At 35.9% G+C, this 51,612-nt stretch overlaps 2 protein-coding genes across 2 annotated transcripts; one reads left to right on the plus strand and one right to left on the minus strand.

Moving 5' to 3' along the window:
- The first annotated feature begins 1,073 nt into the window (after positions 1-1,073).
- On the plus strand, positions 1,074-35,704 carry LOC138323347 (SWI/SNF-related matrix-associated actin-dependent regulator of chromatin subfamily A containing DEAD/H box 1 homolog). Its single transcript, XM_069267926.1, has 22 exons — positions 1,074-1,181; positions 2,676-2,992; positions 3,742-3,937; positions 4,725-4,909; positions 5,230-5,459; positions 6,132-6,234; positions 7,560-7,630; positions 9,923-10,066; positions 11,539-11,759; positions 12,134-12,224; positions 13,944-14,043; positions 18,363-18,501; positions 19,176-19,311; positions 20,541-20,678; positions 21,045-21,143; positions 21,388-21,639; positions 22,490-22,591; positions 25,659-25,754; positions 27,452-27,570; positions 30,239-30,421; positions 32,226-32,332; positions 32,591-35,704. The coding sequence occupies exons 2-22, from the start codon at positions 2,686-2,688 to the stop codon at positions 32,659-32,661; spliced, it is 3,090 nt and encodes a 1,029-aa protein (XP_069124027.1). The 5' UTR covers positions 1,074-1,181; positions 2,676-2,685; the 3' UTR covers positions 32,662-35,704.
- Positions 35,705-35,892: 188 nt separating this feature from the next.
- LOC138310241 (sulfotransferase 4A1-like) lies at positions 35,893-43,929 on the minus strand. Its single transcript, XM_069251366.1, has 5 exons — positions 43,660-43,929; positions 40,319-40,630; positions 39,070-39,167; positions 37,761-37,947; positions 35,893-36,298 (listed from the first exon to the last, which is right to left on the minus strand). Exons 1-5 carry the CDS (start codon positions 43,892-43,894, stop codon positions 36,183-36,185), a joined length of 948 nt encoding a protein of 315 aa, XP_069107467.1. The 5' UTR covers positions 43,895-43,929; the 3' UTR covers positions 35,893-36,182.
- Positions 43,930-51,612: the final 7,683 nt, after the last annotated feature.

A 51,612-nucleotide genomic window follows, 5' to 3' on the forward strand; every position in this document is an offset into this window, starting at 1 on the left:
TCTTGGGAGAGTTTGACATAAGACCATTGGCGATTTTTCCACCATTCTCTACTATTAATATTAATATTTTCGTTTAACCTATTGCAAAGTTTATTAAAATAACTACATTTCGATTTTCGAATGGCAGTAACATACATATTTCTTAAACTTCATCATTTGGCCCAGTCGCCTGCATTTCCAGATTGTTTAGCCTTGCGATGAAAATGATTTCTCGTGCGTATCAGTTTTCTTATATTGTTAGAGTTAGCCATGCAGGAGGAATGGTGACAGTTTTGAAAGGTATACACTTTTTGGCTGTACTGGGAATAATTTCTGTTAGTTGTACTTTTGTCTATATCGTTATCATCTAAAACAGTGTCCCAGTTGACTGCAAGATAGTCATCGTAATGACCGTGATTATAGAGCCAAATGTTACGTTTGAAGCATCTTTGGGAAGGTTTAGATATATTTGTACTACCATAAATGGGACAATGATATCTCAAAGGTTGACGAAGAAAGCTCTCACCGACATGACAGATGTTAATTAATGACGGATCACTGGTGCAAATTAATCAAGGAGAGAGGAAGAAGTTTCAGTAAAAAAGGTAGGACCGGATATATACTTGTCAGGTTGTAAGTAGTTAATATGTTTTTTTTATGGTGTAAATTACTAATGAGTGATTATATTTGACCAAGAGGTTTTGTGAGAATCGTACGCCGATTCACAAAGTTTGCAAACAAAATTTGTTTCATACCCAAATGAAGTTAAAAAATAGTAACATCAATACTTAAATAAAATTGAGATAGGAGCTGACGTAACAGTCATATCGGAGAGAGAATACCAGAAAATGTACCATATTAAACCAGAAACATATATGATAGACTTACAGTATGCCTACTGTCTATGAACGTTATGTGTCTAGTGAAACTGTCAAAGCCCACGAAAAATTTACATGGACTGGGAAATTAAAATTTATTTGTTTTCAAATTTCTTTGTGAAACGGGATCTACTTTTCTTCATTAGCAGTAATATGCACCATATTATTGTAGCTCTAAAGACGACACCATACTGTAGGCATTGGCCGTCAAAAAGTTTTCAGGAATGAGACAAGGGAAATAACTCTTGTTTGAAGTGGTACTCTTTAGCGTTGGAGACCATAAACGTATCATCAGCTGCGGCACGTTTGGAAGTGCAGTGTCAGGTATAAATAAGATGATTGTTTACATGTAACACATGTAGTAATACACAGAAAATGCATTTTGTATCGTTAGGAATGAACCATGATTTTCATTTTAGATGTAAAGTCAATTCATCGTAGTGGCAATGACAATTGTTGTAAATAATAATTACCGATCGAGGAGAAAGGAATTTGATGTTTCTTACCCGCCATTTTTGATATGACAGTCCCTAATATTTGGAATATTTATTTTCTTTGATTTAAAAGTATATATTCACTTAGAGTCAATAAATTAACCAAATGTCGCCTTTGACAAATCACTGATTTTTTGTAACCTTCCTAAATCTGTACGATGATATAATAATGAACGTTACTCAGAATCCATCACTGCACCAGGTCCGTTAGCACCGCTAAATATGGCTATAAAAAAAGCTAGATTTGACCAGTGATTTTTCAGGGTATTTTGGGGAAAATGTTTTTGGTAAAAATTGGGAATTTTTCATCGCAAAGAGCAGTTTTGGGGGAAAAAGTTACACATCAATGAACATGGTATTATAGGTGATTAAATATTGTAAAACAGTAAACTATGTCAATTTATCAAAAGGTGACGACCATAACAACAGTTTCAGAGTAGTTTGTTTCTAGATTAAACGAGAGGAGAGATTTCAAGGATTTATTTGGTTTTCAGCAATTTGATTAGGTAATTTTTCATTGTAATTAGGAAAAAATAATGTGGTTTGGCTTGGGAATGGGGTAGTTTGTTACTGACACCAGTTATATAAGGAGAAAAATCACTGTTGACTGACAACACATCCTAGTGGAAAAATGTAAACAAAAGTGGTCACAAAATCAGCGTACACATCGAAAATTGAATGACGAATCTTGAGAATCGGCAAAGCGAAATATTTTTGTCATCCAAGATAATTTGAGGTGATTTTTTAAAAATCCATCGATGCATTTTAGCCCGCCATTTGTCCGTGGTCCGTCTGTTAACAATTCTTTTTACCGCTATTTCTTAGAAAGCATTGAAGGGATCTTTCTCAAATTGTATGAGCAGGTTTCCCTAGGTCCCTAGTTTTGCATATTGCATTTTGGGACAAATCGGTGAACAAGATGGCAGACAGGCCGCCATCTTGGATTTGATAATTGAAGTTTGTTACGCTATTTCTCAGAAAGCACTGAAGGGATCTCTCTCAAATTTCATATGTAGTAATATGTAACCGGTAGTAAAAGTTTGAAAGCAGAGAAAAGATCCTCTTTCCATTGTCAGACGTAGATCATTAATTCTTTGGTGGGCGCCAAGATCCCCCTGGGATCTCTTGTTTATTGTATTTCTTAAATTTATCATAATTATTGATATTAAAATATATTTCTTAAAAAAGTAATGTACTCATTAATGAAAGTCTTATTTTACTAATTAGACACTAAAGAGTAGAACATGATAACCACACTAATGATTAGTTACGCTAATTATAAATGATCAGTCTGTAAAGTGCATACATATATTTTCTTTTTAAGCATTGCAGTCATGAGTAAAAGTGGCCTAAATTCCCTTCTGAGCTATAGGTTTGTTAAAAAACCCAAACCAAAACTTCAGCATGAAATTTCCACAAGCAGTGAGGAAAGTGATGAGACAAGTCAGCTATGTAATCGGAGCCAAACCACTTCTATTCCCAACGGCCAGTCAGAACATGTCAAGGGAGAGAATCATTCAACAGATACAGAAAATTTGGATGACACCGAGGTATACTGGGATGAAGCAGATGACACAGATACTATTATATCTGTGTCCGTTATTGATAGCCGAATAGACGACTCATCAACAGGCAAATCTGGTAAATTCATTTGCAGATCATAAAACAGTTAAATTATAGATCAATTTGCTGTTAAGATAATGATAGTTTGTTCAAACATTTGGATAGGCAATAGCATTTGTTATAGTGAATGGTCAGTGTGTCCGTAAATTGGTTACAAAATATATTTTCATTAGGATAATTGATGTAAATTTTGGAATATTTGTATCCAAGAAGTTAAAGGAACAACTATAAAATAGTTAGTTACTGTCTTACTTTTGCAAGCTAAAGCCTACACATGTGAAATCTATTATCCAAGTTATAAAGAAAATTTGTAATTTAATTCAAGACATAGCACTAGTTTCCAAATACAAATCTGCTAATGAATGTAAAATTAAGTGAAAAAATATATTAAATGTATGTATCTCTAGTCAGTTTGGGATCATATATTTGAGCTAAAAAGGGCACATCCCCTAACAAGGGATCCTTTGTCTTTTTAGGCTACCTGCTCATGAGATGAAGTCTCAAGAGACATATTCCTATCGCCTTTTTTCTGGCGTCATCTTTTGTTCTTCCGTGAATAATTTGACATTTTTGACTTCATCTCCAAAACCATTGAACCAAATTCATTGAAATTTTTCAGAAACCTTCTATAATCAAAGAACAATAAAAATTGTGAAATACATATCCCTTGAATTTTGGAGGAATAATGGCTTATGCTGTCCTGTAGTAATGCTAAAATTTTATGGTGGAAATGATGTTTCCATAAAGAGTATTTCAATTTGTTTCAGAAGTCACCACTGTGCCAGAGACCCCTGCCTCGCCTTTGTCCCCGCAAAGTTCCCCAGAATCGCCCTTGTTTAGAAAAAAGGCGAAAAATGTCCGGAGTCGTGTACTCGAGGATGAGACATCTGAGGCCAGTGCATCTTCACCATGGATGTCGAAAGAAAATGGAAAACATACAAATGGATGTGTGCCTAAGTCGAAGTGAGAAGATTTCATCAGATCTGCACTGATCCATCCATTCAGCTTCAATGACACAGTTTGGATTAATAGGATCCTTTGTTTATCTTTAATTAAAAAATTATCTATCAAATGAGAAAGAACAAACAGGTAGAATTACAATATGAAGTGTACTTCAATGTTTAAACCAAGTTAAAAAGAAGAAATCATTTAAAAAAAAAACAACAACTTATTGCTTGTGCAAACTTGGCAGTGTATACATGGATAGTATATATGATAAACATGGACCTTCAGATTTAAGTATTGGACTCTCATTTTGAATAATGCACTTGAAGTTTGTCAGATTCTTAAAATCAAATCTGGTCCTAGTTTCACAACCATTTATTAATAATTCGCCTTCATTTAAAGATGCTCCCCCACTGACAAATGGTATTTTACTTCAGTTACAAAAGTTACTTACTTTACACCATTACCACCATTGAAAAGTCTGAGCTTCTAATTTTACCTCAAGATTAAAATATTAAAAATTAATTAATTGCGTCTCGAAAAAATTCCACTGCATTATATCCTATAAGGAATAAAGTACTGATTGTGCATGCAACAATAGCAAACAAATTATTTTATATTATTTTTTTGTGTCAGTTAAGAAAAAATATTTTAAAAATTCTCTGATGCCTTTCCTATGGTGAAATTTAAGTCAAGGAGACTGGACCCTGGTTAATAAAACTCTGATTAGACTAATATGGTGAAAATTGTACACCTTGTCAATTTAAGGATATTCTGGTACACTGTAAAATTTGTGTACTTTTAGGAGCCGGGTGTTGCCAGACTTCTCTGATGAAGATTCTGAAGATGAAGATTTGTCTACAGTCGACAAAAAGAATTTGGAGAACCTAATTGAGGTCTTTCCCAGCCTGTCTCGCCATGTTATACATCAAGCTTTCCTAGAGGCAGACAAGATTTATGAGTTAGCTGTGGAAAAGCTTCTTGAGAAAGGTATATTGTTGATTGGAATTAAATACACGGCAAAGTCGCAGTAATTTTCAGCTCACCTGGCTTTAATACATGTAATAACGGAATAGTTTCGTCGAAATCCAGTAGAATAAGCTTTGTTATTAAATAACAACGTTTATTGACATGTGTGAAAACATAATTAAAATCTATTAGAATAAGCTTTGTTATTAAATAACAACGTTTATTGACATGTGTGAAGACTTAATTGTGTAAAAACATATTCTGACATGAGAAAATTGCTAACAGCTAACTTAAAGGTCATTCACTCTTTTGGGATTATTTGCTTAAAATCATCATTACAGGGAAGGACAATACAAAGAAGAAAAAGCGTGTGGTTCGACTAGCCAGTAGTGACTCTGAGGACTCCCAGGAACCTCCAGCAAAGCGAGCATGTCCAGTAATATCCAGTGACCAGGAAGATAGTGAGGCTACCATCATCCAGTCTCAGAGTCAAGATGGAGTCATTGGCTACACAACGCAAGAGGAGAGAATCAAATTTTTATCCGAATCATTCCCAGCAAGGTCACGAAGGGTAAGTGGTCAAACATAACATGGCTTTGGTCAAATTTAAGTAGTAGAAGTATAACTATAAATTCAAGTACTGAATATAAAGGTTTCCCATTCTGCACAGGTATGCATATTGCATTTAGAAACTGATCTGGAAAGAAGATGCTTGACAGGCAGACATCTTTAATTTTGATGTGTTTTGATAGATTGCACTGAAGAGGTCTTGTATGGTCTGCTTGGTCCTTAGTTCTGCATATCTATTTTTAAACAAATCCAAAAATAACTTGGCTGACAGCGGCCATATTGAATTTGACAAAGTGTATTGCTGCTATGCAGACTTTTATGTGATGTTTTCCCTTTGTATATTCAAAATTTTTAAAGAAAAATGGAAACGATGGGAGAAGCAGGGAAAGACTCTTCTTTTCATTGGCCAACAGATCTATATTGGAGGGCAAAATCCCTCTGGAATCTGTACAAACATACGACACATTGAAGGAAAGTGTGTATAACATTATCCACAAAGCTGAAGTAGAAATAATCCTTTAACAATTGGATTTTGTCTTGCCTTTGACAATAGTCAAAGAAGATGAGACTTAGGTGTTTCTTTTCTACTGGTGGTGGTGGCAGCAGCCGCAACATTTGCATTTAGTCCACTGTTGATAAAGTTAATTACATGAGATCTGTTGTTATGTTTCAGTCTATATACAGAGCCCTAGAAACCAAAAATTGGTTAGTTGATGAAGCTGCTGAAATGTTGAGTCTGAAGAAAAAAGAAAATGGTTTAGATGGCAATGCATTAGGTATGTATTTGCTTTGATATTCTTATTATTTTGGTTCTTTTAGAAAATTGTAATCTCAGGTTGAGTTAGAAAACATTCACTTTCATTAACATTAATATTCAGTTATCAGTAAACAGTGTCCTCTGTAATGTATTATTGTCTATCAGTAAACAATGACGTGTGTAATGTATTATTGTCTATCAGTAAACAATGACGTGTGTAATGTATTATTGTCTATCAGTAAACAATGACGTGTGTAATGTATTATTGTCTATCAGTAAACAATGACCTGTGTAATGTATTATTGTCTATCAGTAAACAATGTCCTGTGTAATGTATATTGTCTATCAGTAAACAATGTCCTGTGTAATGTATTATTGTCATCAGTAAACAATGTCCCGTGTGTAATTGGTGTAGTAAATCCTGTGTGTATTATGTAAACAATGTCCTGTGTAATGTATTATTGTCTATCAGTAAACAATGACGTGTGTAATGTATTATTGTCTATCAGTAAACAATGTCCTGTGTAATGTATTATTGTCATTCAGTAAACAATGTCCTGTGTAATGTATTATTGTCATTCAGTAAACAATGTCCTGTGTAAGGTGTTATTGTGTATTAGTAAACAAATGTTCTGTATAAGGTGTTATTGTTTATTAGTAAACAATGTTCTGTATAAGGTGTTATTGTTTATTAGTAAACAATGACGTGTGTAATGTATTATTGTCTATCAGTAAACAATGTCCTGTGTAATGTATTATTGTCTATCAGTAAACAATGTCCTGTGTAATGTTTTATTGTCTATCAGTAAACAATGTCCTGTGTAATGTATTGTTTGTCTATCAGTAAACAATGTCCGTGTGTAATGTATTATTGTCTATCAGTGTTATTGTCTATTAGTAAACAATGTCCTGTGTAATGTATTATTGTCTATCAGTAAACAATGTCCTGTGTAATGTATTATTGTCTATCAGTAAACAATGTCCTGTGTAATGTATTATTGTCTATCAGTAAACAATGTCCTGTGTAATGTATTATTGTCTATCAGTAAACAATGTCCTGTGTAATGTATTATTGTCTATCAGTAAACAATGTCCTGTGTAATGTATTATTGTCATTCAGTAAACAATGTCCCGTGTAAGGTGTAATTGTGTATTAGTAAACAATGTTCTGTATAAGGTGTTATTGTTTATTAGTAAACAATGTTCTGTGTAATGTATTATTGTCATTCAGTAAACAATGTCCTGTGTAATGTATTATTGTCTATCAGTAAACAATGTCCTGTATAATGTATTGGTGTTATTGTTATTGTTTATTAGTAAACAATGTTCTTTGTAAAATTTCAGATGTATCTGATGATGATGATGAGGACTTTAACAGTGGTGATGAGGCTGAGGAAAGTGACGACAGTCTAGATGTGAGTTTCTACCACAATATATTGTGTTATTCCTCTGGATTAACAGTTATTCTGTATAACTTTTTAAGATGACAAATGGTATTTTTTCACTATCCAAAAAAATCAGGCGATTTAATTGCATCCTAAAAAAATTCTGTGGCATTGTGTCCTATATGGAATGAAGTACTGATTGCGCATGCACCAAAAGCAAACTAAATTATTTTATATTATTTTAGACATATATATATATATATAAGTATAGGAGAAACACCTAAAAATGTAGATTAGTCAAGATAATGGACAATGTGAGGCCCGAAGTGCCGAGCATTGTTCATTACCTTGACTAATCTACAGTTTTCGGTGTTTCTCTTACTTAAAACATGGCACTCTGATGTACAATACTAACTATGACTATTGTGTAACTAATCTACAGCTACAGGTAAGACCTTCAACCATCTTTGAGACTGAACATGTCAGCACAGTAATTGTTGTAATATGTCTACTCTGGTCGTGCATGCATTGCATGAATTTTTCATGAAATTCCATACCAATGTTATTACCAGAGAATTTTTTGTGAGTTTGAGTTCTCTTCATTCTGAGTGGAGCAGTACAAGAGGCAACATGGCAGACAGTACAGATCAGATCTTTACGAAGTCAAACTATCTAAAATGATTATCAATTTTATTATTTCCAATAACAGAGTTTATTTTGTGATATGTTGATTTAACTGCTCTTTATGTCAGAAGCAGACCATTCACTTGGATATAACTTGTCGGAAATTCACAAGATATGGAGGATTACCATGGAAACGTATTAATTTTTAATATACCACTCTACGTTATGAAATGAAGAATATGATTGGTCCTAAAACATAATATCAAGATTTAGTGGATTCTAAAGGAAACTACATTGAAATTCAGTGAAAACGGCAAAGTGATGAAAAGAAAGCTTAAAATTTCAAATTTGTTCATTAGGCTTTGTGTGATTCTTGGATAAGGAATTATACCGAAATTATTCAATTTGGAAAACGTGGATTTATGTGTTACGTGTATGTATTCAAGAAATGAAGCAATTAACAGTGAAATTATTGGGAAATATACCAAAAGTATTCATTCCATTTTCAAAGAAAGAAAGTACACATATCTATCTAAAATTAAAACATCATTGTAGGAATGCCTGTGCTGTCGAAATACTAAAGAGTCTTGATTTTCAACACAAGGAGTAATTTTATGCGTTGTGGTTGATGTGATTGGATTTATGCCGATGTCCACGAATCAATATATAAAACAGAAAATATGTAATAATATGTATTATTGAAGTTTTCTATTACATTTATGTTGAATTTGATTACATTTATTTGTTATTTATCTGTCCAATTTTACAATGCTGCATGTAGTGTCACTCTCTACCTTTCATTGTACATTAGTTTACCTGGAACTGTAGATTAGTTGAAACTAATCTACAGCTACAGATAAACTAATTTACAGTGAAAGGTGTACTAATCTACAGACAGAACAAGTACTTGAACAATAGTCTAAATAAAGTACTGGGAACAACAAAAGATGACATCATAGCCATGTTTTAAATACGATTAAACACCAATTATTGTTCAAATGATGAGTATCATTTTTGCTCTGTTGGCGGTTGAGCATCTTTAAGGATTTGTTAAGACTTTTAAAGTCTTCAGATTAAGTGTCGTTCTGTCTAACTTTTAAAGTCTTAAGATTAAGTGTCGTTCTGTCAAACTTTTAAAGCCTTCAGATTAAGCGTTGTTCTGTCTAACTTTTAAAGCCTTCAGATTAAGTGTTGTTCTGTCTAACTTTTAAAGCCTTCATATTAAGTGTTGTTCTGTCTAAATTTTAAAGCCTTCATATTAAGTGTTGTTCTGTCTAACTTTTAAAGCCTTCAGATTAAGTGTTGTTCTGTCTAAATTTTAATTTAAATTTAGCCTTCAGATTAAGTGTTGTTCTGTCTAAATTTTAAAGCCTTCATATTAAGTGTTGTTCTGTCTAACTTTTAAAGCCTTCAGATTAAGTGTTGTTCTGTCTAAATTTTAATTTAAATTTAGCCTTCAGATTAAGTGTTGTTCTGTCTAAATTTTAAAGCCTTCATATTAAGTGTTGTTCTGTCTAACTTTTAAAGCCTTCAGATTAAGTGTTGTTCTGTCTAAATTTTAATTTAAATTTAGCCTTCAGATTAAGTGTTGTTCTGTCTAAATTTTAAAGCCTTCATATTAAGTGTTGTTCTGTCTAACTTTTAAAGCCTTCAGATTAAGTGTTGTTCTGTCTAAATTTTAATTTAAATTTATTGTAGGATCAACATCAAACAGAAAAAGAAATGATCCTAGAATTTTTCCAAGATGCCACTCTGGATGAACTAGCTGGGACTCCAGGCGTTTCCAAACGGAAAGCAGAGATAATTATCAATGAAAGGCCATTCAAATCATATGAGGACCTGGTATGTGTAGATAAAATTGAATCCTAGTAATTGAAATACTTTGGATATCATTCACTAATACAGAGTTATTCAGCTATTTGCATGTTGGTTATTCGAATAATACACTTTATTGTAATAAATAAAGGATGAGGGAAAAAAGGGAAAAGCAAAGGAACGATCTGTGTATCCCTCGACTGACATGAGTCGTGCTATAGGTGGGCACGAAGATCAATTGTCTTTTTACTGATTGTGATTTACAGATGATATTGAATATATATCTTCAAGTCACATGTTGGGAAATGCGAACAAATATAAATCCATGGATAAAAGTGATGATTCAATATGTTGGGAAATCTTTTCTGCGACGTATGTCATTGTAGAATTTTGACTAGAGTCTGCTGTTAAAGGATGCAACATTTTTAGGTCACCTTTTGTCCGCCGTGCGTCGTATATCCGTTAACAATTAACATTTTCAACTTCTTCTCCAAAACTGCTGAAGCAATTTCAATAAAATTTTGCACAAACCTTCTAAGGCATATCAAAATTGTTAATTATGGTCCCCACCCCCCAGGCGGCTATGGGAGGGGTATAAAGGGATAAAATTTACTAAAATTTTAGAAATCTTCTCCACTCACAGATGTGGTAGAATCAAAAACTCTTCATAGATAGAAAGTTCTTTCTAAAGGTCTTTTACAAAAAATGTGAATTATCTGAACCTGGGTCTTTCGTTGTCCCCTGGGGAGGGGGTTAAGTTTACTGTAGTGTATATAGGGAAAGACATTTTTGAGCATAATTTGTAATTGGAAATTGGTCAAATTTTGTCAAAATTATCAGTATAGGCCATTGAATCATATTAACAAATTTTCCATGACTGACCCCCAAGGGCCTTAGGGGCGGGGTCAAAAAGGGTCAAATAGGCTAAACCTTCAAAAATCTTTATAGGAAATGAGTCAAACTTGGTTAGAATTAATATCATATCTATATTGGTCCAGGCCGACCCCATGGGGGCAGAGGTGCAGGGCCAAAAGGGGTCAAATAGGCAAAATTCTGAAAATGGTAGAATGAAATACTTTTTATCGATAAAAAGGTCTCAATGTGTTTTATAAAAATATGAATTATTTGATCCTAGGGTCAAGTTTACTTTAGTTTATATAGGAAAAAACACATTAATGAGCATAATTTGCTCAATTTTAATAGGAAATGAGACTTGAGTAGAATCATTACCCTGAGATATAGAATTTTAAAATCCATAACAGTCCTTGCTAACCCAAACAGGGTCAAAATGACTTAAAATTTCAAAAATGTTCAGAGGTTTGATGGAAGCAAATACTCTTCATAGATTAGAAAGTCAAATTCATAAAATCACTGACCGACTTTAAGGGCCAGTATATTAATTTTTATATGTCTTTGTTTCATTCTATGTCTGAACTCAGGTGACTGTCAATGCCCATGGGCCTCTTTTTAACTCTGTACATATTCTCCATCCATTTTAGCATGTGAAGTTTGGTAGGGTGAAAGGATTATCTCAAGATCTGATTGGCGGTTGTCGAGAAATCATTAAGGTACGGAATGTCATCATCCGTTTGATGCAGAAGTGTGAAAAGCTGTCAGCGGAGATGGAAAGAGTTGTTACATACCTCACACAACAGGATAGCATTGATGAATCGGACAACAGGATCCGCATCAGGAAACAGCCCGCTCTACTGAATAGCGAGTATGTAAATAAAGATTGGTGTCATGCTGTCATTTAGTTCCACACATAGGGTACAGATTTTGTGCAAATAACATCCAAGATTATCTTGTGCATCACAGTTATGCGCCAACTATTAGAAATGAAAGATTAATTGGAAAGATGAAGGTAATATTGTAGTTTTTATTATATATTTCAAAAAACAATATCCCTGTTAAAATAATATTTTTGCTGTAAAGGATGTGTTCTAATTGGTTCTGATATCAAGTAAAAATATCAAAAGTGATGTTTTCTCTCTGGTGAAAAATACCACAAATTTTTATCATAAACTTATATTTTGCTCTGAAAAATGTAATAAATTCTTAATCTTTAAATTAAATAAATATTGATTGTTACAGAATGCAGCTGAAACCTTTTCAGATGGTTGGCCTTAACTGGCTGAGGATCATGCATTCCAAGGACATCAATGGCATACTGGCTGATGAGATGGTAGGGGATTGCCGAGATTATTTTTGCTGATCATTAGGGCTGGATCGGTATACCGATATACCAGTTTGTACCGGTATTTAACAATGTATTGGTTCACAATACAGCAACATACTGTTGTATCGCTGTATCGTTCAAATATTAAAAACTACCTTTTTTCAATCCATTTGACAGAAAATATTTGTTAAAGGTCATTTAATATAACATCTGTGCAAGGATTTCTGTAGAATATTCTATTGATAGGATGGGTCAAGCTTCAGAGTCACTTAGATACACCAGAAATGTGTGTGCTTAACCACGAATTCAACTTAGCAGAACACATGACGGTTTACAGTCCATTATCAATATGTATCGTGTATCATTTCAATGTATTTCCAATATGTACCGTATTGGTTGGGGCTGTTCCAATACCCAGCCCTATTGATCAGGAATCAATGAGTTTAGGTATTATACTGATATCAGTACAAAATGAATATGAATAGAAAGTTGTTGGGTAAAATATTTGAAGAAGGAAAAGTTCACAGTCAAAATTTAAAGTTTATGCCATGGCTTGCCATCTGACTTCTGTACGTGTGTCCTTTAAATTGCTACTACTGGTATTCATGAATGACTGAGAGGAATGTTACCAAAGTTGGCCTGAAGCATCCTTAAGGGCATTGGAAACAATTTTGTATATTTACATTCTACTCCGTTTTATCTATGTTAAATCAGATAGCCAACATCAGGCTATGAACACCAATCTGGTCAAGTGTATGAATACTTAATGTTTCTGCCATATCACTGACAATGTATATTAAGCCTGTACATAAAGGTCAAATAATTTAAAAAGTGGTTTTAAAGTTGTGCGGTCTTTGAAACCCAATAGTATTATTGTGCTGACAAAATTAGCATGTATTGAAAAATATCATCGCTGAATTTTCATTTGTATGTTTGTTTCAACCCGTTTTGTGTCAAACTATATTCAGAAGCTGATGCTATGTCTGTTCCGTTTATTGAACTTAGTGGCGTCAACACTAGCGCAAGCGGGGAATTCAAAGGATAAAGGTGTATAGTTTTGAATTTGAATGATTGAAATGGGTATAAAAGTAACAAACTGTTACCAGATTGGACATACAGTTGATATGAAGCCCATTTGGAAGGAAGATAAATAGAATGGGGCCAATTAGGGCACCATAAATATTTATCTTTCTGACGGATGTGCTTCATATCAACTGTATGTCCAATCTGGTAACAGGTTGTTGCATAGATAAACCTATGGCCCTTGGACAGGGCTCAATTGGGGAAATTTTGAAAATTCTTAAAAAGCTTTTTCTGCTGTAGGAAGGAAAGGATATGGTTTATATTTGGTCAGTAGCATTTTTGATTGTAAGGAATTTTAGATCATCTGACCTGATGCTGACCTGGTCCTGATCAAGTGTTGTTATTTTTTCGCGTCAATCGGAAATCCGAGATGGTTGCCATGGCTGCCATGTTGAAATATTTTTAATAAGTTTTATTGCTAAGATTAAGCTGAAACTTGCCTGAAATGATCATGTCTTTTAGCTAAAGGTATTAAATATCATTGGGAGAGGACAATCATATTTTACATTAATATGAGTCTGGTTCAATTCCCAGGGGCAGAGAGATAGGGCCCTAAAAAGGGAACTTTTCTAAACAATTAAACCTATCTTTTTGATCTTTATCTAAAGGTTTAATGAGCAGTTTTAATATTATCTCACATAGGGCCTGGGAAAGACCATACAAACAATATCATTTGTTGCTCATCTTCTCGAAGAAGGAGAACCAGGGCCACATGTGATCATCGTCCCCTCGTCTACCATAGGTAAGTCATTGTCCCCTCATCTATTATAGGTAAGTCATTGTCCCCTCATCTACCATAGGTAAGTCATCGTTCCCTCATCTACCATAGGTAAGTCATCGTCCCCTCGTCTATTATAGGTAAGTCATCGTCCCCTCGTCTATTATAGGTAAGTCATCACCCCCTCGTCTACCATAGGTAAGTCATCGTCCCCTCGTCTACCATAGGTAAGTCATCGTCCCCTCGTCTATTATAGGTAAGTCATCGTCCCCTCGTCTACCATAGGTAAGTCATCGTCCCCTCGTCTACCATAGGTAAGTCATCGTCCCCTCGTCTACCATAGGTAAGTCATCGTCCCCTCGTCTACCATAGGTAAGTCATCGTCCCCTCGTCTATTATAGGTAAGTCATCGTCCCCTCGTCTACCATAGGTAAGTCATTGTCCCCTCGTCTATTATAGGTAAGTCATCGTCCCCTCGTCTATTATAGGTAAGTCATCATCCCCTCGTCTATTATAGGTAAGTCATCGTCCCCTCGTCTATTATAGGTAAGTCATCGTCCCCTCGTCTACCATAGGTAAGTCATCGTCCCCTCGTCTACCATAGGTAAGTCATTGTCCCCTCGTCTATTATAGGTAAGTCATCGTCCCCTCGTCTACCATAGGTAAGTCATCGTCCCCTCGTCTATTATAGGTAAGTCATTGTCCCCTCGTCTATTATAGGTAAGTCATTGTCCCCTCGTCTATTATAGGTAAGTCATCGTCCCCTCGTCTATTATAGGTAAGTCATCGTCCCCTCGTCTACCATAGGTAAGTCATCGTCCCCTCGTCTACCATAGGTAAGTCATTGTCCCCTCGTCTACCATAGGTAAGTCATCGTCCCCACGTCTATTATAGGTAAGTCATCGTCCCCTTGTCTATTATAGGTAAGTCATCATCCCCTCGTCTATTATAGGTAAGTCATCGTCCCCTCGTCTATTATAGGTAAGTCATCGTCCCCTCGTCTACCATAGGTAAAGTCATCGTCCCCTCGTCTACCATAGGTAAGTCATTGTCCCCTCGTCTATTATAGGTAAGTCATCGTCCCCTCGTCTACCATAGGTAAGTCATCGTCCCCTCGTCTATTATAGGTAAGTCATTGTCCCCTCGTCTATTATAGGTAAGTCATTGTCCCCTCGTCTATTATAGGTAAGTCATCGTCCCCTCGTCTATTATAGGTAAGTCATCGTCCCCTCGTCTACCATAGGTAAGTCATCATCCCCTCGTCTATTATAGGTAAGTCATCGTCCCCTCGTCTACCATAGGTAAGTCATCGTCCCCACGTCTATTATAGGTAAGTCATTGTCCCCTCGTCTATTATAGGTAAGTCATTGTCCCCTCGTCTATTATAGGTAAGTCATCGTCCCCTCGTCTATTATAGGTAAGTCATCGTCCCCTCGTCTATTATAGGTAAGTCATCGTCCCCTCGTCTACCATAGGTAAGTCATCGTCCCCTCGTCTATAATAGGTAAGTCATCACCCCCTCGTCTATAATAGGTAAGTCATCGTCCCCTCGTCTACCATAGGTAAGTCATCACCCCCTCGTCTATAATAGGTAAGTCATTGTCCCCTCGTCTATAATAGGTAAGTCATCGTCCCCTCATCTACCATAGGTAAGTCATCACCCCCTCGTCTATTATAGGTAAGTCATCGTCCCCTCGTCTATAATAGGTAAGTCATCACCCCCTCGTCTACCATAGGTAAGTCATCGTCCCCTCGTCTACCATAGGTAAGTCATCACCCCCTCGTCTATAATAGGTAAGTCATCACCCCCTCTTCTACCATAGGTAAGTCATCGTCCCCTCGTCTATTATAGGTAAGTCATCGTCCCCTCGTCTATTATAGGTAAGTCATCGTCCCCTCGTCTATTATAGGTAAGTCATCGTCCCCTCGTCTATTATAGGTAAGTCATCACCCCCTCATCTATTATAGGTAAGTCATCGTCCCCTCGTCTTTTAGAGAACTGGATGAGGGAGTTCTCAGTGTGGTATCTGTATGTTATAGAGAACTGGATGAGGGAGTTCTCAGTGTGGTATCTGTATATTCCATGTTAAAGAGAACTGGATGAGGGAGTTCTCGGTGTAATATATGTATGTTCTATATTATAGAGAACTGGATGAGGGAGTTCTCGGTGTGGTATCTGTATGTTCTATGTTATAGAGAACTGGATGGGGGAGTTCTCGGTGTGGTATCTGTATGTTCTATGTTATAGAGAACTGGATGAGGGAGTTCTCGGTGTGGTATCTGTATGTTCTATGTTATAGAGAACTGGATGAGGGAGTTCTCGGTGTGGTATCTGTATGTTCTATGTTATAGAGAACTGGATGAGGGAGTTCTCGGTGTGGTATCTGTATGTTATAGAGAACTGGATGAGGAAGTTCTCAGTGTGGTATCTGTATGTTATAGAGAACTGGATGAGGGAGTTCTCGGTGTGGTATCTGTATGTTCTATGTTATAGAGAACTGGATGAGGGAGTTCTCGGTGTGGTATATGTATGTTCTGAACCCATTGATCAAAAGTATAAAAACAGTATTACAAGTATACGATTAAGTAGTCATAAGTTAAATATAGAAAGTGGTAGGTTTCAAAATGTAGCACGACCTAATAGAATCTGTGTGTTCAAACTTGTTCAATTACTCAGTGTAAATAATGTTAAAGTTTTGAATAATCTCGGAAAATTCTTAAAACTTGCATTCCAGAAACGTTCTCAGTCTCTTAATACACCATAACTGTATAGTATCTGATGTATAATAATTGTGTGCTAATGGTTGTGTTTTATTGTATACAATCACTCTCCTGTACTTAATACACCGTAACTGTATAGTATCTGATGTATAATAATTGTGTGCTAATGTTTGTGTTTTATTGTATACAATCACTCTCCTGTACTTAATACACCGTAACTGTATAGCATCTGATGTATAATAATTGTGTGCTAATGTTTGTGTTTTATTGTATACAATCACTCTCCTGTACTTAATACGCCGTAACTGTATAGTATCTGATGTATAATAATCGTGTGCTAATGTTTGTGTTTTATTGTATACAATCACTCTCCTGTACTTAATACACCGTAACTGTATAGTATCTGATGTATAATAATTGTGTGCTAATGGTTGTGTTTTATTGTATACAATCACTCTCCTGTACTTAATACACCGTAACTGTATAGTATCTGATGTATAATAATTGTGTGCTAATGTTTGTGTTTTATTGTATACAATCACTCTCCTGTACTTAATACACCGTAACTGTATAGTATCTGATGTATAATAATTGTGTGCTAATGTTTGTGTTTTATTGTATACAATCACTCTCCTGTACTTAATACACCGTAACTGTATAGCATCTGATGTATAATAATTGTGTACTAATGTTGTGTTTTATTGTATACAATCACTCTCCTGTACTTAATAATAACCGTAACTGTATAGTATCTGATGTATAATAATTGTGTGCTAATGGTTTGTGTTTTATTGTATACGATCACTCTCCTGTACTTAATACGCCGTAACTGTATAGTATCTGATGTATAATAATTGTGTGCTAATGTTTGTGTTTTATTGTATACAATCACTCTCCTGTACTTAATACACCGTAACTGTATAGCATCTGATGTATAATAATTGTGTACTAATGTTTGTGTTTTATTGTATACAATCACTCTCCTGTACTTAATACACCGTAACTGTATGTATCTGATATGATGAGGGAGTTCTTGTGTGTTCTATGTTATAGAGAACTGGATGACTCTCTGTATGTTCTATGTTATAGAGAACTGGATGAGGGAGTTCTATGTATGGTGTGGTATCTGTGTTATAGAGAACTGATGAGGGAGTCTGTATATGTATGTTCTGAACCCATTGATCAAAAGTATAAAAACAGTATTACAAGTATACGATTAATGATTAATGTAGTCATAAGTTAAATATAGAAAGTGGTAGGTTTCAAAATGTAGCACGACCTAATAGAATCTGTGTGTTCAAACTTGTTCAATTACTCAGTGTAAATAATGTTAAAGTTTTAAATAATCTCGGAAAATTCTTAAAACTTGCATTCCAGAAACGTTCTCAGTCTCTTAATACACCGTAACTGTATAGTATCTGATGTATAATAATTGTGTGCTAATGTTTGTGTTTTATTGTATACAATCACTCTCCTGTACATGTTTAAATTATTCATTATGTATTAAAATTGTACTTTGTGTCTTATAAGCCGCAAGGCTAACGGAAATAAACAAATTGAATTGAATTGAAAAAAAATTGAATTGTGTTCTCTTTGTTGTATATATATGTTCTATGTTATAGAGAACTGGATGAGGGAGTTCTCGGTGTGGTGCCCTGCGGTGAAGGTATTGGTGTACTATGGCTCCCAGGAGGACCGTCGTGTGACCAGGAGGAGTATCTTATATGAAGACTATGATGACTTCAATGTCATACTTACCACGTAAGAACTATAAATTAACAATCATGTGGGGCTCCCAATTTATGGATTTCTTCTTTGCATATATATAGCCTAGTTGTTATTTAGTGTTTTGATTCAATAGTTGAATAATTGCTTTTAGATATATATTCTTAGTACATCTGCCCAATATTTAATGTTTGGTTGACTGGTTACATAATGTATTTGTGAAGTGCACCTCATTAAATCCAGAGATACGTCCCCTGTTCACACAAACAATAAAAATAGGATGTTTAAAAAATCTGGCTTTCAGGGTATTTATAATTCAATCATTTCTTGGTATTTTGCAGATTGAATTTTCCCCATTATAAATGTCTCACGAAATCTAGAAAATATTATCCTCACAAAAAATAAGCAGCTTTTGAAAAAAAAGTTTGTGCTAGCCTAATAGTCAGATGATGGTTAAGACCATGACCCATTGTGATCAGAAACTAGCTTCAGCCAACTTTATGTGTTTCATGTTGATTGGAACAAAATGCCCAGCTCACATCCGATTGGCTTGACAGAAATATCCAAGTGTGGATGTGCACTAACTGCTAGCTGAGCAAGGTTTGGGAAAAAACAGGGAGATAGTAAATTGACCAAGTAACTTTTATATAATGTAAATTAAATAGAGTTCTGTTAAAACATTTTGATGATTTATTTTCAATATTTTGTAGCTACAATATGGCCACAGGGAGTGTAGAAGACCGGGCACTGTTTAAAAAGTTTGAATTCCACTATTCCATTTTTGATGAAGGACATATGCTGAAAAACATGTCATCACTCCGCTACCAAAACTTAATGAAGATACAGGTGAGAATGACAAATGATGATGCAGGTGAGAATGACAAATGACGATATTGGTGAGAATGACAAATGACAAATGAAGATACGGGTGAAAATGACAAATGATGATACAGGTGAGAATGACAAATTGAAGATATAGGTGAGAATGACAAATGAAGATACAGGTGAGAATGACAAATGAAGATACAGATGAAATGACAAATGAAGATACAGGTGAGAATGACAAATATTGTGTCCTTATCAGAGAAGTGGACAGTTCTATTTAGCAGCATTCTTTATAATGTAAATTACATGAGCAATTGATGTCAGAATACCCTTACTGCGTATATTCTTGCTGTCTTTGCCACTAATAGAAAACATGAAAGACGACCAAGTTTGTTCAAATGAATGACCTTGACGGCCATGCATTGTCACAGGGGTCAAATTCGCTCAAATATTTTAAAAGAATTCTGGTGAATAACTAAGAGACCTGATATGGTGTCTGTGACATGCTTTGATGAAGGGCCATCAAGATTGTTCAAACAAATGATCTTGACCTTTATTCAAGGTCACATGGGTCAGAATTGCTAAAATCGTAAAAAGGACTTCTTTTGAAATAATTCAGAGGCCTAGGGATCAGATATTGGGTCTGTGATATGCTGAGATAGAGGGCTTCATTCAAGTTCACAGCTATAAAATATAGCAGAAACTTACAACTACAGGAGAGTTTCTAGTATATATTCCTTTAATTGTTAACTGAAGAAAAGCAACATTTTCAGTCTATTTTAGTGTTTAGGCCATTGGCCTCTTGTGCTTTGAAACTGAGCATTAGATAGCACTCAAATTGTATTACTAGCATCCTTATGAGGTTGGGATTCAAATATATACAAATTATGGGGCTGACATGCATATGCCTGAGGGGTGGGGACAAAAGGGGTATTTTTCGCTATTTCCAGTTGTAAAAGCTTTTTGTGATGATTTCTAAATAAAGCAGGTGAGCTATAAGAACTTCTGGGCCTCTTGCTTTTACACTTTGGTCCTGGTGCTAAAACCTTGCATATATAATGACCCGAACAGGTCTATTGGCTATGTATTTCAAAATATCAAAAAAAAGGATCTACCGATGATATCTTGTGAGTTGGCAATACTGATACACCTCTACAGAACAATCTAAGTTAACTATCATCTCAGATTTGTATATGTATCTAGTTGTAATATGATATTGACTGATGTTGTCTCTGTATCCTTATTTTTAGTCAACACGTCGACTACTGCTGACTGGTACGCCCCTCCAAAATAACTTACTTGAACTGATGTCTCTGCTGTGCTTCGTTATGCCGGACATGTTTATTGGGAAGACTGACCATCTCAAGCGAATGTTCTCCATGATCACGGTAAACAATGCTGCCACACAGAGGGCTATACTGTATAGCTCACATTTTCTCATGTACAAAATTGCTCTTATTTGCTTGTTGAAGAATTTCTAGACAAAAGCTACCATTAAAAATAGGCAAAACATTACAAAATTTCAAATTCACTTAATTTAGTATATATTTCGGATTGTTACCATGGCAACTAAAGCAACAAAATTAAAAAATAATATCCATTGCAATTGTATCTGGGATGTACTATATATTTCAAATGCAACATCTTTTAATTTCTTTACACTTGGAACTAAAAAGGGCCCAAATGACCTCCATTGTTTGTGACTTATGTGTTGGTAGGTATTGATCTGATCAATGATATTGTTGACATTTCAGAAATCTGTTGATGATAAAAGGAGCAAGTATGAAGCTGAGAGAATAACTCATGCAAAACAGATAATGAAGCCTTTCATCTTGAGACGACTGAAGTGTGATGTTTGTAAATCCCTATCTTGTCTGTATTTTGTGACTTCATGTGAAGTTCTCATGTGTATTCAACATTTTCAAAGAAGAAAATATATAATAAGGAAAATGCTGGGAAGGAATTAAAATGGTCATTCAGAATGAAGGGTCACCTAATAGAGATGGTTATTAATAGTACAGATTTGACTGAATGTTTCTTTTGAACATCTAATACTTGGAAGTATAAATGGTAATTTTGCCGTTTATTATTTTGCAGGTTCAAAAACAATTACCCCAGAAGTTAGACAGTACTGAACTGTGTGAGATGATACCTCAACAGGTAGAAATCTACCACAACCTTGTGAAAACATTCCAACAGGAGATCCGAAACTCTGCTGAGGGACCAGGGGAATCCAAAGGGGGCTCCGCTATGTTAATGCAGCTACGCAAGGCAGCCAACCATCCACTGTTACTGAGGAAACACTACAACGACAAACTCCTACGGGAAATGTCGAAACATATAGCAAAGGTAACCACAGTCATTAAATCATGTTGGACCAAGGTATTTTATGAGTCCTGATCATATTTGGTAGCTTAATTTGTGATATTTTGAGTAAGGTTATATTTTGAAAGTGTCTTTCAAGCAAATCGTGAAATAGATCTGTATTGAAATGCCAACATTGTTAAAGCCGCTTATGGCTGAGCCAAGCGGCTTTATTTAGGTAGATGCGTGTTGAACCCATCTTCGGTTAATGCATGCGCATCTACTGACTTCTGGTATTGACAGTTTGCCAGATAAACAAGCGATAGCCATGTCACCAACCTGTTCATGTAATTGTAACTATTACTTGATATTTTTGAAGTTCACAAATAGAAATGAGATTTTCGTGATTTTTTTCTGTATTATTAGCATGTTACCCGTTCCGTATGTGGCTTCAGACGTTGACCTAGTTTTTGCCAGGCATTGGCACAATTACTTCAAAATGTAATTAATTAATAATCGATTACTTGGGAGAAAATGCAGTAATCGATTATTAATCAAATAATCGATTACAGATACCATTGACCTGTAATCAATTACAATCAATTACTTTACAAAAAGTAATTGAAATTACTTTCAATTACATTCGATTACATATTATTAACTGTCCACAATTCCTAATTCTTACTTATTGGATCTGAAGGATAGGTTGTTTTTTAAGATGAATTTAGCAATCAAATTTTTTCATGTCCTGCTGACATAATTCTAGTTGTTGTTTTTTTGCAGATCATATTAGGGTGGAATTCTGATGTTTCTTTGATTAAGACTTATATTAAAAGACTGTAGAATGATTCAGATAAGTTTAACTACTGTTGTACATACTTGTTGATTTTGATAGGAACCCTCTCACAGAGACAGACAAGCTACTCCACAGCTCATTTTTGAGGACATGTGTGTGATGCATGACTTTGAAATTCACAAACTGTGTCACTTCTATGAGGTAGGTCATTATCACAAATTATATCACTTGTATGAGGTAGGTCATTATCACAAACTATATCACTTGTATGAGGTAGGTCATTATCACAAATCATATCACTTGTATGAGATAGGTCATTATCACAAACTATATCACTTGTATAAGGTAGGTCATTATCACAAACTATATCACTTGTATGAGGTAGGTCATTATCACAAACTAAATCACTTGTATGAGGTAGGTCATTATCACAAACTATATCACTTGTATGAGGTAGGTCATTATCACAAACTATATCACTTGTATGAGGTAGGTCATTATCACAAACTATATCACTTGTATGAGGTAGGTCATTATCATAAACTATATCACTTGTATGAGGTAGGTCATTATCATAAACTATATCACTTGTATGAGGTAGGTCATTATCACAAACTATATCACTTGTATGAGGTAGGTCATTATCACAAACTATATCACTTGTATGAGGTAGGTCATTATCACAAACTATATCACTTGTATGAGGTAGGTCATTATCATAAACTATATCACTTGTATGAGGTAGGTCATTATCACAAATCATATCACTTGTATGAGATAGGTCATTATCATAAACTATATCACTTATATGAGATAGGTCATTATCACAAACTATATCACTTGTATGAGGTAGGTCATTATCACAAACTATATCACTTGTATGAGGTAGGTCATTATCATAAACTATATCTCTTGTAAGAGGTAGGTAATTATCATAAAATATATCACTTGTATGAGGTAGGTCATTATCACAAATTATGTCACTTGTATGAGGTAGGTAATTATCAAAAATTATATCACTTGTATGAGGTAGGTCATTATCACAAACTGTCACTTGTATGAGGTAGGTCATTATCACAAACTATATCACTTGTATGAGGTAGGTCATTATCACACACTATGTCACTTGTATGAGGTAGGTCATTATCACAAACTGTCACTTGTATGAGGTAGGTCATTATCACAAACTGTCACTTGTATGAGGTAGGTCATTATCATAAACTATATCTCTTGTAAGAGGTAGGTAATTATCATAAACTATATCACTTGTATGAGGTAGGTCATTATCATAAACTATATCACTTGTATGAGGTAGGTCATTATCACAAACTATATCACTTGTATGAGGTAAGTCATTATCACAAACTAAATCACTTGTATGAGGTAAGTCATTATCACAAACTAAATCACTTGTATGAGGTAGGTCATTATCACAAATTATGTCACTTGTATGAGGTAGGTAATTATCACAAATTATATCACTTGTATGAGGTAGGTCATTATCACACACTATGTCACTTGTATGAGGTAGGTCATTATCATAAACTATATCACTTGTATGCGGTAGGTCATTATCACAAACTATATCACTTGTATGAGGTAGGTCATTATCACAAATTATATCACTTGTATGAGGTAGGTCATTATCACAAACTATGTCACTTGTATGAGGTAGGTCATTATCATAAACTATAACACTTGTATGAGGTAGCTCATTATCACAAACTATATCACTTGTATAAGGTAGGTCAATATCACAAACTATATCACTTGTATGAGGTAGGTCATTATCACACACTATGTCACTTGTATGAGGTAGGTCATTATCACAAACTATATCACTTGTATAAGGTAGGTCAATATCACAAATTATATCACTTGTATGAGGTAGGTCATTATCACACACTATGTCACTTGTATGAGGTAAGTCATTATCACAAACTATATCACTTGTATAAGGTAGGTCAATATCACAAACTATGTCACTTGTATGAGGTATGTCATTATCACAAACTATGTCACTTGTATGAGGTAGGTCATTATCACAAACTATATCACTTGTATAAGGTAGGTCAATATCACAAACTATGTCACTTGTATGAGGTAGGTCATTATCACAAATTATATCACTTGTATGAGGTAGGTCATTATCACACACTATGTCACTTGTATGAGGTAGGTCATTATCACAAATTATATCACTTGTATGAGGTAGGTTATTATCATAAACTATATCACTTGTATGAGGTAAGTCATTATCACAAACTAAATCACTTGTATGAGGTAGGTCCATTATCACAAACTGTCACTTGTATGAGTAGTCATTATCATAAAGCATTATCACAAATATTCACTTGTATGAGGTAGGTATTATCATAAACTATATCACTTGTATGAAGGTAAGTCATTATCACAAACTAAATCACTTGTATGAGGTATCATTATCACAAACTAATCACATTAGTCATCACAAAGACTATGAGATAGTCATTATCACAAATATATCACTTGTATGAGTAGGTATTAAAAAATTATCACTTTATGTAGGGTACATTTCATAATCAATCACAAACTATATCACTTGTATGAGGTAGGTCATTATCACAAACTATGTCACTTGTATGAGGTAGGTCATTATCACAAATTATATCACTTGTATGAGGTAGGTCATTATCACACACTATGTCACTTGTATGAGGTAGGTCATTATCACAAATTATATCACTTGTATGAGGTAGGTTATTATCATAAACTATATCACTTGTATGAGGTAAGTCATTATCACAAACTAAATCACTTGTATGAGGTAGGTCATTATCACAAACTGTCACTTGTATGAGATAGGTCATTATCACAAATTATATCACTTGTATGAGGTAGGTAATTATCATAAACTATATCACTTGTATGAGGTAAGTCATTATCACAAACTAAATCACTTGTATGAGGTAGGTCATTATCACAAACTATGTCACTTGTATGAGGTAGGTCATTATCACAAACTATGTAACTTCTTTAAGGCATCACAATCGCATTATTATTCATGGTATAACAAAAACAATTTTAGAAGAGGAAATAGAATCCATTAGAATAACTGGTTCAGTTTTTGATGACATTGACTTTAAGGATATAAAATGCAAATCAATTCTCAGTTATTGATATAAAGTTATTTAGAGGAACATGCATCGTTATCAAAATAAAATGAATTCATGAATGCACTTCTCTGTAAATTACAAATTTATCTGGGTTCTTTTGTTATCATACACAGAAACAAATTGGGAAGTACAGTATGCCACCTACTGCTATCCAGGATTCAGCCAAGTTCAGGGTGTTGGATGATTTACTAGTGAAGTTGAAATCACAGGTATTAATTATGATTCAGTATGATTTTATAAAAATTAGTATATCTCCAACCATAGTAATTTTGGAAGAATCATGTTTTAGCACAAACTTGGTTTATACCAAGATTGCACACTGATAAATTCAGCATTCACAATCATTGTAACAAGAAAAACTGTAATGTATTTACTATTAACATGTACATATACAGAGATCTTGAACAATTGTTCATTCTTTTACGTCCTTCAAACTTTGGCCTGTAACTGACTGGGATGCATGGAGATCTACCAAGTCAGGTCAAATAGGCTAAAACTTTTTTTAAACAACTTCGTATGAGTAACTGAAAGGCGAGAGATGTAGGCCTGTACCAGAGAGACCTGATGTACGCCTGTACCAGAGGGACTGATGTACGCCTGTACCAGAGGGACCTGATGTACACCTGTACCAGAGAGACCTGATGTACGCCTGTAGCCGAGTGACCTGATGTAGGCCTGTACCAGAGAGACCTGATGTAGGCCTGTACCAGAGAGACCTGATGTAGGCCTGTACCAGAGAGACCTGATGTAGGCCTGTACCAGAGAGACCTGATGTACGCCTGTACCAGAGGGACCTGATGTAGGCCTGTACCAGAGAGACCTGATGTACGCCTGTACCAGAGGGACCTGATGTAGGCCTGTAGTCGAGTGACCTGATGTAGGCCTGTACCAGAGAGACCTGATGTACGCCTGTACAAGAGAGACCTGATGTACGCCTGTACCAGAGAGACCTGATGTACGCCTGTACCAGAGGGACCTGATGTAGGCCTGTAGTCGAGTGACCTGATGTAGGCCTGTGCCAGAGAGACCTGATGTAGGCCTGTACCAGAGAGACCTGATTCAGCCTGTACCAGAGAGACCTGATGTACGCCTGTACCAGAGAGACCTGATGTACGCCTGTACCAGAGAGACCTGATGTAGGCCTGTTCCAGAGGGACCTGATGTAGGCCTGTAGTCGAGTGACCTGATGTACGCCTGTACCAGAGGGACCTGATGTAGGCCTGTAGCAGAGAGACCTGATGTAGGCCTGTACCAGAGGGACCTGATGTACGCCTGTACCAGAGGGACCTGATGTATGCCTGTACCAGAGAGACCTGATGTAGGCCTGTAGCTGAGAGACCTGATGTAGGCCTGTACCAGAGAGACCTGATGTACGCCTGTACCAGAGGGACCTGATGTACGCCTGTACCAGAGAGACCTGATGTACGCCTGTAGTCGAGTGACCTGATGTACGCCTGTAGCTGAGAGACCTGATGTAGGCCTGTACCAGAGAGACCTGATATAGGCCTGTACCAGAGAGACCTGATGTAGGCCTGTAGCCGAGAGACCTGATGTAGGCCTGTACCAGAGAGACCTGATGTAGGCCTGTACCAGAGAGACCTGATGTAGGCCTGTAGTATGCAAGGATGAAAGGCTTTCAATTTTGTTCAAATGAATGACTTTAACATTTATTCAATATCACAGGAGTCAAATAGGCTAAAACATTTAAACTGATAAATGTCTATTCCTTGGTTTCACAATCCTTCATTCACTGCATGAATTCGCAAGGCATATTGATGACTATGTATGAATGATAATTCTTATTGTAAACGTATCGAAAATTGTAGTTTCCATACATTCAATTTAATGAGTATTGGAGGTATTATTTCACCATTGGCAAGCAATTTAATTGCTGCTTGATTTCCAGGATGACCGAGTGTTGATATTCAGTCAGTTTACCATGATGATGGACATCATGGAGGACTATCTAAAACAGAAAAAGTACAGATACATGAGGCTAGATGGGTCAACACCAGTACCTGAAAGGTTAGTAGACAGACAATTAGAATTACAGGCCTTGGGTTTTATACAGAGGATTCTGCTTATGTGCATAGGGTATTTCCCAGAATAGAATATGCAAATACATGTATTCATATTCATATAGGTGGTGATGGCATTTTTTACTTCTCTTTGACCCTCTACATACATGTAAATAAGCATAATAGACATAGTCGATTTACACTATAAATGAACAGCAAGTAATAACTTTCAAAGTTTTAAATCGTTTTTAATCATGTTAAGGAGAAACAAAAAGATCTAATATGAGGTTCTTGTTTAAGTTCATCAACACCTGATTCTGCTTGAGAAAAAGCTACAGGCAATCACAACTTAATAATGCAATAACTAAACATGGTTGTGTCTGCAAATATTAACATATCATCAATCATGAACTTAAATAATAAAATTAGCTTATGATCATAATTATACTTCAAGGCCTACTTGCAGTGTTGTTTTTACATAAGTGGAGGAATTCGAAATTGGCAACAGTTGGTGAAGCTAAGTGTTCACCGGGCCTTAACTCTTTCCGTACAGTTGTATACAGACAACAGGAAAATGTACCGTCTCATCCCTGTTGTTGTATAGACAACAGGAAAATGTACCGTCTCATCCCTGTTGTTGTATACAGAGAACAGGAAAATGTACCGTCTCATCCCTGTTGTCGTATACAGACAACAGGAAAATGTACCCTCTCATCCCTGTTGTTGTATACAGACAACAGGAAAATGTACCCTCTCATCCCTGTTGTTGTATACAGACAACAGGAAAATGTACCATCTCATCCCTGTTGTTGTATACAGACAACAGGAAAATGTACCATCTCATCCCTGTTGTTGTATACAGACAACAGGAAAATGTACCGTCTCATCCCTGTTGTTGTATACAGACAACAGGAAAATGTACCGTCTCATCCCTGTTGTTGTATACAGACAACAGGAAAATGTACCGTCTCATCCCTGTTGTTGTATACAGACAACAGGAAAATGTACCATCTCATCCCTGTTGTCGTATACAGACAACAGGAAAATGTACCCTCTCATCCCTGTTGTTGTATACCTGATCTATGAGTAGTTGTGTCCAGCAGACAACATATTAGTTGCAAAATAAAATTTTATGCAAAAACAATATCCTCAGTTAATAACAAACATTTTGATAGGAGAAAAGTACACATTTTCTGTCATGTGACCCAGATTGCTTGAATTTCCTGTGATGTGTTCAGATTGTCATCACCAATGTAAACAATATGGCAAGGATCACAATCATTCTACTGTCAGTAAAATAAAAAAACTCGGAAAATAAAAATCTGTATGTTATTGAACAAATTTGTGAATGCCACGAACATTGGTTCTCACTTTTCTGCATTACTTCAACACAATTCCAACCTCCTCAGAACACGAAATATACACTGCGCCATTTTTCTCAAATGCCCGGGGAGGAGCCTAATAAGGACTTTCGGTTTAGAACTTAGTCCGTAATTATGATACGGAAAGAGTTTGATGATAGAAAGTAAAGAAAATTAAGAATTCTTCTGGTATTGTTGATCAATGCAACGAATTAGCTTCATAAAACTTAAAAAAATTAATGCAAATTTAAACCACAATGAAACAGCGTAGCAAATATTTTTTTTGCGTCCTTATTACAAACCAAACTTAAGGCTAGTCATTGCACATAGACTTTGCACATATTAGTGTCAAATATCTTTGTTGATTCATGCATAAAATAACAAGCCATACGATAACGTTAATGTGTCTCCATGCTGATTTTCTAGAAAAAGCTATGTACATTGAAACATATATTGGTGAATTTCACCAAAAAGATATTGCAAAATTGAAAAATACCGAATTTTATTTTTAGAATTTCTCAGATATTTATTTGAATATGCAGAGGTCATGTAAAAATTGATGCAAATACATGGAGTTGAAATACCAAAATTAAGAAGGAAAGAAAATCGGACCATAATTTTATGCAAATAAGTGAATTATTTGAATAACAGTTATGCAAATAGCTGGAGTCCTCTGTATATATGCATGTTTCAATAAGATGGCCAATAGGCAGGCATCATGGATTTTGACAATTGAAATTGTTACATTTGTTTCTTAAAAAGCACTGCAGGAATCATTATTGCATGTATGTAGGTATATTTAGTTTTTATTAAATGCTCAATTACCGTGTTTATGTGTAAAGTTGCCATGTTATTAAAGGTTTTAACAGAAAAATAAGGGGGAGAAAACAAGGGTAAAGATATGTCTTTCATTTGATTGATAGACTTTTAAAAAAGGGGAGGCTAGTTCAACCTAAGTGAATGTTAAAGCTACAGAGTCTACAGATGATAGATGAGTGTATTAAGCTGAATGTTAGAGCTAACTCTGTCTATAGGTTATAGATGAGTGTATAAGCTGAATGTTAGAGCTATATAAGTCTACAGATTATAGATGAGTGTATAAGCTGAATGTTAGAGCTATATAAGTCTACAGATGATAGACGGGTGTATTAAGCTGAATGTTAGAGCTAACTCTGTCTATAGGTTATAGATGAGTGTATAAGCTGAATGTTAGAGCTATTTCTGACTACAGATGATAGATGAGTGTATAAGCTGAATATTAAAGCTATGACAGTCTACAGATGATATAAACTAAATGTTTTAATGCTATTTCAGACTACAGATGATAGATGAGTACACAAACAACCCAGACATATTCATCTTTCTCTTGTCTACAAAAGCGGGAGGCCTCGGAATCAACCTCACAGCAGCTAATGTTGTCATTATTCATGACATAGACTTCAATCCCTACAACGACAAACAGGCAGAAGACCGCTGTCATCGAGTTGGGCAGAAAAAGTAATACAGTCATAATACAATCTGTGAATTATAATTATCATGCTTCATACTTGGTTATGTGCCATCCATAAACTAAAAATGTTCACTCAAATTCTTCTGCTGTGATTTAGCTGAAACTTACCTGATATGATCCTGACCAAACATGCAAGAGTTTGTTCAAGTGACCTTGACCTTTTTCAATATCACGGGTCAAATAGGATGAAATGTTTACACAATTTCAAGGGCTAACAGGTTTGATGATATTGACCTTTACTTAAGGTCACAGAGGCCAAATATATGTCAGAAACTTAACAAATTCAACTGAAGAGCCCTGAGTTTATAATGTCTACACTATTAGTCTATGAAAAGATGTTTTCAGAAATTTAATCCTTTTTTTCCAATCAGTAATTTCTTCTGTGTTGCATTGTATCATTAGCCAGATGACCATTAAGGCCCATGGACCTCATGTTTTTAACCCACCATCATCAGATGGTGGGCTATTCAAATCGCCTTGCGTCCGTGGTCCATCGTCCACCATTCTTCGTAAAAAGGCTTGTTATCACTATTTCTTAAAAACTACTGCAGGGATTTTGTTCAAACTTCACATAGAGGGTCCCCTTGGTCCATAGTTGTGCCATACAGGATTTGTGGCTGATCGGAAAAACAAGATGGCCGCCAGGCAGCCATCTTTGATTTAGGCAGTTGAAGATTGTTATCAATATTTCTTGAGAACTACTGAAGGGATTTTGTTCAAACTTCACATGGAGGGTACCCTTGGTCCCTAGTTGTGCAATAGAGATTTTGAGGCTGATTGGAAAAACAAGATGGCCGCCAGGCAGCCATCTTTGAGTTAGGCAGTTGAAGATTGTTATCGATATTTCTTGAGAACTACTGAAGGGATTTTGTTCAAACTTCACATGGATTGTACCCTTGGTCCCAAGTTGTGCAATATAGATTTTGAGGCTGATTGTAAAAACAAGATGGCCGCCAGGCAGCCATCTTTGATTTTGGTAGTTGAAGTTTGTTATAGATATTTCTTGTGAACTACTTAAGGGATTTTGTTCAAACTTCACATGGAGGGTACCCTTGGTCCCTAGTTGTGCCATACAGATTTTGAGGCTGATCGGAAAAACAAGATGGCCGCCAGGCGGCCATCTTGGATTTTGATAGTTAAGGTTTGTTATCACTATTTCTCATAAAGCGCTGAAGCAATCTTTCTCAAATTTAATATGTAAATTTCCCCTAGGGCCCTAGTTGTGCATATTGCATTTTTGGACCGATCGGTCAACAAGATGGCTGCCAGGCAGCCATCTTGGATTTTGATATTCAAAGATTGTTATCGCTGTTTCTCAGAAATTACTGAAGGGATCTGTCTCAAAATTCGTATGTAGGTTCCCCTAGGGACCTAGTTGTGCAGATTGTGTTTTGCGACCGATCTGTCAACAAGATTGCCGCGAGGCAGCTATCTTGGATTTTGATATTCAAAGTTTGTTATCTCTATTTCTCAGAAAGTATTGAATGGATCGTTCTCAAATTTCACAGGTAGGTTCCCCTAGGGCCCTAGTTGTGCATAGTATGATCTGGGACCGATTTAATCAACAAGATGGCCACCAAGGAGCCATCTTGGATTTTGATAGTTAAAAGTTTGATATCACTATTTCTCAGAAAGAATTGAATGGATCATTCTCAAATTTCACATTGGTGGGCGCCAAGATCCCAGAGGGATCTCTTGTTAGAACCTGGTTTTGTGTTGTTATGAAAGCAGTCCATTGTTTAGAGTCACAAAAAATGTCATTATCCAGATATATTGAAATGAATTTTACAGGCAGGTGTCCATAATTCGACTTATCACCAAGGACACTGTCGAAGAAGGCATGCTAAGGTGTGCTCAAGAGAAACTCAAGTTGGAGAAGGATATCACAACTAACGAAGGTAAGCTTGCTACGAAAGTCTGATATTGGGATTCTCAATCTTAAATTTATGTTTATCGAAATTTAGACTTAGTGATTGCTTTAGTTTTAAAGAACTTGCTAAAGTAAAATGGAATTTAAACCTTTAAAATGAACAGGCTTTATTATTTCTAGAGTAGTGCGGTCATGGTTCTTTAAAAGTTATTTACACACATACATAATATATGTGTGGGTTCATTTTATTGATTAAGATTACCTTTGATGAAACTGTTAATTTCAGAGTCGGACAAGGATAATGGTGGTGATGTGGCATCATTACTGAAGGAAGCTCTCGGCCAGGGCAAAGTTTGATGACAGCTGTACGTAGGCTTAGTATTTTAGAAATGTCACCAAGGTATATGAGGTAGTCTTTGTGTATCTGATGGAGCAACTCATTTGGCAGTTTGTGCCAATGACCAGATTCGATGTATATTGTACTGTATGCTGTACAAAACATATGCCCGACTCACAAGACTATGAGCGATAGAAAGTTTGTAATGTGAATACAGAGTCTGAACAATGGAAGAGTGCTGTAGTCTAGGTGGTGTGCTGATGAGGACCAGGCTAACATTGGTAGTCGTGTACATTTGACAAAATGTAATATACTTAGTTCAATAATATTTGTGATAAATATTCTTACACAAGTTACATATTGTCAGGACTTGCATTCATATTTTACTTTACACAGATTATGTCTGTAGATCAACTATACAGAACATTTGTCTTTGTCTCATAACTCAGGGAAGTTTAGTGCTGTGAACAGGATTGCTGCAAGTTAAATCAAATTTCCTTCGATCATTGGCAAGAAACTGGAATGAATAAACGACGTGTTTTGATGGGAAATGAGTTATTCACAAAATGATGAAATAATTTTTTATAAGTCTGCTAAAAGTTATTGTATGTATGATCTGACACTCTGTTATGAGCAAACAAGAAGTGATGCTTTTCAAGGATAAGGCCTGATGATCTGATAGCCTACAATATTCAAGAAATAGGATAATGTGGGTTTTTTCATATCCTTGAATGACAGTTTTTACTATTGACTAGTTTTGAATGAAAAAGTTAGAGAAGATTTTCTTGAAGAAATACAAATGGCATTGACTTTCATTCAAATAGGCTGAAGCGTCCTAGATTAGATCTGATATACGGTATCATGTCTGTAGCCAGCTGGGGTGATGGGCTGCCCTACTTTTTAAATACATGTATATGAATATCTTAAAACTTCTCAAATAGTGACCTTCATTCAAGATCCCAGGGGTCTAATAAGCTAAAATCTTTAAGATGACTCATGGTCAATAACTAAGAGGCCTATAGATCTGATATTGGGTCTGTAGCATGCTGGGATGAAGAGTACAAAGCTTGTGCAAATGAATGACCTTACCCAGATTTCAAAACCGAACTTAAGTCCAAAATTATTAACATATATTACACAACAAATGTGACTTAAGTTTTGACTTAAGTTGTCACTTTTGCTTCGGGAAATCAAGGCCTTGACCTTCATCAAAGGTCACATTGGTCAAATATGTTATAATCTTTCAATGACTTCTTTCCAATAAACAAATAGCTTGGAACAATCTGATAATATGTTTGTAGCATGTTGAATGGATCACTACCAAGTTTGGTTTCTTGAATGACCTTGACTTGGTGTATTTTGTAAGTCACAAAAAGATCAAAAACCAACAATTTTAACTGAAAAGTGCTTAGTTTACAGTCAATGAAAATGTGGGGATTTTCAGATCATTTGGTCTTTTATATTTTATCCAAGGATTTTTTTCCACTAAGTCAGAAAACCGGTATGTCCCATGGGTGTCTTGTTATAATATTCTGCTGTTTTTTCTATAGGAAAACAAGATCAAATTTTTGTGAGAGATTTTACAATTATCTATTCACTAGGACTGGTGCTATTTATGCATATATCATATTTCTGAATAATAAAACTAATTATTAAAAAACCTGCTGAAAATATTTTCTGCAGCAGGGGACACATATTGCTGAAGCAATACTCAATATAGTGCGTCTGAAGTACACAGGTGACAGTTAATAGACCCACCAGTTTCTTCCTCTAGAAGTCAAGAGCAATATGAAATAACTATCCAATGAACTATACATGCTTATGAAATATTTACTGGGAGTACCTATGAAAAGATAATCTATTATGTAAAGTATGTATTGTCGCCATTTTTGCTCAATTTTAGGCTGTATTTATTAGTAATAATTAAAGAGTAACTATCATTGTAGTTGAAATAATGTAAAAAGCTTGTATTTTTATATACGTTGTATCCTCTAATTTGTGTGTAGTTTCTTGCTCCAACTGTTTTTACATATTGTTTTCCTACTTCAGTATCTTTCTTTACTAAAGTTGTGACACATTTTTTTGAGATTTTACTCAAATTTTTCTCATTCATTGCTAAATTAAGATTTACATTTATTTATTAGCCCATCACCATTCTATGGTGGGACCAACATCACTTTGTGATCTCTGTTTTTAAATTAAATCTGTCTTACAACATTAACTTATTTCTCCATGACATATTAAGTGTTTTTGCTCAATTATTTAGTAGTTTCTCTTTGCCTTTTATTCTATTAGGAAAGATGTTTTCTTCAGGAAAGGAATTTCTCTTAACTTTCAATTTTATGGTGTAATCCATGTTCTCTTAAAAAAATATTGAAAAAAGATTTTGTTTTAGTACCATGCATACACTTGTTACTAATTTTATTTTCATGCGTTGATAAAGCAAAACAGAGTTGGTAAATGTTTGAGCCAGAGGGATTTGGGTCAAATATAGAATTTTAAGTTTTTGTGGCGATACACATGTAATCTATACTCCTGCTTTTCTGGGTGTTGTGACTGAGCCAGGTGAGTAGTCTTCTGGGCCAATTGCTGTTGTCATGTTCTTTAAATTATCAACTATTTCCAATGATTTATTTCCATAAATTTGCATTTGTGTACATTTGGATTACAGAAATGTTATGTAGTAATTTGTGATGTAATTCAATGTAGCATTGGAAAATTTGGAAGTTATGTTGCTATTGTAGAGTTGGTATGGAACTTGTGTTGCTAGACAAAAGTATGTACAAGAGTTTTGTTCTTATAGGAATTTTGTATGAGACTTGTGTTTATTTGGGAAACTGTATGAGAATTGTGTTTATTTGAGAAAACTGATATGTAAGTATGAAAGCTGTTATATTCTTAGAGACTGTAAATGATAGGTGCATGTACTGTATGTTGCTATGAGGAACCAGAAGTATTTTGAGAAGAGCAATATTGAGAGAAGAGAGGAATACAATAGCGATTTCTAGATTAATTGTCTGTTGATAGGTGATCGACATTTGTCAATAAATCGTTTGATGTAAACTGTGTTACTTTTTCTTACTTTCATTTAACCTTCTTTTAGAGGAAAACAATATTTTTGACATTTAAGATTTCCTGTAAATGGCCTTCTACCGTAAACCTGTTTGTACAATCAAATCAAATATCACAAAAATCGAACATGCAACACCAAATTCATACTTAGAAGAAACATTCAAAGGCTGATGACAAATTCCTTAACTTTATTATGCGTCATTTCTTCTCTCCTCACCTAATCACAAAATAAACATCCAGTTTTTAAAATCTGGAAAATGTACATTGGAAGCAAATTTCTGAAATTAAACCAAAACAAATATCTAGCTAAGATAAGTATTCGTCACATCTTATAAAAAAAATAATCACAACTGATAGGATTTGTATAATATAATGACATTAAATATTGTGCAATCTGTCGCGCAATAAACGCTAGTTTATAAAATTACCCAGTATTGATTTTTGGTGAAAAAGAGTGTTTAAGATAGTTTTACTCAAATTCTGTTTTAATTTTTAGATCCATAAGTTTTACACTTTCATTGTAGAAATGATCAAACTCTTCGCTTTGAGCAACAGTGAACATATTTTTCCATTCTCCAACCTGACCTGAAAATTGAAAACTAAAATATAGGTCGCCATTTACATCATTTTTCACTGTTTGAAACAAACTGTTTGATTTGAGCAAATGAAGTCGTTATATGTTGAATCAATGCGTTTGAATAATGAACTAATTTGCACGAGAAGATGATTACGGAAAAAGCGGACCACAATGAGAGGAAAAAAAAGATCAATTGACATAACAAAACATAAATTCTAAATTTTTAGCTCACCTGCCCGAAAGGGCAAGTGAGGCCATGGTGCGGTGTCCGTCCGTCAGGCGTCAACTTTTCCATTTCAACAACTTCTCAAAATAAATAACCCTGTACTTCATTCAAGGTCACTGGGGCCAAATAAGCTAAATGTTTTTGAACGACTTTTGAATGACCAATAGACCTGATATTGGGCCTGTAATATGCCGCGATGAAGGGCTACAAAGTTTGTTCAAATAAATGACCTTGACCTTCATTCAAAGTTACAGGGTCCAATAGGTTTTAAAATCTTGTTAAAAACGACATCTTGTTAATAACCAGAGGCCTAGAGACCTGATATTGAACCTATAACGTGCTGGGATGAAGAGCTACCAAGTTTGTTTAAATGAATGATCTTGACCTCACAGGGCACAGGGTCAAATAGGCTACATACATGGGTCATACATAGAAATTGTTATTGACTCTTTTATGTCTTAGGTATACAACGTGATACTAGATAGCAGTTGAGCGATTTTGCCCAGTGGGCCCTTGTTCTCAAACCTGTTTCCAGGGTATACATGAGTGAAGTTCCTAAACCATTTCTCAATATTTCGCGGATCAAATTTTCGCAATCATAACAATGTCCAATTATCATTCCCGCGAAAATAAGCGGTGAAATACAGTGAACATACAAATAAGTTATATCACCCGTTTATAAGATGACGTCTTGCTCGAGTATAGGTATATCTGCATTTGAAATGAACTGTTTGTAACCATAGCTGTGCAATAATATTCGGATGGGTGTGCTTAATTTCTTAAAAATGTGGTTAATAGATGTAATAAGCAATTACCATAAAATATTGTTATAACCCTTTTGACAAATATCTGCACTTTGTGATGGCAGCAGAAGGCTGTCAAACTTATGTTAACTGATACAGTGACCCCTACTATATGATCTGTGTTATCTGTGTTATCATGCACATTATACTGTATGTATGTTGTAAAAGAACGGGCGTCTAAGCTATTGTAGCAAATTTCGTATACAAACAAGCTACTGTAGTATTAAGTTTGATTTGTTTTCTCGTCTGGATCACAAATACCATTGATTCGAAATAATATTTATATCACATTAACCATTACATTCATAAAACATTAATACGAAGTTTTTTACACGTTTTATCGTAAATGTGGAATTATCCTTGCAAAAAAACCCAATTGAAATGTTTAGTTTAACCCATTTTTAACAAATACGAAAATATTCATTCAAACAAAGGATATACCTTTCCTGTATATTGGGAGTCGTCCATCCTCGGATATGTGTTTCCATCTATCACTCGCTGGACTCGTCTTGTTGTGGCTCTCCTTTAATTTGTCGAAGTGAATATTTTCTGAGATTGATCGCAAGAACTTCTCATCATGATCAACTTCCAAGAACTTGGCTAATTTGACCACATTTGCGTAGGTATTCTGTGATACATGAAATATTTTTATTATTACTGATTATATGATTAGATAGCCGTCATTGAACTTAACGAAAACCCTACAGTGAAATAACAAACTTTTGAGGGAGTTTTTATGCCGTTATGTCAGCAAATACTATGCGACGTTGCTGAGTCAGTATCCATTTATTGTGTCGCCTGCAGCGCAAAGGCGACAGGTATCAATATGTAGGCGTCCGGGAAATGGTTTCTGTGTGATAATTTTAGTATTTATTTTCCGATTTCAACCAAATTTGGTATATTGCTATATATTAATGTGATCTCGTATGAGTTTCATAATGGTCGAAATTCGTCAATATTTGCAAGAGTTACGGGACTTAAAAATTGTGAAAACAGATAAATCCAAGGTTCCCGCTCTATACTCAAATTTTTCTTGTCTTATTTCAACCTAATATGGTAAATTGTTTTATATCAATGAGATCTTAGATAGGTACGATGCTGGTCAAATTCCGTTAATATTTGCAAGAGTTACGTGACTTAAAAATCGTCAAAACAGAAAAATTTATGGTTTCCGCTCGATAACTGAAGTATTTATCGTCCAATTTCAACCAAATTTGGTATATTGCTTTATATTAATATGATCTCGGATTGGTTTGATACTGGTTAAAATGCGATGATATTTACAAGAGGTATGGGACTTGATAACTTCACCTAATTATTAACAATAGTTTCAACTGTAAACAACTATTAATTGTGATGCTGTGCAGGCAGCACATCCACACCCGTGGAATTCCTGTTGAATTTATCAGAAAGTGCTTGCATCATTTAATATACCAGAACTAAAAAATGTCTTTCACACGGATAGTAGTTTGAAAAATGAAAAAGAAGTGAAATCCATTTAGGATTAAATATTAGATCTACAGAAGTATAGCCGATATGCATTAACAGCTACTAATTGTGTTCGGATAATATTATTACCATACTTATGGACTTGAAATGTTCATTTGGGTGCAAGACATGGTAAAATTTGCCAGGTTGGTGTTGAATGGTATGACTGTTCGACCACACCCTAGCTGCATCATTACCAACATATCTGCCGTGTCTTCTATCTTCTTAATTACCAACCAACAAAAACATCATATATATTCACCTGTTTAAAGTCGTGGTATGAGAGACTCAGTAAGTTCTGAGATTTCCAGTCCTCCAAATCTTTCATCCAGGCGAACCATGTTCCACCTCCAACGAAGCCTGGTTTTTATGGAGAAAAGCCTCTAAATATGCAGTGTAAATGGGCGACTACGCTTATATCAACTAAGATAGAACCTACTGATGGCTACGTTGGGATATGAACACACAAGAGACAGGGACATGAGGGTGTTAGAACTGGACCTTGCATATCGTGTTTTGGCAAATGGTTAGAATTTTAACTATTTATTATCAGAATTATCATTATGTTACAGTGTATCAAACTGACATATTTAATATCCTGAAGAACTAAGAAGTCGATGCCGTTCTAATCGATCTGCTGAAGGGGCACAGAAGAAAATTACGCTGAAATAACATTAAGTAGTTTGATTTAAAATCAATAGAAGAAACTTAATGCATCTTTGATTTCAGCAATTGTATGCGTCTTACCAGAAGCAACTGTGGCCTAGTGAGTAAGGCTTTCCTATGGGTCTCTATCATTGGTTTGAGGCCTAGTGAGTAAGGCTTTCCTAGTGAGTAAGGCTTTCCTTTGGGTCTCTATCATTGGTTTGAGGCCTAGTGAGTAAGGCTTTCCTTTGGGTCTCTATCATTGGTTTGAGGCCTAGTGAGTAAGGCTTTCCTTTGGGTCTCTATCATTGGTTTGAGGGTTGTTTGAACCTTTGGGTGTTTGAAACCTACGATATAAGCCTGGTTTGTCCTTTGATTATGGTGGCTTTCATAGCGGGAAATCAAACAAATCCCATAACACACTTTCTCATATCAAAACGGTGTTTTTTCGAACTAAAGTATGTCAAACTACACGTTTATCCAGCCATCGTTAAATATTGTTTACATGTATCATATCACTGGAGAAAAGGGGTTAATTTATAGTTGAATATTTAGAGGTTATTATATGACAATTTTGATATCGTACCCTAAATCAGCCCAAGACCGCCATATCAGCCCAAGGGCCGCATGGGCAAAACGTTCATGATCAAAGACAAAAGTGTGATGATTAGAGGTTTTTATATGACAATTTTGATATCGTACCCTTTATCAGCCCGAGATCGCCATATCAGCCCAAGGGCCGCAGGCCCGATGGCTAATATCAGGTCAGGGGCTGATATGGCTGATATAGCGGTCTCGGGCTGATAAAGGGTGCGATATCAAAATTGCCATATAATAACCTCTAAATATCGTCCATCAAATCTTACTTTCCTCTGAGTTGAATCTCTTTAAAAAGCCTTCAAACGTTCCTTGATAACCGATATCTCCCATGTTCTTCAACATATGATACAAAGATACCACGATGTCCTTCGGATTACGTGTAATGGTGATAACCTTCCCTTTCCCGTTTTTCATCTGTTCGGGGAGGAAGCGGCAACGTAGATGGGATCCGAAAGTCCTAGGTGATGGCATTTCTTCAATTAAGTTGAAGTCTTGTAGTTCCATCATGGTAGGAGTACCATGATAGTCCAGGGTTCCTGATCGTAACATCATTACAGTGTTGTAGAGCCAGTGGGTACCTGTAATTATATAAATTAATCCAGACGCCAATTCTCTCATTTCTCGATCTATAATGCACTCTTTGTAATAAATCATTTTCCCAAATAATACATAAAAAGTTCAGGAGTGCTAAGTAATTGTCCTCATGTTCACTGATACAAGGACCGTACAAGGATTTGCCTCATGTTTATTGATACAAGGAACGGACAAGGATTGCCCCCATGTTCACTGATACAAGGAACGGACAAGAATTGTCCTCATGTTTACTGATACAAGGAACACACAAGGATTGCCCTCATGTTCACTGATACCAGGAACGGACAAGGTTTGTCCTCATGTTCACTGATACAAGGACCGTACAAGGATTGCCCTCATGTTCACTGATACAAGGAACGGACAAGGATTGTCCTGATGTTCTCTGATACCAGGAACGGACAAGGATTGTCCTCATGTTCACTGATACAAGGAACGGACAAGGATTTTCCTCATGTTCACTGATACCAGGAACGGACAAGGATTGCCCTCGTGTTCACTGATACAAGGAACAGACAAGGGTTGTCCTCATGTTCACTGATACAAGAAACGGACAAGGATTGCCCTCGAGTTCACTGATACAAGGAACAGACAAGGGTTGTCCTCATGTTCACTGATACAAGGAACGGACAAGGAAAGTTCTCGTGTTCGCTGATACAAGGAACAGACAAGGGTTGTCCTCATGTTCACTGATACAAGGAACGGACAAGGATTGTCCTCATGTTCACTGATACAAGGAACAGACAAGGATTGTCCTCATGTTCACTGATACAAGGAACCGACAAGGATTGTCCTCATGTTCACTGATACAAGGAACAGACAAGGATTGTCCTCATGTTCACTGATACAAGGAACAGACAAGGATTGTCCTCATGTTCACTGATACAAGGAACAGACAAGGATTGTCCTCATGTTTACTGATACAAGGAACACACAAGGATTGCCCTCATGTTCACTGATACCAGGAACGGACAAGGTTTGTCCTCATGTTCACTGATACAAGGACCGTACAAGGATTGTCCTCATGTTCACTGATACAAGGAACGGACAAGGATTGTCCTGATGTTCTCTGATACCAGGAACGGACAAGGATTGCCCCCATGTTCACTGATACAAGGAACGGACAAGAATTGTCCTCATGTTTACTGATACAAGGAACACACAAGGACTGCCCTCATGTTCACTGATACCAGGAACGGACAAGGTTTGTCCTCATGTTCACTGATACAAGGACCGTACAAGGATTGTCCTCATGTTCACTGATACAAGGAACGGACAAGGATTGTCCTGATGTTCCCTGATACCAGGAACGGACAAGGATTGTCCTCATGTTCGCTGATACAAGGAACGGACAAGGATTTTCCTCATGTTCACTGATACCAGGAACGGACAAGGATTGCCCTCGTGTTCACTGATACAAGGAACAGACAAGGGTTGTCTTCATGTTCACTGATACAAGAAACGGACAAGGATTGCCCTCGAGTTCACTGATACAAGGAACAGACAAGGGTTGTCCTCATGTTCACTGATACAAGGAACGGACAAGGAAAGTTCTCGTGTTCGCTGATACAAGGAACAGACAAGGGTTGTCCTCATGTTCACTGATACAAGGAACGGACAAGGATTGTCCTCATGTTCACTGATACAAGGAACAGACAAGGATTGTCCTCATGTTCACTGATACAAGGAACGGACAAGGATTGTCCTCATGTTCACTGATACAAGGAACAGACAAGGATTGTCCTCATGTTCACTGATACAAGGAACGGACAAGGATTGCCCTCATGTTCACTGATACAAGGAACGGACAAGGATTGTCCTCATGTTCACTGATACAAGGAACGGACAAGGATTGTCCTCATGTTCACTGATACAAGGAACGGACAAGGATTGTCCTCATGTTCACTGATACAAGGAACGGACAAGGATTGTCCTCATGTTCACTGATACAAGGAACAGACAAGGATTGTCCTCATGTTCACTGATACAAGGAACCGACAAGGATTGTCCTCATGTTCACTGATACAAGGAACGGACAAGGATTGTCCTCATGTTCACTGATACAAGGAACAGACAAGGATTGTCCTCATGTTTCACTGATACAAGGAAACGACAAGGATTGTCCTCATTTCACTGATACAAGGAACAGACAAGGATTCCTCATGTTCACTGATACAAGGAACAGACAAGGATTGTCCTCATGTTCACTGATACAAGTACCGTACAAGGATTGTCCTCATGTTCACTGATACAAGGAACTCACAAGGATTGCCCCCATGTTCACTGATACAAGGAACGGACAAGGTTTGTCCTCATGTTCACTGATACAAGGAACTGACAAGGATTGTCCTCATGTTCACTGATACAAGGAACAGACAAGAATTGTCCTCATGTTCACTGATACAAGGAACCGACAAGGATCGTCCTCATGTTCACTGATACAAGGAACGGACAAGGATTGCCCTCATGTTCACTGATACAAGGAACGGATAAGGATTGTCCTCATGTTCACTGATACAAGGAACTCACAAGGATTGTCCTCAAGTTCACTGATACAAGAAACGGACAAGGAAAGTTCTCGTGTCCACTGATACAAGAAACAGACAAGGATTGTTCTCGTGTTCACTGGAATGGCATGAGCAACCACAGATACTTAACTTAGATCTGCTGATTGGGCTTTCTTCTCGAATGCCATGACAGAGTTAATAATTTTACCCCAGGACTCCTTAACTCCCGATATTTCTAATGTTAAATTAAGGGTTGTAAGGATATTTCCTTGCCAGAAATAATTTTAAATAAAAGTTGTTTTCTTCTATTAAACCCGAGGTTTCGATATTTTGATGTTTTCTCTCTTTCTTACTAGTGTATGGTTACCACTTAAATGTCTACCCTAAACAGATTAAGACCAAAGTATATCTCTTCATTATCACATCCCTCCTCACATGTCCTACTCGTGCATTTACACGAAACTAAAACAAAATACGATATGTTTGGCGACATTATAAAAAATAATTACCTGACTTTGGAAACACACAAACGAGAACATCCTCCTCCTTGACATCAAGCTGAGCAATTTTATCAAGTTGACTTCCAACATTTCCAATAACTTCTACATTAAATGGGTATCCTTGGTACCGTTTATAGCAATATTTGTTATCTTGCTCATCCACAATAGTAACCAACTCCATATCGACAGCTGAAAAATAACAGTACCAAGTCAATTCTGTATATAAAATACAACTTACTACCATGTAGTACTGTACGTACGTGCACTATCTATTGTTGAGTGGCGACATGGAAGTGTAGTGTGAACTAGGACCAGTATATTTTACCAGGTTGATTATCTTATCTTTATATAATATATTCAGCATATCTAGCGCATGTTCCTATGGGTCGTTGATGTGCATTTTTCATTTCTTATTTTATTGTAAGATGATAATACAAAAGGTTTTGGGCAACAGACAATGTCCTTTAAGGGGAAGGAGATAATATGATAAATAATTGTTGATTAACTCATATCAATTTAATCAACAGACAAACTTTGCTAAATATTTCCCATTTTGCGTTTTTACGAAAAATAAAAAGATAAAGTTAAAGATGCTCCACCGCTCACAAATAACATTTTTTCTTCAGTTACAAAAGTTACTTACCATTGAAAAGTTTTAGCTTAATTATAATTCTATTCCAAGGCAAAAACATCAAAAATAATTAATTGCACCCCAAAAAAATTCCGTGGCACTATGTCCTAGATGGAATGAATTATTGATTGCGCATGCACCAAAACTAAATAAATTATTTCTTAATATTTTTTGTGTTATACACGATTAAACACCAATTATTGTTCAATTGATGAGTATTGTTTATGCTCTGTTGGCGGTGGAGCACTTTTAAACCAGGACACGATTTTTTTGTAAATATTAAAACATATTGGGGCTTTAATTAGAAATATATTGCTTAGTTTTCTGTTGATGTTCAAGGAGTCAAACATTTAATGATTTTTTATGGTTTCGTCCACACCAATTTTGGAATACGGAAGATGCAATTGAAAGCAGGAGACTTTAAAGTTGCTCTACCGCCGTCAGAGTATAAACGATACTCATCAATTGAACAATAATTGGTGTTTAATCGTGTATAATTATGTCTAATCGTCACAAAAAATAATAAGAAATAATTAATTTAGTTTTGGTGCATGCGCAATCAATAATTCATTCCATCTAGGACATAGTGCCACAGAATTTTTTCGGGATGCAATTAATTATTTTTAATGTTTTTTGCCTTGGAATAAAATTATAATTAAACTTTTCAATGGTGGTAATGGTGTAAAGTAAGTAACTTTTATACCTGAAGAGAAATACTGATTCGTCTTCTCCTATTTTCAATTCTGGAAAAAACATGTCATTTGTCAGCGGTTGAGTATCTTTAACATCTAACGTAGGCGATCGATTGCTCCTAAAAGCAATATACTTCATTATAAAACGACAGAGTCACAGGTACGGAAATATGATGTTTGCTACAGTGAAGTTGTACAACCATGATATTTTAATTTTAATTGATTTTTGATGTTCTCCCTTAGTACCTCTGTGGAACAGAGAAGAAACTACGTCAGAAACAATCTATTATTAATTTATATAACATTATTAATAATCTTTAATTTCCCTTAGTTGAGTGTGTATGGCTGCAACTCTTAGTGGAAAGTCATTGTTATAAGGCACGTTTAGCAGGAACCACATTGCTTCCTCCACTGAACTTGCTTTCGAAACTGAAATTTCTATGAATAAGACTCTATGACATACAGGAGTCTTTGATAGAAATTTCTCACATTAATATTTTTTTCAATTTACAAACTACATACAATCTTACCGTTTCTTATCCAGACCACATCGGTTCACATCTGTCATATCGTTGAAAACTTCCTTGTTTATCCAGTGGGATATGATTGTCCAATTTATGGTATTATCGATATATCTAAACATTTCCAAAGATGCTTAAAGCGTAACACAGGGACTTATGATCTTGGTAATTACGACAGCTTACTGCAGTTTTATGATCTTGGTAATTACGACTGCTTACTGCAGTTGACTGGGAAAACTGTCATATGGATGATGGCGACATAATTGCCAAAACAGTTAGTTTAATATATCTGAAGAGCACCCTTCGATGTAGCAAAAACGCTAACGTTAGTCAGTCGTTATTGGTTTTATTTCTTGTATATATGTACAAAACACAGACTATTTTATTTTGTCCATTTGCAGAAAATAGAAAAGGGAACCGTAATTATTTCGGGCTTTAAAGTGAACTCTTTGTGTAATGTTCGGACAAAAAACGAAGACGCTGGACTAACTGTCATGCTAGTTGTCTTATCAATAGTTTTAAAAGAGTTAAAAAACAAAAACAAAAAAACAGAACGATTAGCTTGACTATACACCTTCCGTATGTAAAGAAGAGCTGATCTTTAAGACTGACATGTACTTTCTATTATTCAACACACAGAGTGACCGTGACTACACATGTTTACGCCTCCTGATTACACTCTAAGGTCGTCCTTGGGCGACATGTTCTTGATATAAGAAAACTTTTCTCCGGAGAAAATTTCGCCCAAACGCAATGAACATGAAACAAGAACATTGTTCTTGGGACAAAATCTTACACAACCTCCAAAGCAAAAGCATGAAAAACAAATAATAACAAAAATGGCGGCAAATTTAAAGTAATGGTTAGCCTTTCGCTTAAATTTGACTTTCTTGTCTATGTCCGTGAAGTGTGATTGTAAAATTAAAAATACTGATGTAAATGCGAATTTATATATTTTAAGTACTAACATGTCGTAACATGCTGGGAAATTTGTTTATTGACGAATTTTCAATGATTTCTTTACATTGACGTGACGTTACCGTACATGTCACTTGTTTAGAAATGCGAGAAACTTTGGCTGGCACTAGTGTCACTAATATGTATTAGGCATAAAAATATTGACTGATCATATTGCATCAAATAAGTGAAATCCATTTTATTGAATCTGAATTATTTTTTAAACAATTGACGTTCGATATTAAAAGGTGTGTTTTATTTCAGTATTGTTATCTGAATATAAGTGGTGTCTCCGATTTGGTTTGATCTTCAATTTTAAAACGATCGTCTATAATTTGATAAATTGCGAATGTTTCCAATTTCCCTATTCCGGCCATCGCCATATTTGTTGCTACCATCCCAGGATGGTAGCTATTATAATCGGTCGCTTTGCCTGCCATGTTGTTTGGATTTCACATGGTTATAAATAATGTGTTCACTTTGATTGGCTGACCAAAACTATTTACGTGTGTTGATTGGTTACTTGTTGTTGATTTCATGTGTGTAAGGGGTGTCAGTGGGGAAATTATTGCAAACAAATTATCATTAAATAAACCCAGAGAAGTCCGAATGTTTTTGTGGTTGTCGGACATTATTCTCAGAAATCACACAAGGCGGCGCTCCATGTACTGAATAGAAACATTTTAGGAGCGTGTGGAGGATCTATATATTGCCTAACTAGTACTGTTAGCTAGATGACCACGACCTACTTGTAAAAACTGTCCGCTGCATGGGAAATGCTGAAACAAAGTTAGGCTTTACTTAGGGGACATTTGTGGAACTGTATGCGCTAAAGTAAAGTACAGTTTTAAACGAAATGTTATGCTTGTTTCAATGCGTATATTATGTATTTCACCAGCTTGCCCAAGTACATGTACATGTATATCAGTACATATTATATTAGACGGAAAACTTGTTAGCATTAGGAAAATGCCCACTACACCTTCTGAACAACTTTATTAAAGTAAACAAAACAAAGTTTCAAAACGCAGGTCGTATTATATTTCCCGACGTCGTGTTAGTTGACTATTTCTGCGCCAGGCGGCAAAACTTCAACTTCGTTCTTGTTGTAACCTCATCTTTGGCCACCATTATCAATTTTATTATTTTTTAATATACCTTTACTTTATTTACACTATATAAAAGTTACTTGATTAAATTGACTAGTTTCCTACTTTTTTTCCCAAAATCCTCGCTAGGCTGTGTGTTAGTCTTTCGAACTAACTCACCCCTGGAAACTAGCACACACCTGGACTCGGCTATTTCCGTTTAACCAATCAGATTCGAGGTGGGCGGGACTTGTTCCGATCACGCCATTAGTTGCCAGGCGACGTAACAATTGGACGGAGCTACAATGTAGTTTCCGATCACGCCATCTCCGTTGACGTAATCAAACGACGTTACTATCGATCGGAAACTGTTACCGAACACGTCGTCAAGTTTATCTTGTAAGTGTGTGGTTTGTGAAAAATGTTATTTGGCCAGAGGACAACACTTTTATATGTACATGTACGTACAGTTGTTATATACATTTTTACGCTACCTGTAAGTGGTTAACGTCTCGGAATTTCAACAATAACGCTACATGTATATAGAGATTGAACAGTGTTTTGATTAGCGCTACATTGAATATGTCTGTATCCCATTGCGTTCATACCACCTTTAACGCAATCAAAACACTGTTCAATCTATATATTTACATAAATAAATCCACTTTTACGTCAAATTTAAAACGGTGATGGTTGCTAAGTTGGGTAACTACGGTAGTCAGGATGACCGAAGATATAGTTCCAATTGTTGAATATTATAGCTGCAGTTTGGTTTGAAATACACCAATGACACTTTTCAATTATTTTCAAAATATATATTTTTTTTCAATTTGATAATATATCAATAATGTCCATTTCGAATAAAATTGAGATAACCAAGGCGGAACGACTACCGGCATGTATCTTTGCCGGGGTAGTGAGGGGGTCTGAAGTGGAGCGAGCCGCCATATTTGATTTTCAACCGAGGAAAGATATTGTGATATAGCCTAAGTATTGATGGTATGACCGTTGAGCTGCTGAATGTTTGTCATGTATGTATCGGTCCAAGTACGCCATTTAGACTAAATTCTTCATAGTCATGACTGTTATTTTATTTTACGGAGGATAGAAGTGTTTGCGTGTGTGTAAGGCCTATTTTGAATGAAAGGACGGGGCTATTTAAAACTAATGATACTGTTTCGGATAGGCTACCTGTAATGGTTTTTTTCTGGAAACCTGTAAATGGTCTGTTAACCTATTGTTCGCTTAGACGCTCCCAGAATTGTTCACCGACAATCAGATGTTCTCAATCTGTATATTTAGGTGAGATGAGTGACCGTTACACACATACATGTAGGGTTACATCTGACGTAACTATGGGATTCCCCGAACATTCCTGAAAAAAGCCCCCCGGTTGTAGCCCCGGCCAGCGATTCATTTTGTAGTTTATTACCGTTACAATGCTTGATCACATCTTTTGTTTTGATGTCAAATACATATTTAATTGGATCTAATAAAAACTCTTTATTTTTATTTTGAAATCCGTCAACTTATGACGCAAAGTCTTATCGAAGCGTGAACTAGAAGTAGTCCGAACCTGTACTGCGTTTGTATTAATACGTCATTGCGATTACGCTAATTTGAACGCAACTCCCCTCCCGTTGACTATACAGGGGCATATGTAAATATATAAATTTAGTATCATGCCTAGTGGTATAAAATGTTGAAATATTGATAAATCAAAGCGGAATCAAATTATAGCCTGCGGTTTTAATAGAAGCAAAACAAAACGGACATGGGTTCACAATTATCATCTCGGAATAGTTTGAATGTTTGAAGCTAAGATTGTGACAATGTAAAATTCTCTCGATCTCTAATGAACATGGCCGTACGCGACAGGAATATAGCGTATGATAGAAATACATTTTAGTATAATCATAGCTTTCGTATGTATCGGTATATTAAAACATTTCAAGCATGGGGTTGAGTGATATAGCAAGTTTATGGTTTCCCTCGAACTGGCATATTTCCCTCGGCTCCGCCTCGGGAAATAGACAAGTCTCGGGAAACCAGAAACTTGCAAACAGTTATATCCCTAAACCCCATACTTTAAATGTATAATAATTGTTTGAAAGAGACTTTTTGTTTTGTTTCGGAAAGGTAGCCTAGTGGCCCTTTCATGAGTATCATGAAGTTGATTATCTTTTACCTTGAATGTGGACGCATTTAAATTATATTCTTCAAAAATTAATTCTCATAAGAACTATGACAGCTAACTGTGAACAGAACAATACGTCAAGCTTTCCTATTATTGCTTCCTAATAAATAATGCTGTATGGTAGCCTTCTTAGCTTTTTGAGAAGCTAATACTTGTTCTTAGGTTATGTTCACGTTGTTTGGGCGAGACTTTATGAGAACATGTTCTCGTCGGGGTCGCCAATGCGACAGTACGACATGGCTGATACAGGCCAACATACGTAGTTTTCTGAGTCGCCTGCAACGTAAGGGCGACACATAGGTATCACTATATCAGCGTCGGCGTCGTTGGTGGCGCCCAGGAAAAGGTTTCTGTGCGATAACTTTAGTATTTATTGTCCGATTTCAACCAAATCCGTCAATATTTGCAAGAGTTACGGGACTTTAAAATCGCCATAACAGATAATTTCTTGGTTTTCGCTCAATCACATGTTCATTTATTAATCCGATTTCAACCAAATTATGTATATCGCTTTATAACAGTGAGATCCTTTATGTGTTTGATAATGGTCAAAATCCATCGGTAACTTCCCCTAATAATTAACAATATATTCAAATGGAAATTACCATTTTTGTGATGTTTTAAAGGGATAATTCGCTGAGGCTTATTATGTTACATAACCACGAAGCAAAATATAACACAAATGTAAATTGTTCTACATCCCTTATGAAACACATAACAAGAAATATTGACAAATTTCATTAAGCAGGCACAACATACACGCTGTACCCATACCCTCGAGCCAAAGTCACATACGTGTTATACGAGGGATGTTCCGAAATTAATGTTACTTGCGCAATATCTCGTGGAAATCGTGCTAAATGGGCTTAAAACTACCTCGTGGCGATAGCGTGATATCTGAAGCGTGCTATAGGTAAATATCGCGCTCACAATTACACTGACCTTGGTGCTGCTGTATGTTTTGTAGCGCACTCGTTACACTCTATACAAATATGGTTGGCAAGAGAGTTGAAAACGTAATTGAAGTCGGGACAGCAGTAGCTTAAAGATGCTGCCCACACAGGTCGCCCTGCAACAACAACAACAAAGCATAACATTGAACTAATTCGGCAATTCCTTGAAAAAGATGCAAGGTACACTGTCCGGCAGTTAGTTAAAATGACAGGCTTGTCTTTAGCACGTATTCATTGCATCTTAAAGAAACATCTTAAGCTGGGCAAGATCAATGCCAGGTGGATACCCCATTTACTAACTGACAACCAAAAGAGGTCCCGGGTTGACAAGGCCAAATCCTTATTGAAGAAATACCCAAAATACAGCAAAAAGGCTTTTGATAATTTGGTCACAGGTGATGAAACATGGGTGTATTTTTTCGAACCCAAAAGAAAATGCTCTAATCGGATCTGGGGATACAAAAACGCCAGGCGCCCTAGCATTGCTAAAAGAATACGCACCCTGAGGAAGGTTTTGTATGTCATATTCTTTGATAACAAGGGTCCAATCATTCAAATCCCTGTTCCAAAAGGCAAAACTGTCACAGCGAAGTATTATAGAGACGTTGTACTTCGAAAACTTAAGAAAGTCTACAAACGCCGCCGCCCACAGACAGGTTTGAAGTACCTCAGGCTCTTACATGATAATGCGCCAGCACACAAGGCGCGCATTGTAACGGAGTTTTTGAAGGCAGAAAAGGTCACTGTCTTCCCCCCACCCTGCATATTCACCAGACTTGGCCCCCTGTGACTTTTTCTTGTTCCCCAAACTAAAATTTCACCTGTCTGGAACAAAATATAAATCAAGAAATGCCCTTGGCTCTGCCATTTATCAGTATCTTATGAGTATACCAATTCAAGAGTACGAAAACTGTTTCCAAAAG

The sequence above is a fragment of the Argopecten irradians genome, chromosome 1 (assembly GCF_041381155.1).
Source record: "Argopecten irradians isolate NY chromosome 1, Ai_NY, whole genome shotgun sequence".
In the NCBI taxonomy this organism is placed as follows: domain Eukaryota; kingdom Metazoa; phylum Mollusca; class Bivalvia; order Pectinida; family Pectinidae; genus Argopecten; species Argopecten irradians.

What these genes read in the sequence shown, in the direction of transcription:
- LOC138323347 (XM_069267926.1), top strand. Translation starts at nt 2,686, where the DNA reads ATGAGTAAAAGTGGCCTAAATTCCCTTCTGAGCTATAGGTTTGTTAAA. An exon ending in TCAAATCATATGAGGACCTG is followed by an intron (nt 10,067 to 11,538) that starts GTATGTGTAGAT and finishes CATCCATTTTAG; the next exon opens with CATGTGAAGTTTGGTAGGGT. An exon ending in TAGTGAAGTTGAAATCACAG is followed by an intron (nt 25,755 to 27,451) that starts GTATTAATTATG and finishes CTTGATTTCCAG; the next exon opens with GATGACCGAGTGTTGATATT.
- LOC138310241 (XM_069251366.1), bottom strand. Translation starts at nt 43,894, where the DNA reads ATGGTAGTAAGTTGTATTTTATATACAGAATTGACTTGGTACTGTTAT. An exon ending in TTGTGTGTTTCCAAAGTCAG is followed by an intron (nt 40,631 to 43,659) that starts GTAATTATTTTT and finishes ATATAATTACAG; the next exon opens with GTACCCACTGGCTCTACAAC. An exon ending in CATACCACGACTTTAAACAG is followed by an intron (nt 37,948 to 39,069) that starts GTGAATATATAT and finishes CATGTATCACAG; the next exon opens with AATACCTACGCAAATGTGGT.